Source organism: Pygocentrus nattereri, chromosome 9, assembly GCF_015220715.1.
Source record: "Pygocentrus nattereri isolate fPygNat1 chromosome 9, fPygNat1.pri, whole genome shotgun sequence".
Classification (NCBI taxonomy): domain Eukaryota; kingdom Metazoa; phylum Chordata; class Actinopteri; order Characiformes; family Serrasalmidae; genus Pygocentrus; species Pygocentrus nattereri.
This window is the reverse complement of record NC_051219.1, coordinates 13435629-13507717: the sequence shown is the minus strand read 5'-3', so window position 1 is coordinate 13507717 and position 72089 is coordinate 13435629. Positions and strand designations below refer to the sequence as shown.

At 39.4% G+C, this 72089-nt stretch overlaps 3 protein-coding genes across 7 annotated transcripts in view; 2 read left to right on the top strand and 1 right to left on the bottom strand.

Moving 5' to 3' along the window:
- Positions 1–18805, top strand: part of LOC108435580 (serine/threonine-protein kinase DCLK2) — a 21753-nt gene extending 2948 nt beyond the window's left edge. For all 3 annotated transcript variants that reach the window (XM_037541431.1, XM_017711523.2, XM_037541430.1), the window contains exons 3-17: positions 2389–2720; positions 6117–6249; positions 7314–7406; positions 8366–8448; positions 8561–8636; positions 10406–10508; positions 10726–10783; positions 10871–10990; positions 11443–11589; positions 12138–12271; positions 12375–12549; positions 13411–13491; positions 14259–14342; positions 14473–14494; positions 15133–18805. In XM_037541431.1, coding sequence (XP_037397328.1) covers positions 2389–2720; positions 6117–6249; positions 7314–7406; positions 8366–8448; positions 8561–8636; positions 10406–10508; positions 10726–10783; positions 10871–10990; positions 11443–11589; positions 12138–12271; positions 12375–12549; positions 13411–13491; positions 14259–14342; positions 14473–14494; positions 15133–15149 — 1658 coding nt within the window. In that variant the 3' untranslated portion in view covers positions 15150–18805. The remainder of the gene's footprint in view (positions 1–2388; positions 2721–6116; positions 6250–7313; positions 7407–8365; positions 8449–8560; positions 8637–10405; positions 10509–10725; positions 10784–10870; positions 10991–11442; positions 11590–12137; positions 12272–12374; positions 12550–13410; positions 13492–14258; positions 14343–14472; positions 14495–15132) is intronic.
- Positions 18806–25320: 6515 nt separating this feature from the next.
- Positions 25321–42407, bottom strand: wu:fy63c09 (uncharacterized protein LOC797544 homolog). Of its 2 annotated transcripts, none has more exons than XM_017711518.2 (15): positions 41986–42407; positions 36999–37038; positions 35452–35495; positions 35329–35374; positions 34976–35105; positions 33818–33995; positions 31416–32474; positions 30989–31062; positions 28811–28875; positions 28439–28616; positions 27992–28060; positions 27651–27859; positions 26959–27152; positions 26776–26861; positions 25321–25973 (listed from the first exon to the last, which is right to left on the bottom strand). In XM_017711518.2, the coding sequence occupies exons 1-15, from the start codon at positions 42155–42157 to the stop codon at positions 25866–25868; spliced, it is 2652 nt and encodes an 883-aa protein (XP_017567007.1). In that variant the 5' UTR covers positions 42158–42407; the 3' UTR covers positions 25321–25865. The 2 variants fall into 2 exon arrangements, with proteins under 2 accessions (XP_017567007.1, XP_017567009.1); XM_017711520.2 differs by having other exon boundaries at positions 35452–35492.
- A 2186-nt stretch (positions 42408–44593) lies between these two features.
- Positions 44594–71870, top strand: LOC108435578 (protein FAM160A1). 2 transcript variants are annotated; one of them, XM_017711517.2, is made up of 13 exons: positions 44594–44775; positions 49880–49914; positions 50580–50804; positions 51435–52139; positions 56912–57070; positions 60082–60168; positions 60306–60425; positions 61359–61438; positions 61962–62167; positions 63892–65037; positions 66158–66336; positions 68170–68290; positions 70745–71870. In XM_017711517.2, exons 3-13 carry the CDS (start codon positions 50700–50702, stop codon positions 70954–70956), a joined length of 3120 nt encoding a protein of 1039 aa, XP_017567006.1. In that variant the 5' UTR covers positions 44594–44775; positions 49880–49914; positions 50580–50699; the 3' UTR covers positions 70957–71870. The 2 variants fall into 2 exon arrangements, with proteins under 2 accessions (XP_017567006.1, XP_017567005.1); XM_017711516.2 differs by having other exon boundaries at positions 60306–60473.
- The last annotated feature ends 219 nt before the right edge of the window (positions 71871–72089 follow it).

Sequence of the window (72089 nt, the reverse complement as noted above, 5' to 3'; positions counted from 1 at the left end):
TTTCAGATTATTTTAGAGTATATTTCAAATTATGTCAGAATACATACCAAAATATACAATACTTTACATTGAATGTGTAGCAGAATTTGGTTTACAGTACATCAAAATATACATCACAAAATATTTCAGATTACATGACTTTATAGCAAAGTATATTTCAGATTACATCAGAATATACAGTAGAATATATTTTAGAATGCACCGAATATACAGTTAAGTATATTTCAGATTAAATCGGAATATAAAACAATAGTACACTATAACAATAATTTCAATACAAAAATAGCAGGTTATCACAGGATATGAGGAGCCATTCTGGGATAAATGAGATCCATTCAGGTTTAAGTCATGCATGTCAACAAGATTAGTGAACGCCTATTAAAACAAAAGCTACTTTATTGAACAAATGTCTGTTACCTTATATGGATCAATGACTTTCTAAACAACCCAAATGTTTATTCTTTAAATATTTAGTCCCCAGAAAGGCTTAAATACATGACTACACAAACACAAACGCATTGCACTTAAAACCTTTTAAATTTGCTGATGGCAGCATGTCTCCTGAGACAACATTAGCACAGTGAGTCTGTGCAGTAATTGATGCCTAGTGGTCGTATTGATTCTAATAAAATATGTCAATTTTTTTTTTCATTATTGAGGGGACTTTATCATATTAGTTATTATAAGACCTTGAAGTCTAAAGGCACTGAAGTCTGTAAGCTCATGGCTGCCTGCAGCTGACCTTGGCACTTAAGGTAAAAAAATCACCTGCACGGTCAGCAATGATAAAGCAGCTGCTCATCTGCATGAGCTCATCTGCATCACCGATCCTGAATATCAGAAGAGAGGAGAGATTTGTCCCTCATTCCTCTCATTGTCTGCCCTCTAAGCCATCTCTTTTATTAATGTCATCTATCTTATCAAGCATGTTAAAAGACTGCAGTCAGCAGTTTTTGACATTTTGGACAGCCTGGATGTCTGTAATTTAACGTTATAGCACTCTCCTTAACATTTTACATTCGTTGTGCTCTCTGCCTTCTGTTTCTTCGTATATGTCTTCCTCCCGTCTCTCTCACTGCTTCTGTGTTTGTGCTTTCATTTGCTGTAATCCTTTAAGTGTGGTGATTTGCAGAAATTTAACATCAGCCTAAAGTGACCGTCTCTCTCTCTCTCTGTCTTCTTTCTCCCTCTCCGTCTTCCAGATACACCGTGCATAGAGGCCTCTTGACGCATTTGCGTCTGTTAGATAATCTACTAAGCACAAATCCAAAGTGATTGATTGCGGTAGTTGAGAACCACAAATAGCACTCACAGATCAATATAGGAGAATCCGCTTCCCCAGACACAGCATAGTCCTAGAACGGAACAGGAAGACAACCCCAACAGAAGCAATTACAGTCACAGCACCAACACGAACAAACTGTAGATTATAAAACGCTGATTTTGTATTTCAGAGTCAGGGATTTGATGCCCCAAGGGAACTGTTTCTGCTTGATAATGATGCAGACGCAGATTAAGCCTGGTCTCGGACTGAGTTGTGCTGACAGCTTGGTTCTCAATTCAAAATCCATTTTAGTTCTAAAATGTTATGAAACCTGTTTTGAGCCGTTGGACAGTTTGAGCAGGGTGTGAAGGACTTACTGGCTGATACTAATTCAGTAAAGTTTAAAACAATGATTAGGGCAGTGTTCTGAAACTGCTCCTCAGGGACCCCCAGACAGTCCATATGTTTGCTTTTTCCCAACATATAGGAATAGAGCAAATATATGGACCGTCTTGGGGTCCCTGAGGTGTGGTTTCAGACCGCAGTCATTGCTTTAACCCCTTAAAACCCATTAATGTTTTAATACACACTTCTATAACTCAAAAATAGCTCAACCACTTTGCACTGAAGTCCATGTAGTTACTGAACAATATGCCTTAGTATGTTATAAAGGGATTCTGGGATTCTAAGGGGTTAAACTTGACTAAAGTGGACTCGGCCAAGAAGTAATTCACAAATGTGGACTATCTGGGCGTTGTTGGAAACAACGTGGTTTGAGAACAACTGAACCATAAGCCTTACTTGGTTTTGATAAGATCGTTTTTATATGAGATATTTCTGGTCAGAAACTGCCTCAAATGAAAGTTATAAAGCATTTCGGAATTCTCTGGCATAGTAGGTAGCACTGTTGCCTCACAGTAAGAAGGGCCTGGGTTTGATCCCCTGGCCAAGCAACCAGGGTTCTTTCTGTGTGGGGTTTGCATGTTCTTCTTGAAATTTTTTAGAATCACTTTTCCATTTGTTAGTAACAGATTTCATGAGATTTGATCATAAAACTCTCAGTTCTTTTATGCTGTTAGCCTTACCAAGAAATCCTAAGCTACTTCATCCATTCTTTCCTGCAGGTGAGAGCTACGTCTGCGCGTCTAATGAACCCTACAAGAAGGTGGACTACACCAAGAACGTGAACCCTAACTGGGGCTCTCGGATGGCTGGAACAGGGACTGGGATGGGGCGTCAGGGCTCAGGTGGAGGCCAGAGCAGGGAGAGTAAAGACTTCATCAAGCCCAAGCTGGTGACGGTGATCCGCAGTGGGGTGAAGCCACGCAAGGCCGTCAGGGTGCTGCTGAACAAAAAGACAGCTCACTCATTCGAGCAGGTGCTGGCTGACATCACCGAGGCCATTAAACTGGACTCTGGAGCCGTGAAGAAGCTCTACACTCTGGATGGGAAGCAGGTGTGTATATGTGAATCCGTTTTCCACTGAGGTTCTAGAACCTTCTGATGAACTAAAGAGCTATTGCTTCTATCACACTGTAGAAACCATGAGCATTAGGAGTGAAAAGAAGTGATGCAAGTGTGCGAGTTTTATGTCATTTACATTTTTTACTAGCACTGTTTTGCAGTGCCCCCAGTTCAACAAAATGTATTGTGGATTCTTTCATTCTAAGTCAACAACTCAGTTTTTGAATGTTTTCCTCAGTTTAAATACTGAGCAAGCTCCACTTTCCAGTCTGAAACACTTTATCTCTTGCTCTGCTGCTATCCACAAGTTGTATGTGAGGGTTTTGCACAACAGAGTTCTGTAAGCTTGCATTTGACCATTTACCTTGTTCTATACAGCAAGCTCCAGTCTAATAGATCCTGGCTGGCAGAAAAGTAACTACTCTGATGTAGAAATGAAAGAGCCTCCTGGAATTATGGCTCAGACACCTCTGGTGCAAACATACCTAGACATTCTGAAAGAAAAAACAATCCTGTCTCCTGAAAAGGTTCCTGCAGAAGAAATGCACCTTATGTCTGTATGTAGTTGGTGTATTTTCATGTCTTTGACCTGGGGAGTGAATAATATGTCTTTAAAGTGCTTGGTCAATGTGTTCTGTTTTTAGAACCTTTGGTCAGTCTCTATTCTATCTTTAGAACCCCGGGTCTTTGTTCTGTCTTTAGAGCCCTCTGTAGAGCTTTTAAAGCACTTGGTCAATGTCTGTTCAGTCTTTAGAGCCCACAATCAGTCTCTGTCATGTCTTTAGAGCCCACAGTCAGTCTCTGTCATGTCTTTAGAGCCCTCAGTTAGTGTCTGTTCAGTCTTTAGAAAATTTGGTTAGTCTTTATTCAGTCTTTAGAACCATCAGTCAGTCTCTGTTCTGTCTTAAGTGCCCTCAATTAATGTCTGTTCAGTATTTAGAGCACTTGCTCAGTGTCTGTTCTGTCTTTAGAGCCCCCAATCAGTCTCTGTTCTATTTTTAGAATTCTTGGTCCATCTCTGTTCAGTTTTTAGAGCACTTGTTCAATGTGTGTTCTGTCTTTAGAAGCTTCAGTCAGTCTCTGTTCTGTCTTCAGAACTCTGGGTCTTTGTCTTCTCTGTCTTCAAAGCCCTCTGTAGAGTCTTCAGAGCATTTGGTCAGTGTCGTATCTGCTTTTAGTTCCCTTAGTCAGTCTCTATTATATCTTTAGAGCACTTGCTCAGTCTCTGTTCAGTCTTTAGAACCCATAGTCAGTCTCTTTTATGTCTTCAGAGCCCTCAGATAGTGTCTGTTCAGTCTTTATTCTGTCTTTAGAAGCCTCAAACAGTCTCTGTTCTGTCTTTAGTGCTCTCAATTAGTGTCTGTTCAGTTTTCAGAGGATGTGGCCTGTCTCTATTCTGTCTTTAGAACCCTCAGTTTGTCTCTGTTCTGTCTTTGGAAGTTTCAGCCTGTCTCTATTCTGTCTTTAAGCCTTCGGTTATTGTCTGGTCAGTCTCTAGAGCACTAGGTCAAACTCTTGGTCAGTGTGTATTAAGGGCCTTCAGTCAGTCTCTGTTCTGTCCTTAGAGCCCTTGAGCACAGCATAGGAAATAGAAGATCTAGAACATGAGGAAAGTAGCGATTCACCTCCTAGCAATAGAGTGTCTCTCTGTCTACACGCCAATTACCATAACAAACCTTCATAATAAATAGTAGGATTATGTTATCTTAGTAAGCAGGGGGAATATACTTGTGGGGGTGTGCATGTGTTGAGCTGGAAAAACCCCAGTTCTGTCAAAAAACCAACACGCCAGCAACTCCGGCTGCAGGCTGGTTGCCATGGTAACCTTTCTCCTCTCCTCTCTTGAGCGAACTTGCAGAATGCCTCAGCAGAGGGAGAAAGCACACAAGGTTGTTTGTGTGTGTGCGTTATAGGAGAAGCCCAGGGTTCATTTGTATGCCACACATTTTCTACTGCAGAGAAGGAGGGGAATCCTTGAAAGACTCATTTGTTCTTGGCGAGACGGAAGTGTGTGTGTGTGTGTGTGTGTGTGTGTGTGTGTGTGTGTGTGTGTGTGTGTGTGTGTGTGTGTGCGTGCGTGCATGCGTGTGTTCCTGTACCTCATCAGCAAAACTGCCGGTTTCTCATGGCAACTGCAGACTAAGTCACCCAGTGGCTCTTAGGAATAAAACACATTTTTGTCTGCTGAGTTAGGCTTATTTGCGTAAGAGCAGTCCTGTTCTTATACATGTGTATGTGCAAGTATATTGTTATATTCCATATGATGTAGACATTTCATCTCAGGTTGGCTTATATCAGCAACACCTGGCGCCTAATTAAAGCCAGCTATCAATGTATCCTTAATGCCAACATCGTATTACTCCTGATAGTGGAAAGTGAAATTATAAAATGTCAACGGTGAAGGTCACTGAAGGTCAAAATGATTTCAACCAACTTCAACTGCACCAACAGGATCTGCAACTGTTTTTTCTGTGGTAGCTAAATCAAGTGGCTATTGGTGGGGCAGAAAGGAATGGAGCCCTTGGCAAGTAGCCCCCCAAAATCTTTATCGGGCCCCTCATATTGATGTTGAAACAATTTTACGCTCATGACTCACAGAAAGATCCCAATTCTAAAAAATGTCTGCATTGTCTGCATTTCACATATTTTCTCAACTTTTTTGAATTGGGTTTGTTTTTACATCACACAAAAGTTCTACTATTTCTAGTAGTCGATTTTTGTCACAGAATCAGTTGGTTGCTTTCTGTCTTGTCCATTAAGTGAAGAACAGCAAGCTAAAGGTCTAATTTAACTCAAATGTATAATTCAGCTCTTCAGACTTAAGTTATAGTATTACATTACTCAAAACTAAAATTTTTAATTGTCTTAATTTTCCATATGCGTCCCGTGCATCCATATGACAACATTGCTGTGGTTTATACATCATATTTTAAAACTATTAGGCATGTACACTATTTTAAGACATACTCTTAATAGCCAGTGTTCCCTTAATGCATCTTGATTTTTGATTTCTATATCTCTGTATTCTGTTTTTCATGTATTATTCATGTATATTTCCCTCTTCACAAGTAGGCTAGCTTAGTTGAATTTGAGTATACAGGCCTATGTTTAGCTGTCAAATAGGTTTAAACTAAATCCCAGTCTTAGGTCTATGTAAAAGTCTGCTCATGATGCTATGTGCATCAGTGCATAATTTTTCAAGGGAGAGTCGTGATGCATCTAAGAATAGATTCTTTTTCCCATGCCAGTACCAACCAACAATTATCAGCAGCAGATAATGTTCCAGCGAGAAATGTTCTCTAAGCTGGCAGATAGTTTTGGCATGATGAGAAAGCTGGCTACTGCACAGCAAAGTTCTGATATAATTTCTCTTTCTAAATCTTTATAGCTGACGAGTCTTCAGGATTTTTTCGGAGACGATGATGTGTTCATCGCGTGCGGCCTTGAGAAGTTCCGTTATGCTCAGGACGATGCTGCGATTGGACACGCGGGGAAACCTTCTGCGGCTGCATTCGTTAATGGTGACACGCATATTGAGCACACAATGAAGTGTATATAGTGCATGATTAAAATTTGGGGGCACGTGACACTTTAGAGGAATTCTAAGATTTTTCACTGTTACTTTTCAATTAAAGGGCCTATATTTAATAGTTTTTACCTTGAGGTCCACTAATTACATTTGTGTGGTTTTATGTACTAAAAATGGTCACTGCTTTTACATTGATCATTTTCCAATCTTTCCCCATTAAACAGGCTGTTGTGGTTTCTGTGCCCTTAAGACAATAATAAATGTTAAATGTTTGTTCTGATTGGCTGCCTCATCCAAAAAGAGCTCTGAAACACTGCTTATAACTTCAGCATGAATAGGCAGAGCTAAACTGCTGTAGGTGGAATATGTAGATATATGTAAATTAGTTCAATCCATCCATGGATGGGTGGATGGATGTAAATTAGCTAGTGCTGGTAACTATGAATTCATAACAGGTGTTTTCAGTGTAATTTCCATTAATGGTTTGTATGGACTGAGTAGTGAGAAGTGTGCTTTGAAAATTAAAAACAGTTAGCATATTATTTAAAAGTCCTTCATTTGAAAAAAGCAAGGGAAATTTGGTTTTCAGTAATATGGGCCCTTTAAATAAGAGAAAAAGTCCTGACATGGTTCCATTAACATGAAACTGCTATTCATGAATGTTTAAATAAAGCTAAAGTTTTTTCCTTGGTTCTTGCCTAAATAATTGTCTAACAGTTTTCTTCTCCAAGAAAATTGTTAAAAATGCATAGTGAAAATCCTTTTGGCTCAAGGATGATTTGAACACTTGAAAGATTTGAGTGCTGATAAGGGCTGACAACATAACAAGGGGTGAAATGTGTGGGGTTTGGCTTTGTCCCCAAGGCAGCACTGTTGTCAGCTGTTCCTTTTGTTTTGCAAGATTTAGACAGCTTTCTATTTGCTATTTATGGTTTACTATTTTCTTTTTCTAAGAAAGGACTAGTTAAAAACACTTTGAAAAGTGTCCCCAAACCTTTGACATGCAGTCTGCACATCCACATTAGTAACTACATTCATCCTCTGTCTCTGTCTCAGAGTGTAAGATGAAATCGTCAAAGTCATCTGCTCCCATTAAATACGCTGTTCCCAAAGGCTCTGATGTGAACAGGTCAAAATCACCTGTGTCAGGTAAAGACCTACCAATACAACACCTTCACTCTTGTAAATGAGCTCCTACACTATTATTCAAAAGTTTAGAATGACTTGTCATAGTTTTTTGTTATTTTGCTCAAGAATTACTTAATGTTTAATACTTAATCCAATATTTCATGGTTCATTATATATTCCTTGTTATGCTAGCTGTCTCAGGATTTGATCTCCAATATTTTTATTATAATTTCATTCTCAGTTATGGTAACATCTAGAGCTTTGATGCATACACATACCCTACAAACTATTTGGGACCTGTGGAAAAGTAGCATCACATTAGAATCACTTCAACATGTATTCCAATCAAAGTAGTTGTATAGCTTTATGTATATATATGTATATATATATATGTATATATATATATATATATATATATATATATATATATATATATATATGTGTGTGTGTGTGTGTGTGTGTGTGTGTGTGTGTGTGTGTGTGTGTGTGGTGAGAGATATATATAAGATATATAAAATTAGTCTAATGTAATATTAATAATATTCAACATTTTAACCATTTTATCTCCCACTTTGTGTCTATTTGAGTGTGGAACACCAGCAAGTAGGTCGGCTTTGGGTGCGACACAGTCAGTTACCATGTCTCATATCAAGAGTCTGATTGGTTAGCACTCAGCTCATTTGCCTACATTTTGCACATAAATCATGAGGTGCAACCTCTATGAACTCTGGAGTTGTGGAAGAATAACCCAGTAAATTTCTTTGAAACTGAAAGCAAAAGAAAAGAATGGAAGCTGTAATGATGGTAAAGGTGGACACAGAAAATACTGAAAAAAAGTAATATTTATGCTTCACCTTCCCACATCCCATTGCTGAAACACAATACATACAGGTTACTATTCTATAGCAATTAAAGCAACAGAGTGGGCGATATAACCATATCATACCGTACAGTATGATTGTTCTGCTTTTTGCTTTCAGGCAGTGACGTTACCGGAGGTCAGACCCCGACAGTAAAGTCATCAAAGACCCCAACGAGCCCAGGCAGTCAGTGCAGCCTGAAGGTATGTACATATATGTGTGTAAGATGTTGAAATCCTCTTTGCAATACAGACTTCTTGTGTTTGTCTACTGCTTTGCATTTACTGTATGTGTATTGTGAACTGTCCACTGTAGATTTCCTCCCGCCATGTATCTCCCTCCCCTCCCCCCTCAGAAGAGCTGAATGGAGCAGAGGACCTGAGCCCAGAAGGTATCACACACACACACACACACACACACACACACACACACACACACACACACACTTCTACAAATAAACCACACACATTTGCAGCATACACACGTGTGCAATTCTGCTGCTGTACAGGTTGGCACATCTGGCAGAGTCAAGCTACATGAAGCACAACCCCACTCATATAGACCTCTGGGAGGCTGTGTGTGTAGATACACATATACATAAAACTGTGTGTAGGTGAGTAAGAGAGAGAGAGAAGGAGAGAGAGAGATGAAATGCATGCTACAGTGGTGAAATATGTAGCACAATAGTATTGTACATTCGAGAATGTTATAATTAAAATTAACCAAAACTATCGACAATATAGAACATATATGTAGTATACACTGTTAGAAATAAAGGTACCATGCAGGTACATAATTTGTTCATCAAGATAAAAACAGTGTAAACGTTCCCTCAAAGGTACAACAGTGGTTATAAGGTCCAATTGTGTACCTTAAACAAGTTTTTCCTAATGGAAAAGTAGATATTTGTATCTTTTTATAAACTAATGTTTTAAAACAGAAGCATTTATTAAAAAGCCTGGAGACAAGATGGGATGTGTGGAGTCATATAATTTCAATGGATTATGGTAGTTATGTTCCCTGACTATGGTAGTTATGTACCCCTGAGGGTACCACCCCAGTGACAGTGTTGTACCTTTTTTTCTGAGAGTATAATTACAACATAGAACACTAGAATGATTGCAATATAGAACAGTCTAGTGTAATTATAATATAGAACACTAGAATGATTGCAATATAGAACGGTCTAGTGTAATTATAATATAGAACACTAGAATGATTGCAATATAGAACGGTCTAGTGTAATTATAATATAGAACACTAGAATGATTGCAATATAGAACGGTCTAGTGTAATTATAATATAGAACACTAGAATGATTGCAATATAGAACGGTCTAGTGTAATTATAATATAGAACACTAGAATGATTGCAATATAGAACGGTCTAGTGTAATTATAATATAGAACACTAGAATGATTGCGATATAGAACGGTCTAGTGTAATTACAATATAGAACATTAGAATGATTGCAATATAGAACGGTCTAGTGTAATTATAATATAGAGCGTATAATATAATGGTTGGATAGTGTAGTGGTTAACACACCTGCCTTCTACACTGTAAACTGGGGTTCAATCCCCCACCAGGGCAAACACCCTACACTATACCAATAAGAGTCCTTGGGCAAGACTCCTAACACCGCCTTGGCCTACCTGTGTAAAAATGATCAAATTGTAAGTCGCTCTGGATAAGAGCGTCTGCCAAATGCCATAAAATGTAGAGCACTAGAATAATTGCAATATAGAACGGTCTAGTGTAATTATAAAACACTAGAATGATTGCAATATAGCACGGTCTAGTGTAATTATAATATAGAACACTAGAATGATTGCAATATAGAACGGTCTAGTGTAATTATAATATAGAACACTAGAATGATTGCAATATAGAACAGTGTAGTATAATTACAATATAGAACACTGTAGTGTAATTACAGTATAGAACACTGTAGTGTAATTACAATATAGACCGTTGTAGTATAATTACAGTATAAAACACTGTAGCATAATTGCACAATATAGAACACTGTAGTATAATCATACAATATAGGACATTACACTGGTGCATAATTAAAAAATAAAATACATTCTTCTCATTCTACATTCTCTCTCTCTCTCTCTCTCTCTCTCTCTCTCTCTCTCTCTGTCTGTCTCTCAGTTAATGGGAATAAGGTGCAGTCCTCCATCATCACCGATAAATACAAAGTGGGGAAAGTCATCGGAGATGGAAATTTTGCTGTGGTTAAAGAGTGTGTGGAGAGGTATGAGTCTGAAACACACACACACACACACACACACACACACAGAAACACATTACCTGCTGTGTCTAGGCATTTAACTCCAAATTGTTACAGAGCTATAACTCCTGTCATCCTATTCCCCTTTTCTAAAAACATTAATTGCTTTCTTGCTTATCTTCCATCTAAAGACATTAATGCTTTGTTTCCTTATGATGTGCGTGTGTACGTCTGTGTGTAGGACCACTGGACAGGAATATGCTCTGAAGATCATAGACAAGGCCAAATGCAGTGGGAAGGTGAGGAAGTACATTGAATCATATATATGGGAAAAAAAATATTTGATTGACATATTGAAATAATAAACTGATTGCTGTGCCTAATAGGAGCACCTGATAGCCAATGAGGTGGCAATACTGCGACGCGTCCGGCACCCCAGCATCATTATGCTAATTGAAGAGGTGGACACAGCTACTGAGCTTTACTTGGTTATGGAGCTTGTTAAGGTATAATTACTGCTTTTAATGTTATACCACCACCTCCCCCAAGGGTCTCAGTGCAGCATTACACACATGACCTGTTTTTTACAAGACATGCCAGAAATGCAGCATTTTGCTATGCAGTAGCCATATATAGAGCATCTTTTATGTTAATTAATTTCTTGATTGATTTATTTAATTATTTATTCATTCATTTATGCATTTTATGCCTTCTTAATTGTGTCTTCTCCAATTTAATCATAGCGCATTCTTAATTTCATTGTATACTTTACAATGACAATGAAGCAATTCTATTCTATTCTATTCATATTAGACTAATAGGCTCCACTTTTTGTTTTTATCGTGAAGACAAAAACCCACAATTTTCAAGACAATTGCCAAAATCACTTCTATCACTTCTCCTGTTTGTGTAACAGTACTTGTGATGCTGTACTGATGTGTGTATGTGTGGTTTGCAGGGAGGAGATCTATTTGATGCCATCACCTCTTCCACAAAGTACACAGAGAGAGATGCCAGTGCTATGGTCTACAATCTGACCGGAGCACTCAGATACCTACACCGCATGAGCATAGTGCACAGAGATATCAAACCAGAGAATCTACTGGTACACACACACACACATACCACTTTTCACGTTTCGAATTAAAGTTTTTAATACAGTAATACTCTTTTTTGTTGCAGATACAGTAATGTGCAAAAAATCAGAGACCACTGTTGATTTTTTTTATTTCCAGTTAAAATGGTGATTAAGTTATAAATATTTAACAGAAAAGTACACAGAAGCTTCTCCAACCAAATATAATATCAGATCTTTCAGTATTTAGTTTATCCAATCTTCCACTCATCTCAGGTGACATTCTTTCAGATCCATAGTACTAAGTTGCCTTCTCACAGCAGAAGGATGGACATAATTGAGAGTCTTATTTTCTCTGTATCTTTTCATAATTTTGGAATTGTCTGTTTTGTTTCCACTTATTTCCCTTTGACTTTCTCCTTTATATATTTTTACACACTACTGTACAGTATTTGTAGTTCCTCAAAGCTTTTAAACGGTAATACATAAACACTATCAGAACACACAAGCACACATTCAGCATTGTCCATTAAGACATGAAATGAAAGATTTCACACACTCACTCTCTCACAACGCAGGTGTGTGAATATCCAGACGGCACAAAGTCTCTGAAGCTGGGAGACTTCGGGCTGGCCACTGTAGTGGAAGGACCACTCTATACTGTCTGTGGAACACCCACCTACGTGGCACCAGAGATTATTGCAGAGACAGGGTAAGAGTTAACACTAATAAATGCCCCAATCTGTCTCGTTTATCTAGGACTGTGAATATCAGGATCACAGGTGTAATGTGACGAGCTGCGGTGTGTCTAACAGGTATGGTTTAAAGGTGGATATCTGGGCAGCGGGGGTGATCACATACATCCTGCTGTGTGGGTTTCCTCCGTTCCGCAGTGAGAGGAACCAACAGGAGGAGCTGTTTGAGCAGATTTTGCTGGGCAGACTGGAGTTCCCCTCACCTTACTGGGACAACATCAGCGAGAGTGCCAAGGTCTGCTGCTAGCAACACTACATTAAAGGAATGGTTTGGTGAAAGATCAAACTTACAGTTTTTCAGTTACTCCAGTTGTAGTCAATCAGCCAATGTCAACAGTCAACAGTCACCCAAATCATTTCCACAGTACATCCCCAAAAACAAACTGCATCCAAGGTTTTCATTTAGGTCATGCAGACCTGATGCTGTTTAGGACACAGTATGCCATCACCATGTAGCTGAATGCTTTGGGCAGCCATATAAGACAACACCTTGCATAGAGATGCCACAGATTATACTCTGAATTTTTGTTGTTTCTTTTTATCAATTACAGTTAATCTTGAATTTCCAAACTGAAAACATATGTACAATCAATGCAACATAAATCACAAGCATAATCTAGAGTGTGTGTGTGTGTCTGAGTAAGACACATGAATGTGAAGGGAAGTTGGAATTTGTGGGGAGGCAGAATTTGGCACAAAACATGTTGTCTAAAATAGCCCACCCCCGAAGCATTCAGTTCTGTTCTTTTGTGTAGTTCACAGTAAGTCATACTGTGTGAAGACCTGGATGTGATTTGACCTGGCTGAGATGTTTTAGGGATGTATTTATTGAAAAGATTTCGGTCACTATTGACTTTTTGTGCCAACATTAGATTAATAGCCCTAGAACTAAACTAAAGAAGCAAAGTTCAGACACCTAACATGTCGTGGCTGATCAGGTAAATCTAAGGTCAGTGGAAAATTGTGTACATTCAATTTTTTGCCAAAGCACTCCTTTAACACACTATACGAACCCATCTACAGTCATATTTGTACATGTTAAGAGCTAACTGGACAGGATCTGATTGGTTAATTCTGGTCATGTATTTCTTTGCAGGACTTGATTGGTAAGATGCTGCAGGTGAATGTGAGTGTGCGCTACACGGCAGAGGAAGTCTTGTCACATCCATGGGTTCTGGTGAGCAGGAACATATACGTACATACAAACACTCATGCACATCAAAGGGACAGAATGCTGTCGACTGTGCACCAGATACTATGTAATGCGCACCAGATTCTATGTGGTGAGCACCAAAAAAACACCACATCCTCCATATTATTCTGATACATTTTACATGCTTTTGTTATTCTAACCTTGATGATGTTTTGTGTTCAAATGTATAATTTCAGCCTGTATTAGCGTCTTCTATTTATACAGCTAGAGTTTCTATCGGGTGCACAACATTTTTGTCCTTTCAGGGGCTCTGTAGAATAACATTATAATACATAACAAACTTTTTTATGAGCCAATGAAAAATCAGAAAAAGGGAAAAATTTAAACGATGATGTGTAGCTCCACCCCCACTGCTATAATGTGTATATTATTTTTTTTCTATTTAAGAAGTATGACGATGAATAACTGACATCATACCATTCAGTGAAGCTCTGTTTAACTAAATACAATCATATAAAATATAACTACTGTAAGTATAGTGTACTGTAATTATGTGAATCTAAACTTTAAATCTAAAATATACATCTAAAAATAGTTCAGTTGATATGGTAGTAGAATATTTAGCCCTATAAAATTTTTATCAGCCCAAAAAAAATTTAATACGAGTCAAGTACTGCTTTCAATACCGTACCCGACATACCTAATGTAAATGAGTATTAGAGTGAAGAAGGAGGACTGGGCGGCTCTGTGGATCTCATTCAAATGTTTTCATTTTGCATGTCTATGTTTAGGACGATACTGCACTGGAGAACAATACGACCTGTGAGACACCAGATGCAGAACACACAAATGACAGCACAGGAACAGAAGCACAGGTGACACCAACTGCACATGCACACACACTCAAATGTAACAGTCAGGAGTCGAGAGCCATTAGCACAGACAACACGTATCAAAACTGTTCACTAATGAATGTTTCCCTCTTTTCCTTGCTTTTTTATCCAGTTGGATCAGCTGCAAGGCAATGGTAAGAGCTAAAAGTCTCACCATCAAAATGACCTTGGAATTTGTCCAATTATTAAATATAATGCATGATCTGAACTGAGAGATTTTTGCTCCAAACGAACAACCGGAAATTGGATACCTTTGGTTTAGGTTAATCTGTGTTGCAGTTTTAAGATGTAAATGATGTGACGCATGTAAGTGCACTCATGCTGTATTTGAATGCTGCTGCTACACCTGTCCCAAAATGTTGCGGAATAATTACACTATGACTCATTGTGCTGAAAAGCCAGTCGCCTCTTAATGAGAAACTTAATGAGTCAGAAGTGTTCACAGTGGTGGTCATTGGAACCAGATGATTGAAGCGTTTGATGTCTCTGAAACCTCCCTCGCAGAAAGTTATTCTACGAAACGATTCATTGGGATCATGATGATTTTGCATTTGAGACCTAAACATCGGACCTTCTTTTTCAATCTGTTCATTTGACGTGAAGACATACAACATGGTCCGAAAAAATCTGACTCCACCCGAAATGTTACGTAAAGACAGTGTACCATCAAAATAAAGTGCCGTGCATTAGAATATGGAAAGCAATGTCATGTAATAGCATTTATTTTATTTATTAATACTTGCTATTTTTTGCATGTGCGCATGTGTTACAGAGCAAAGCGCGACGTAGATGGAGATACTCTGGAGGATCAGCAGAGGACAAGCCACTCTCGCTCAGCCAAAGCTTAAAGGAATACTTCAACCAGAAATGCCAACATGGATAAAACTGAATGAAGGCTAAACTGGGACCGATACGTATTTTCCTCCCACTAGCTTTCATTCAATAGCAAAACCAGCAGTTTTGAGTGAAGTATACCTTTAAACGCAACGCTCTACAAAATCTACTGAGCTGCGACCACCAGACCAGCAAAACCCTAAACCTCCCTTCTCTCCTCTTGTAATTTTCCCCTACGCTCCCTCCATTCATGTCTTTGAACCTTCTTCTCATTTAACTCTGTTCATTCTCTCTTGTCCTCTCCACCCCCACACTCCCCAGTTTAATGCTCTCCTGCCTCTTTTCTCCTTGACTGGTATCTATCAGATGTCTCAGAGGACGAGTGCTGGTCACCACTCAAGTGCCCCATTAACAGCAGCTTTCATATTTAAATGAATCAGTTAATATGCTTTTTCTCAGTTACTGTTGTGGGCTTTTAGAGAAAAGGAACATCTTAAAGAAACACTCGTGGTTTTTCAACCTCCATTTTCTGCATATGTTTTGTACTGTTTATTACAAAACAACAGAAAACCAACTGAATCTGAAAATGTGTTGCAATATTGCAAATTTAAAACTAAGACCATTACACTTTAACAATACAGGGGCCTCACTTCTGAATCTCATTCTAAATTACAGTCTACAGTGTTTACAAAATGAATATTGTAATGGCGATGGAACACATGCCCTTCCTTTGTAAGTCAGACTGTAAACCTGCCAGCATCTTAGGGCTGGGCGAAAAAATGATAATGATAATTATCTTTTCCTCGATAGAGCGATAAGAAAGGTTCGATAAATGTTCAATATAACACACCATTCTCACACTTCCACGTTTAGCCAAAGCCCTGGTGGCGTTTTCTACTGCGAGGAAAGCAACACTACTCTGCCGTTGCCAGGAGAGGGCGCTCTTTGGAATTTTTCGACATGATTAGAGAGGGAGGGCGAAAAAGGATCGCAAAATATACTTTAGCAACGTCTGAAACACAGAGTTATGCATTCCCCGTTTGGGTGGAGCGACCGGCGATCTGTTCTCTGTGACTAAGTGTGAGTGATGAGATCAGTGGTGTTACTAAGCTGGTTTAGAGTGAACTCACCTCTTTCTGTACATCCTAACAAGATTTAGCAGCATTAAATCACAATCACAATCCTCACAACTACAGCGCTGTCAAAAAGTCATTTAAGTATCAGTGCATTCCCAAGCAACAAAAGTAAAAGAAAGAAGTGAGTTCATGTCAATTAAAGCCCTGATTTAAATGAAAGTGAGGGAGGTTGTGAGGCATTAGAGAGTGGGAGCAAATAATGATTTGACATTTATCGTGATATGTATCGATATCGAGCGATAATAATATTGTTTATCGTGATAACGTTTTTGGCCATATCGCCCAGCTCTAGAGCATCTATGCACATTTTCACATCAAAAACCATTTTTATTAGTCATTACATCTGGCCATTTTAAGATGAGATCTATGCATACCTTTTTTTTTTTTTTAGAAATGAGGCACCAGTTCTTAGAATGAGGCTGACATTAGATAATGTCATAACGACACTGTTTCCTAAGTTTTATTGAACATTTTAGTGCTAAAGTAACATAAAAAAAGTAGTTCCGGTTATTCTCGCTTTCCCTAAATTGTTGGTATCCATGGTGATCAGGCAGGAGCCTTAGACAACTCCACCCACATCACTACACAGATAATGCATCAGCACAAATTTCCTGTGGAAATTCCAGTCACATCTATGAAATAAGTTATTTGCAGATTTACGGATCAATTTACCAACATTTTTTCCTGTACATGTTTACTGGCAGAATTCAACTGTCTATTGGCTTCTATTATCAGTGTATTTTAGATCAATGGGTTTTCTGTTAGCATCCTATTCAGGGAACTTAAATATGGCATTTTTATGCAACACCTAGTTAATTTATCACTATCACTAACCTATCACTAAAGTAATGGTGCACTAAATGTGCAGAAGTGTGTTCTCTCTAGAGGATGTGTACTTCACCTACAAAATCACCTACAAAATCAACAAAATATGTCATTTGACCAGTGGTGCCCATTTAACCATGTACTCTGTGAAATCTGATGTATATAACGACTCCTGGTCTGTGTTTGCTCGCAGATTCTCCAAACGAACCAGCGACCTCATTTCCTACTGCGCTGTGTCCTTCTTTACCTCTCTTTCTGTATATACAGTATCTAGATGTGAAAATCATCGAACTTTCAGTCAGTAGGTACACTATATCGCCAAAAATATGTGGTCATCTGCTCATCACATCATGGGCCTTAATATGGAGAAGGCTGTCCAAAGATTTGAGTGTGTCTGTGGGAATTTGTGCCCATTCAGTCAAAAAGCATTTGTGAGGTCAGGCATTGATAATGGATGAGAAGGACTGGCTCACAGTTGACTTTTCAATTTATCCTAAAGGTGTTCAGTGAGGAGAATACAACTGTCTAAGATGTCTCTGTATGATGTAGCACTGACATTACCACTGGGTAATGGGTTTATCAGAGAGCCAGATAGTGAAGCATGACTCATCACTCAAGAGAACACATTTCCGCCTCTCCAGAATCCAGTGGCAGTGTGCTTTACACTACTCTAGCCAACGCTTGGCATTATGCATAGTGATCTTAGGCTTGCATGTAGCTGTCAGCCTGTGGAAACCTACTTCATGAAGCAACAAAAGACATGCCATTTTTACGCTCTACAATGCTTGGCAGCCCCGCTGTGAAAATTTGTATGGTAGCCCGCTCCTGGATGCTTCCATTTTATAATAATAGCACTTACAGTTGACCATGGCAGATCTAGCAGATTTGAAATCTCACAAACAGACTTGTGGCAAAGGTGGCATCGTTGTGCACAGTGCCACGTATAAAGTCACTGAGCCCTTCAGTATGACCCTTTCTACTGCCAGTGTTTGTCTATTGTGACAGCATGGTTAAGTGCACCTGTTAGCAGTGGGGGTCGCTGAAACACCTGAATTCAATAATCAGGAGGGGTGTCCACATACCTTTGGCCATATAGTGTCCATCCATACAGTGTGCCATTAGACCTAGATCTTTCAGCCATTCCTTCAATTTTACATATCAGTAGACATATCAGTTCCTACATGTAAATGCATTAGATTGTATGTGGATCGGGTGAGTGTGCGAGTTTGTTGAACAAAAAGAAAGTATTTGAATGTTTGAGCATAATTTTGTGTGCCCTGTGTGACTTGATTCGAAGAAACGGAATAGTCTTAACTTTTGCTTTACACCAAAATAGGGTTGGCCTTCGATGGATGAAGAGAACAGAAGTGCTGTATTATGTGTGTGTGTATGTGTGTGAGGGAGAGTGTGTGTAATTGCCACCTCGTCCTTTTTCTGAGAATAAGTGTTATCCATTTGATTTTATCTGAGAAAGAAAGAGGAAAACATGGATGGTACTGAACGACTGTGTCATGTTAAAAGTGTAATAGTATTAACTTTTGTACTGTGGTTGATTATTCGGGCCAAACGTTCCCTGCCTACACCGTAATGATGATGGCTTTTTATTTAATCTTTTCTTTGTACTTCAACAATACATCTTTAGTAGCTGAATAAGAAGTCTGTTTGTGTTTATTTACCCCATAAGCATTTTATGGTAATAAAATGCTTACAACACCAGCAAACAAAAACACTCCTAAAATGGATGAAATGCACCTAGAAACGGGTGATTTAAACACAACAAACAAAAAAGCACTAGACATTTTAATACACCTAAATGGAACCAAAATCAAGCTTATCTGGTTAAAGAAATATATCCCCTGTCATTTATTGAAAGAGGAACTCCTCCAATGTTTCAAAATGTGTGCCTAATTAAATGGTTCAGATATAATTCAGAGTGGTTTGTGAAATACTTTGTTCTAGAGAATCTTACTGGGTCAGAGCTCTACACAGTGGTGGTGATAGGAACCAGATGTCTGAAGTGCTTAATGCCTCTGAAAGCGCCATCATAAAAAGTTAGTAGGAGGTGATACATGCAGGACATTGTAAGTCAAAACAGTCCCCAAAATAACCCTTGTTTTTTAGATCTGTTGCTATTTTACCATCATAAACAGCATATAAAACTGTAGGTTCACCAGTGTTTCTGGATAATAAATAAAATGGCTGTATTTGTGTTGTAGACATCTACAATGAACCATTTCACATCAAACTGCTCTAATTTACTTTGTTTACATCACCACGACTAAAATGTGCAAACATGTAAAAAGAAGTGATGGAATTCCCCATAGAAGTCCAAGATATTTATTTTTCGAGGGATATTTTGGCAGACATTAGAAATAATAGACTAAAGAATAAGGAAGGATGGTGTCAAATGAAAGTGGAAAAACGAAAGTTTCCAAAACCAGAGTTCAAAAAATAAAATAATAATTACATTTAAATAATTAGACCTGATAAACCAAGATCTATCTCAGTACTGCAGGGACACTGATGTGGTGGTGTGTTAGCGTGTGTTGCACTGGATCAGACGCAACAGTGCTGCTGGAGTTTTTAACTACTGTGTCCACTCACTGTGCCCAAACAATGCTATTGGCTGGATGTTTTTGGTTGGTAGGCTATTCTCAGCCCAGCAGAGACACTGAGGTGTTTAAAAACTCCAGCAGCACTGCTGTGTCTGATCCACTCAGACCAGTGCAACACACACTAACACACCACCACCACGTTAGTGTCATTGCATTGCTGAGAATGATCCACTAACCAAATAATACCTGCTCTGTGATGGTCGAGACCACTGAAGATCAGGGTAAAAGGGGCTAACAAAGTGTGCAGAGAACCAGATGGACTACAATCTGTAACTGTAGAACTACAAAGTGCACTTGTGTGGTGAGTGGAGCTGATAAAGTGGACAGAGTGTAGATACAAGGACTTAATGAAGTGGCTGGTTGGTGTGTGCCTATTGTGTCATCCTTGCTCTTCATATATTCATATATATTGTCTTCTACTGGAGCACCATATTGCAGTGTTTTTCAAGTCGCCTAACTCAAAAGTGCATAGAAAGGCATAAATAAAGCAGTTAAAGCAGTTGAAAATGATGTATAGAAGAAGAAGAAGGACAGAAGTAGAAAGGCATCTTTCCCAGAAATCTGAACCAACGAAAGGTCATAAATGACTCACTGAAACGCTGCATCTTTATCTGAACCGAACAGGAAGCTGAACTTTGTCCCAGAGCTACAGGAGAGCCTTCACAGCCTTTTGCTTTTTCTAGTGTAAGAATAGCAAAACCTGTGTTGAAACATAAAAGCTATATTTTAAATTCAGGGAAGAGAAGCTCTTAGGCCCTACCTGTGGGCACTCGCTGTTAGGTAATACCTAAGCTTCTGTTCAGGCTCATAGGCCTAGCTACAAATTAGCCTACACTGATTTCCCACCACAGTTGATCCACGTATAAGCAAGAACAGTCTTCTAAAAGGTTGGAAGAGGCTTCCATATAGACGGTTCTGCTGAAAAAGATGACTGACTTGCGCTGAAGACAGCCTACCATCTTACAGGGAAACCAAAGTGGAACAGGAACAGACTTATCCCTATTGCAGTATTCATAAAGCAAGCTGTCTGTCTGTCCATCCGTCCAACACAAGTCCCGTGGGCCAAGTCAGGCCCGTGGCACAGTGCTTTTCAGCCCACTCAATAATTCTAGTTTCTATTACTATTAGCCTGTTTCAGCATGAACTGCACTACAGTTCCCAGCATGCACTGCAGCATAATGGGACTAATATGAATCGTTTAATTATTCAGTGCCTATTTTTGCCGTTGTAGTTTTGGCATATTTTAAACAAACAATGGCCAGTTGGGGTCAGGACAAAAAATAAAAACACAGCTGGCCCAGAGATTTTTCAATTTGGCCCTTTTAGTAGTTTAGGAGTTTGACACCCCTGACTTATGGCGGTCAGTTTTTTTCAGATCACAACATTAACTTTTTCACAAAACACCTGTGATCAGACAAACAAATGGTCTTTTGCTTACTATGCTGTACGTCTTTGATACACTACATTTACTAAGCTACTGTTAAGGCCATCCTGCCACTAGATGGCAGCATATATGTCTGAAAATACAAAGTGTTAGTATTTGGGGGCAACAGTGCAGTTAACCTCACACCTGCCTGTCTTTGCTTTTGAAAAACAACTAAACAACTCACGCTGACTCCAGCACTGTGGCGTCCCAGCTGGTCTCTGATGCTGATAGGTGTGTCAGCTGGTGATTAAATGGCTCAAATTAGTGGGACCTTAAGAGTTACTGCGTCAATGTCAACCCCTGATTACATATACAGCAAGAGCACAACACTGAGCTGATAGTACAGTGCACTCCAACAGCGATATCCCTAGGATTCTTATGTGCACAGCACACACACACACACACACACACACACAAATTATATATATATATATATATATATATATATATATATATATATATATATATATATACATATACATATATAAAATTTGTGTGTGTGTGTGGGAATCGAACCCAGGCCCTCCTTGCGCCCGGGGTCCTCTCTGTGTGGAGTTTGCATGTTCTCCCCGTGTCTGCGTGGGTTTCCTCCGGGTTCTCCGGTTTCCTCCCACAGTCCAAAAGACATGCAGTCAGGCCAATTGTGTAAAATGATCAAATTGTAAGTCGCTCTGGATAAGAGCATCAGCCAAATACTGTTAATGTAATGTAATGAATATATATATATATACTCTTTCGTATTGAAATGACCATTTGCCTCATGACCTTAAGGTGATAGCAATCACATCCCCCCTACCCTACATCTCCTTTCATATCATCCTCCTTCCTCCCCCATAAGTTCTCAATCTATTTAAGGTTCTCCCAAAATATTTCTTGTTAAGATGATGACAGACTGATGAAAATGATTTGTTGAAATGTTATTGTTTTTATAAAAATGCATGCCCACTTTTAATTTGATGCCAGCAATATGTTTCAAAAAGGGGCATGTTTACCACTGTGTTTCACCTCTTCTTTAAACAACACTCTGCAATGATTTGGGAACTGAGGAGACCAATTGTTGTAGTTCATAGGATTTCAGCTGATTACCAGTTAAGTGTCTCCTTTGTTGTATTTTTCATTTCCTAAATCAAATGTTTTCAGTGGTGACAGGTCCGGACTGCCAGATTAGCTTTTATAAAAAGGTTTATGCTGTTATAAAATGTGCAGAATATGGTTTGACTTGGCTGAAGTAAGCAAGGCTTTCCTTGAAAAAGACCTCATCTGGATGGCAGTATATGTTGCCAAAACCAGTATATACTGTTCAGCATTAATGATGTTCCATTTGATCATCTTCACAAATACCTTTGTTCCTGTCTTCATCAGGTCATTCTTCAAGTCTTTGAGAGTAATGCAAGTATTTTTCCTCAGCTGTTCTGTTCAAATGTCTTACCCCTCTTAGTGAAATGTTGCTCTTTCTTCCATGCCCAGGTATGTTTGCTGTTGTACCATGAGTTTTAAACTAATGTGTGGTACTTCAAACTGTGTCTCTTTGAGCTACAAGTGTCTGAGATATCTTCTTGTAGCCTTTTTGGCCTTTTTGGTGCAATAAAATCATTTCTTCTCTTATCTTTTGTGATATATACCTCATGTGCATTTTTTCAGTTTTTGACCATTTTGAAGTGTCCTTTAAATTGTGTGTACATTAATACATTACATGACGAACAGACCTAAACAAATAGCCCAAAATGACGCAGAAAAATAGTGAAGTATGTTCTATGTATATGGCACAAAATTGAGTCAGCTCTCTTCTGTTACTCCACCTCTGATGAATACATACAGTGTGATAAAGATAAAAAACCTCTCACTCAAGACGGACAAATGAACCTGACTCATCTTGACTGGACATTCACAGATTTAGATGCTTCTCTGAAAGCATTTTATTATACTTTCTTCTTTACTTTTTCACCCCTGAACATGTAGAATGGCTATGCTGTTTAGTCCTAACCCAACTTTCTACTGAGGCTGTCAGTGCATTGCTGTTAAGTTAGCAGAAACTGAGCGCACAGCATTACGCATGGCAAGGACAAGCATGAACACGTCACTGTAAACAAGTGTTGGGTAATTTCAAACAGCAAGACCAACGATTCAGAAACAAAATGAAAACTTCCATTCATCATCTGTGACATGATACCAAAACCAAAACTGAAGACCAGGAGTCAGACTTAAAAGTGAAATACTGTAAAATTGACTTTGACTGTTTTCAGCACTACCGGCAAACAAAAAGAATGGCTTTAAATGAAAAGGAAAAGCAAATGTTTGAAAAAGTATTCTAAAAGATAAAACCAGACATGGAGCAGACCATTAAATCCAATAACTGCTGCTGGCCATTCTCTCTACTCAGGTATATGATTTATTATCCATTACAATAAAATAAAGAAATATCAGTACTTCTATGACTAGTGACAATCATAACAGAACACGATTCTAATGACTAAAAAAAGATCATCTCAGCAGTGGCCTCCAGTCCTGGCATCTTGGACCCTTGGAAAGCACAAAAGACAAAAGCAACAGCCTACAACAACATTCATGACCTAACAAGTGCTCACACTGACACAGCAAAAACAGCAGAGAAATGTCTGATGTCCCAGCTACAATTTGAGCAAACCAACGACACAGTGGCAAAGAAAACTCCCTACATTAGATTTATACGCTGCAAAAACTGAAATCTTAAAAAGCCAGAAAAACTTTAAATTGACAATAGAACTTGCTTTTAATTTAAAGATTAACAGACTTGACTAGATTTGCATGCATGAGAATAATTGGCTTAATCTACAAATGTTGTGTTTAGACAAATTAGTCAATTATAGCCTAACTTACATTCAGACTCACAGATAAACTACCACCACTGCACATACACACATTAGCAACCACCTGGGGAAACAGATCAATTGCCTAGCAACACCTCAGCAATTACATGGGATACCATAGCAACTGCCTTGCAAAACCTTAGTAACCACCTGGGATACTGTAGCAACAACCTAGGATCACCTTCACAACCACTTGTGGTATTATAGCAACGACCTAGCAACCAGCTGGGATGGCATAGCTGTTGCATTTAAATATGAATAGACTAAACTATGTTTGTATGCATCAGATCAATCAACTAGCTTTTAAAAATTGGGACTACAAGCATTTTATTTAGACAAATAAGTTACAGACTTCTTAAAATGCAATAAACTTCTTTGAGAGAACTGAAAAGTTCTCCACAATGAAAGACAAAAAAAAAAATCAAGACAAATAATTTAAACAGTCCAGCTGCATTTCCGAAACATTGCATTCTTAAAGTTGTCCTGAAATGTCTTCTTTCATAAAAGTGAGCTTCAAAATTTGTCAAGCTAATTGATTAATCTCATAGATACAAATTTAGTCTGTTAATCTTTTTAAAAAGCTGTTTTAAGGTCTTCCTTTTTTCATTTTTAGCAGCATCATCATGAGCCGCTTTGGTGTTAATAAAGGTGTTCGTTAACTTGTGCAGCTTTTTAAAAACCCTTCGTGCCTCATGTTGAGAAGCATTTTCAGGAATGCATCTTTCTTCAGGCACTACAGTATTTAACTTTTTTCTTTAGCATTTAGCTTGAAGCTACTTCAAGCATTCTCAGTTTGACATTTAACAAATGAAGTTTTAAGAAAATGTTTAAAACTTGTCTAGTTTTGCTTATTATAACATCAGATCAAAGTACTGTTATTTAAATCTAATCCCAATGCAATATTTATTGTTTAAGAATCTATAATTTATAGCACAAGTTTTTTGTTGTTTTAAAAAACTCTTTTCTCACCATATCAGCAGATAATTTTGCTTGACTCAAGTATGTTTTTCATTTATTTTATGTTTCTTTGTTTTTGACACCTCTCAAGAGGACCCAAGCTCAAAAATGGGACCCCGTCCTCCTCGGGGTGACATTGGAAAATAACTGGTTACATTTACTCAGTTACATGCACGTAAGTATAATAACAACTAATTACTTGAACTTATATAAGAGTGTGTGTGTGTGTGTGTGTGTGTGTGTGTGTGTGTGTGTGTGTGTGTGTGTGTGTGTGTGTGTGTGTGTGTATGATAAGGGGAAAAAACCACCAATGCACATCTCTACAGTAAGTCAGTTTGCTTTAATTTGGGTAAAGAGCTCTTTGTTCCAACAAATGAAGTCTAGTCCAAGACTACAAAGACTATTCAGTGGGAAACAGCTGTTCACAGTGAAATTTAGTCCAAGACTAGACTAATCTACATCAAGACAAATGATCTTCTGTAAGTAAAAATGTATACAAGTCAAACATTAATAAAAGTAAATAAAATCTAGTAAAATCTATCAGCGTCAGTCAGGTAAAGGTTTTAAACATGACCAAGTCTGATGCCCTCTTCACAGTGCAGTTACATTATGATAAACTCCAACATCATAGTATAATCAGTTGGCTTTGGAATGGGAACAAAGTCAGTCAGTGAATGAATAAAACAAGTTTAGTACATGAAACACATTTAGAGACAAACCAACAGAGTAACACAGACTGGTGTGTTTGATTGTGTTGGAGTACGTTTAATATAGGAGACCCTCAAACACATTTGGTGACATCTTTTTCTTTTCACATGTAAACATCATTAACTAACCATCACTTCATCCATCGGTGTGTTCTGCTTTTAGAGCACTTGGATGTAATTTTTTGGAATAATGCCACGTTTCCCAGCGAATTCCCCCATAAACCACTCCTCATCCACTTCCTCCAGGGAGCAGACAATGTCCCCCATCTGTGTGCAAACACATACAAACAATTGTTTACAATAATTACACAGAAAAATTGAAACAACACTGAGGATCTCCTCTATAAGATTTTAAACATATCAATATGGGCTGGATTCAGAATAAAAAGTAGCCCAAGGTGGAACTGTGACCAGTAACAGGCCACTGATGAAGGTCTGGAGGATAACTGCTAAAAAAAATTGTGTTTTATTAAAGTGAACACTGTATATTACACCGTCTATGTGGATGTTACATTAAATTAATATGTTCAGGAGCTGAAGTCTAGACTACAAAAAAAAAAAACAAACAAAAAAAAACAAACAAACAAAAAAAACATTTTGGGTTTTTCTCAATTATTGTGAAAATATTTTAACAAGATTTTTTTTTTATACAATAAACTTTTTCATAAAAATCAACAATACGGCTGAAAGTAGAGAGAATGCAAACATTACATCTAACCCTAAGTGGTGGCTAAGTGTGAAAGTTGCTAGAAATTCAGGTAAAATTGATGCAAGGCACAATTCAATTCTATGTTGTTTGAACCACATGGGCTTTCCAGCCCCTCCACACACACATACACGTATACATTAAATGGACCAAGGCATTGGGCCGACTACACATTACACCTACGAGAGCTTTTATGTGATCCCATTCTAACACGCACACACACGCACACACGTACACACACACGTACACACACACGTACACACACACACACGTACACACACACACATACACACACACACATACACACACACGTACACACACACGTACACACACACACACACGTACACACACACACGTACACACCTTGAGGCAGAGTTCATCCTCAGATTCAGCAGTGAAATCATACAGAGCTCTACCTGTCTGGTTTTCTCTCTCACATACAGGGGGCTCTATAGAGGCAAGAAAATGAAGAGAAAAAAAAAAAAATCAAGCGTTTTTAAACATATTATTTTAACAAATTTAATTCAAAAAGCTGTAGCTACATACCAGGTGATTCTGGTGTAGGCTTTCTTTGTGACGATGGAACTTCCTGAACAAAATTCAGAGGAAAAAGTCCCGTGTGTCCGTTAAAACTGCCACGCCCCCACTCCTCATTTACATATTCTATTAGCGTGATGACATCACCCTCATGGAACATCAACTCACCCTCTTGACCTTCAAATGCAAACCGAGCTACACACCTAACGAAAAAAAAGAGAAAGACTGAGAATTTATCACACAGCACTGCAAATGCCATTCATTATATTTTAGTTAAAACCGCTGCTACTAGAGAAAGTAGTAGTTTTCATTTGCAGCATCAAAACATAATTAACAGAAAATTTACTGACTAAACACAATATTAAATGTTTCCATATGTAGGTTGTCTACTCTCTGCCTTTATTACAGCTTCTATTCTTTTCAGGAGGATTTTTCTATACCTCCAAAGTTCAGTCTTAGATGTTGGTTGCATTTTCTGCTTCTTATGATGCAAGTAATCCCAAACGCATTCAATGATACTGAGGCCTGGTTTCTGGGGTGGCATGTGAGCACATCAGAAGTGTGGTCTCCGACTTTCAGTGATAAATAAAGGGTAGCGTTTAGAAAAATAACCGATGTTTAGTTTATTCTCCTGCCCAGTCTTGAAGGATGCATTTTTTTCAGCATTTTTTTCAGGATAAACGAGAAGAAGCATTTAAAACCTGATGTCGGTGTTTGGCTGGGGTTTCTGCTCTTTCTGCTTGTCTATCTTCATTTCTTGGTTCTGCTTCTGCTGAGAGATGGGCTCATCCCTCACTGCTGGACAGACATCATCATACACATCCTGAACTTGATCTTTCATCTCTCCTGGGATGCTAGGCGTTTGTGCGGGAAGGGGTGTGTCATCAAGAACTAGCAGGAGTTCCTCTTTCTGCAACGGAAAGGGCAAAAACCTCAGTACAGGAATTATTTACATGCTTATTTGTTATGTGTGTGTATGCATGTGTGTGTGTGTGTGTGTGTGTGTGTGTGTGTGTGTGTGTGTGTGTGGTTAAGCATTTACCTGGAGGTAGTGTTCCTGTGGCTCAGTGCCAACATGGTTCATCTTTGTATTTCCTTGCGGAACTTTGCTCTGAAACACACACAGACACGCCCGTATGTTAACAGCTGTTTACATCAACAAAGCTTCATGTTTCTCAGTCAGTTTCTTCATGATGAACAGCATAATATTCTCAAGAGCTATGTTGAGCTAAAATGTTAAAAATGTATAAATCTGTTTCCCATGACTAAGTTTTCCACATCTCCAAATTTTGGTGCTGGAAGTCAGCTGAATTTTCTGCTTCTCACGATGCAAGTAAACCAGAACACATTCTATGATGTTGAGGCCTGGACTCTGGGGTGGTCAGTCCATTGATCAGAGAACACCAGCAACTGGAATGAGTCATGTCAAGGCATTTTACGTTACTTTTAACACAAGCAGTCTCTCTCATGTATAGGAAAGCTACATTACCATGTAGTCTCTATAGAGAGGATGCCCTGGCTTTGGTCTGGGGGGCAGGGGTGGTCTTCTTTTTGGTACCCTGTGACTTGGGTGCTGACTGCTTGTAGCAGGAGCGTGAGTGGAGCCTGCTGATTTCGACAGCTTGATTGGAGGAGGACGTAGAGGAAGCAGTCTACCCTCGCTTGGTCTAAAAGAAGAGAGAGAAGAAAAAGCAAAGCGTTCTTGTCAAGAACACAATAACGGGATTTAATGTGAAATCAGGTTCTACCGTCTCAAATTTCTTATCTATCCATTAAAAACTACTTCCTTAAATAATCTCAGACACTATGGACTACAGAAATAAGGTAAAAATCGCTGATATTTACTATGAATCAGCCTTACCGAGGGGGCAGTGAGGGAACAGATGATGCTGGAGCTTTACTAACACTTACACCACTAACAGCAGCCTACATACACAAACACAGACAAACACACAAAATCAAACCACACAAACTACTTCAACACACAGACATGCAGTGGAGGATAGCAGTTGCTCCACATGGTGATTAAAGTATGCCTTATTACTGACATGGCACATGTATTTTAATGCCTCTTTTTTCTGATGGCCCGCTATTGTTTGCATGACACGAATCAACAGAGCGCACTCTTCCAAACAAACATTGTATTATTATTATTTTATTATTAGTGTTTTATGAGCAAATAAATACTCACTGCCCAGATAAATAGCTTTTAAATTCAACTGTCTCAGATCCCTAAAACTTTTGCATAGTACTGTATAGAGTGTAAGACAGTCTAAAATGATGGGTTAATGATGGGCCATTTTTTGATGGAAATATTCTACATTATTAAGCAGAAGTTCTTATCCATAGTCATTTACAATGGTAGGCGTGGCATTTGGAGTCTAGCCCAAAGACTCATATTGGTACAGCAGGGGCAATACTGCCAAGATGGGGAATCAACCCTTCAATATTTTGTGTTTGCCAATGGTGTTATCCACTATGCTATACATTTAATGTAAATAGTCACAACTAGCAGAGGGGTACGCAATCTACAAGTGGGGTGCTAAATTATTCTTTCTGCTTCAGATAGATCAGCTGTATATCATTCCAATAGTGGACTGAAAAGGATAAGGGAAATTCCATTTATTAGCAAACAATACAGGTTGCTGATATATTGTGCACCCCTACCACAAACACAGTGTAAAGCTGATTTATTGTGTTTTTAAGTGGTTTTCTTGGGAAAAAAAAACATTTTCCTCATCAGGACCCAGTACACAGAGATCCTTCAAATTTGAATAAGCAGAAAGGTTTGATCTTCACATGAATTGGCTTAGTTATGAAGTCAACATTACAGTCATCATGTCTGAGAAATGAAGTGACCCATCCAGCCACAGCAAATAATCAAGTAACATTAAACACATAGCACACTAATGCTAATGTATGCTAATGATGGTCCTTTTTAAACATGTACAATTTTATTTCTGGTACATTTAGGTTTGATAGGCCCAACAGGCCCAAATCAATAGATTCCAGCCAATTTGCTCACTAGTAAACTACAACAACTGTTTCCCAACCTGCATATTTTTATTTACTTCCAATATGAACCACATAAATGAGATCAAATGGAACAAATGAGTCACATGAATCAATGAATAAATTTAGATGAATGAGATCATCGGAGAAAACTGCTGCTGAAAACATGCTGCACTTGAAACAGCATTTTTTTTCTGATTCCCAGGGAAAAAAAAACATGACTTGCCTTGCAGCTGTCTGAGGCTGGTAAACAAGTGTAATATGTAAACATCTGGTTTTCTAGTGCAGATCAATAAAAACAATCAACATCTGCATCTTTCTATGTTTTATATCTGAGAGCAGAGCTGCTTTTAAACTAGTAATTTGTTAAGATTGATAAGAAACAACCATTTTTTTTCATTATAAACAAAAACAATGTAGAATAGAATTTACAACCATTTGTCATTTAGACCTCTTCATTTAACCTATCCGTGCAATGAAACACCCACATGCACACTAGTGAACACACACACTTGCCCGGAGCCGTGGGCAGCCCTATCCACGGCGCCCAGGGAGCAATTGGGGGTTAGGTGCCTTGCTCAAGGGCACTTCAGTCATGGACTGTCAGCCAAGGGGATCGAACCGGCAACCTTCCGGTCACAGGGCTGGTTCCCTAACCTCCAGCCCACGACTGCCCCAATGTTTAATAATGTCATGTTTAAGGGTAGGAAGGTACACCAGTTAACTGTAGGTGCACACTGATAAGGGAATGGTGGGCCGATGCTAACCAACACTGATGCATAAACATTTCTAAAAGGAACAAATTGAGACTAAATCTACTTGGATTAGCACTGCAGAGAAAAATACCATTCTAACATTAATTCTTAGAAGGTTACAAGTGCAGCAAAATGAATAAAATGCAGACACAATAGCTCAGCACTGCCTAAACAATAAATCTCATCAAATATCAGTTCTAATATCAATATTTTTTAAACAATTATCTGCCAATACTGATTTGATGCCAATATTATTGTGCATTCCTACCCACCTGTGCATTAGGGTTGGACGGAGGTGGAGGCCTCCTCTGTAATGGGACTTGTGTTTGGGTGGAACCATTGGGACCTGAGCAGGCGAAAAGGGCAGTTTAGGTTTTCAGTATATAAATACAGTCTAGATGAGAAACAGAAAGGTCTGACTCCAAAAGCAGATATTTACAGACGTAGCTAAACAGGGACAAGTCAAATGCAAAAACATGTATTTGTGTGTAAACAGTCCTGAAACACTGGACACACCACAGTGACTCATGAACTTCCCAAGATGATGGCAGTACCCTTATGGCTTTCCACAAAAGCTAACTCAAAATTACAGCTTTGTTTTTCAGCACATGGGAACCTCCATTAGTAGACAGATTTTAAAAATACTTCTCACACTCAATGAAACAAAGCTCTTGTTTCAAAACAAACAAACTCACTCACATTTGCCACTGCCTCTAGCGGAAGTGAATGGTGCTGGTTTCACAGGAGCAGACAAAGAGTTCCTGGCCTGATCATCTACGATCTCATCATCTACCAAGGATTTAGGAGGCACTGCTGCAGTTTCATGTGCAGACGGAGCTTCTTCTGAGTTGGCTGGAACTAGAGACCTGCGGGCAGCTATAGGAGGTCTAGGGGGTCGAGGGAGTCTGTTGGCGTCAGGCCTGTTCCCCTCTGAGAGTTTGTTTGTTAGCAAAGGTCTGGGTGCAGGAACTGGAGGGTTTAATGTCTGTTTATTCTTTTCTTCAGAAGAACTTTTGGCATCCTTTTGTTCCTGCATCGGTTCAGACGGTTTTGGGGAGATAACTGGTTTGGGGTTAAGAGCTCTAGGCTTTGGCTGTGGTCTCTTTAAAGGTTCTAAAGGTTCTGTTGGTACACTGGAAGCAACACAGCTCTCAGAAGCACTCTCATCTTCTTCACTCTTCTCACTTTGGTCACTTTCGCCTTCCTGGTTGCCTTGGACACCCTGCTCATCATAACCAAAGGCATCCAATAGTTCTTGTAAATACTTGTTTGAGGAAATGTCTGAAGAACTGTCGGTAAATCCAGCAAAAACACTCTGACTGCCGTCATCCTTCAGACGCACCAAAGTCTTAACTTTGACCTCTCGCGTCATGGCCTGGTCCAGAACCTCCTCTTTGACGACAGGCTGCAAAATGGCTTTGGAACGAGGGCGTGGCCTGGGACGTGTTGAAACCTCCTGTTTTACTGAATGCTGTAATGGAGGATCATTGGTGATGTGGGAGGAGTCAGTTGTAGTAGGCGTGGTCTCTAGGGGTGCGAGATCATCAGGGACATCAGTGAAGTCAGTCTGAACTCCACACTGCTCTGACAGAGGTGCGCTCAGAATGTCGCTGCCATGTGTTGTAGTTGGAGTGTTTGTGGTACAAGACAGGTCAGGCTTATCAAGCTCGATGAGTGTGCACGTATGTGCAGATGCAAATTCAGCAGGTTTCGGAGCAATTGGCAGGGATGGACGAGGTGGTTTTGGTGGCCGATGAGCTGGAGATAAAGCAGAAAACAAGTAGTTCATGTTTGTTACCACTGCTATTTTTAATCTCTACAACAGCAGCTATTTTTTTTTTTTTTTTTTTTTTTTTTACACTGCTCGTTGCTATTTTTACTCTATTCATCTACTCCACTCAAACCAAAACTCCAGGCACTCCATGTTTCACTGATATACTGATCTTAACTGATACTGAAGCTGCTCCAGACATGTGAATATTTTGAAATTTTTTTTCTCTGTGTCTGGTCTGTCTGTGCCCCCCATCCACATAAAACCAGCAGTTTTGCAAATGCTTTCCAAAGTGGAGATTCTTATTTTGAAAACTCTGTTATAAATGTTTACATTTGGACAAACAAATCACAGATTTCTGAAAGCTTTTTTGGAAAAACTTTTTATTTATTGAGGATGAGGGTGATAACATATTTACAACTGGACTTAGCTTAACTTTTTAACTAAATCATAGTGCAGGTGCCAGAATGTACTGCAACTGTTTCTTATACATTGGGTGTCAACTCGATCGCAAACAGCAAGCTTTTATTTTCTGGCAGAAATCGGACTTTGGTTATGTGTGAAATTATGTAAACATAAAAAAACCCAGCCTTCAAAAACATCTAAACATACATGGATGCAGCCTGGAATGAGTAACAGAACAGCTGCTTCTTTAAAGGAGCTAATAAACACTTAATCAGTGTTTTCTCCTCAGAGGACAATACGTCAACATGTTTGCCTGTCAGAGAAATATATTTTCACAGTTTCTGGATCTAGCCAACATCAGCTAGCATAGTTTGGCTAGTTAGCCAAAAAGCCTCGCCAGACAACTGGCTGTGCTATATTTGCCTTAGTCCTAACAACAAGCTCAAGATTAGACACTTGAGCTCTGTAGCAGCAAAGCATAATACGCTTATTTGTGTGATTGCCATGCTTTATAGTCACGTTAAAACAAACATTTTCCTGAATTGTTAGCCTGTATTTTTCCTCAACCTGAGTCCTCGAGTACCTGTGCACATTCATACCAAAATTACAGTTAAAACATTTATGGGAGAACAAGCTGAAATATCCAGCACATTCCTGTTGAAGTGTCATCCTTTTCCCACAAATGATGACCCGTAAAACCTCATAAGCTCTCAATGCTGATTAGGGCTTCAAAACTGGTAGAGCCAGTTCCTTTGCACTGATTACTCATAGCACACTGTAATAAATTCCAAACTCAAAGGTGATTCACCGTAAGGTTACTGTAGTCTACATCTAGATCAGGTTCTGATCTAGACACAATCTCTGTCATAATTTATAAACTCATGCCAAAATTCCTGTTTATAGGTCTATACTTCTCCCAGCTTACCTGGAGGAACAATACGGTTCTTTGGGCTACAAGAGCCTGTTTCGGTCTGTGTGGCGATGGTGGTAGTAGAACGACGGGGAGTGGGAGATGAGGATGATGACGAGGAGACCGAGGAGGATTGAGTGTTCTGCTCGCGACTCTTTTCTCTGATCACCTGTTCATACGAGGGTGGGGGAAGCTGTAGGGAAGAATATGCATTAGTTATTCAGGTCCTCTGGCTCAGTTCCACATACTTTATAACAAATCTTTGCCTAACAAATCGGTCAGTGAGTAAAAGTAAATTTCACCTGCACTATATCCCTTAGTCTCATTGGTGTCAACCAATTCTTGCCTGCCTGCTGATCTATAGGTTAATAAATACTACCAAGGTAGGACCAGCGTAATTGCAAGTCTTACTTTGGCCATCAAACATCAACACAAGGAAAACAGTGATTCTATCTTCGTTCAACACAAAACAAATTTTAGCTTGTTGTCTTCATCATCTGATGAGTCACTTATGTATGTTGTTTGGGGAATGCATTCTCCCCATTGTAATAATGATTTGAAAACAATTCCTACAGTTATATGGGTGCTTAAACATGTTGAAACAGCCCTTCCCAAAAAATGCCCAAAGCATTTGTAGTTTAACATTCCTCCCACCTTCAAGATCACCGGAATGCAGTTTTCTTCGACTTTAAACTGGAAAATTTCTCTGCAGAAACTACTGTGACACTAGGATGCAAGTACGCATGTTTGAAACAGATGGTTACATTTTTCATTTTGGCCAGAGTGTCTCTTCAACATCTCACGACAGTATGAAACAAGTGAGATGATTCAGGCAGGCAGTTGCTCAGTGCTAACATGTGGGTGTTAGTTTCCATTACTGGCTGCTCAAGAGAATGTTTCTGATCATCTTCTACTGAGTAGATTTGAGAAACTGTACAAATTTAAAACTGTAAACATTGGATTTCTGACCAAATCGTCACCTCAAATCATTCAATTCATTGGTTTAGTTTCATAAACATCATATAAATTCTTTGCACTTGGAGTATCTTAATCCAATCCTGCCTCGTATAATATTTTAGTCTATCAAAATAGATTTAACTAGCTAATATCTAGCTGAACCAAGTACTGGAGGTGTCAACACTAAATCATGACTTATACATCTCTAAAACGTACCTGAACTGTAAGACCACCACTAGCCCATGAAGGCTGAGCAGGAGGAGGTGGTGGCGGAAATGCTCCAGAAGCCCCTGGAAACCAATTGGTGGCCAGAGGTTCGGCTGAGAGGATGGTGATCTCTGGACGGCTGCGGCATGACAGTGACAGTCAATAAAGAGGTATAACACACAGAAGATACATAAACCACTTATTTCTGACATGTTACAAAATAGAACCACTTACTCACGAATAAGAACGAATGGCAGTCCTGCATTACACACACATTTCTGTGCCATTCATTAAACAGCGGGGTGTAATAGTATTTTCTCTTTATCAATTCAAAGGAAAAAAGAAACAAGCTTTCCACTTACCGCCTGTCTCTGCTGTTGTCAGTCTGGGCAGTCGTTCTGTTGGACGCTGAAAAATCATAAAAATCAGAACAGAATAACACAAACACATCACACAAACAAACAACAAAACAAAGGCGTACTTACTCCGTTTAATCACAGCTCTTATAGAAGAAAGAGCTCCTTGACTGCTGAAAAAGAAAGAGAAAGAAAAGGACAGAAAGAGAGAAAGTTATGCCCAACCTCTTTTTTCCATCATTTTTATAGGTCAGTTCAGCTGTGGAATATAACTCAGTTAGGAGTCTGTGTTGTTCCAGCTGTGACTCAGTTGCTAACTGCAGCACTTGTACTTTCCTGGCAATAGCTTAGTGTCCACAAAGAGCAACAGAAAAAACTTTTCCCCATAGAGCCACCAACCACACCGACATCTCAGGGACTCACAATGTTAAAACAAAAAGACATTCAGAGAAGCGCAGAAGATTCAAACCTTTCACAGAGAAATGGAGTGATATGACAACATCAACCAGCCTTGATCTCTTCAGTTGTGAGTCAAAACAGTCATTAAGTATTTTTCTTAGCATGGGAAAAATGCTGAAAACATCCACTTATAAGTCTCAAACTAAATATATTATCATTTTGTTTCAGTATTTAGTGTGTCCACCATTTGCCTCCATTACAACTTCCATTTGTTGACTTCCATGACTTACTATCAGTTTTTTAAAGAAATCTGCAGGGATATTTTTCCACACCTACAAAGTTCAGTCTTAGCAGTTGGTTGCATTTTCTGATTCCTGCAATCCAAGTAATCCCAATTACAAATTTAGACTCAGTCAGTCCACAAACTTTACCCTACATCTCAAAAGGTTCTTCTTTTTTCTCCATTTCTTTTACTCAGTTGGACTGAAAGATTTCCAGTTTACCTGACAGTGAGAGACTTGGTGGCCTACCAAGTCTTGCAGTTTTCTTTCCCCAGTTATTTTACTTCGGCTTTTCCTTTCCTTATGCTAACTGATTATTTTCTATCTAATCCCATCAAAAATACCTTATGAAAAATAACTTGTACTTAATGGTAATTTTAACTTACAATGAAGGGTTGACTTTAACACAGTCCTGCATAGATCATATATCAAGCGTTGTGATGGTATATTTACTCCATGTCGCCCACCTTTATTGGTGACTACCAATCAGTGGGTGTTAGGTAGGTTACTAAAATAAATAAGTTTCTTCCCGACAATACTTCTCATTCAGAATGTCCACTGACTTATCTGACCACTGTGGACATAAACAGGAACTGACAGGAACATAAACTTGTTTCACACTTGAGATCACACAGAAAAAACACCAATGACTCTTTGATATGTTAACAAACTGACAATACTCTTCTTTTTTTCTGACTTGACAAGTATTCCAGAAGAATAGGCCAAAGAAATGGCTGGAAGCAGCAAGTGGTTCAACCCAACATTTGCAAGTCTGATAGATTCCCAGTGAGAACTGAAGAGATTAACGCTGGCTTTTAGGGCCAGAGGTCTTTCACAAATGGACTTTGGAAAGGCTGTTTTTCAGTACACTTATGCAAACGCATTTAAATCAAAGAGATTAACACAAGATCCTAAAATAATTGTGAAGAACAGGAGAACATGGAAAACAGCTTTAGTCTGAATGGGCTCCGTTTCTCTCTTAGCGTTTCGTCTTACCTGGAATGGCGTTGTTCAGGCTTGTTCCTTTCTGCTTGTTCTGCAACACACACACACACACACACACACACACACACACACACACACACATCAGACCTGCAGTCCAACTTTGAGGTCACACTCTCAATGAGATCATTCTGGCACAAAACAATTTAGAAAAACAGTGGAAACGAATGTCGGGCTACGTTAGACGTTGTACTGAGATGTAATGAAATGCTGAACACATTTTTTAAAGGTAACATTTAAAGAAGCCATACTGCTTTGTCAGTAAGCCATAATTTGTCGATAGAGCCTTCACTTTAAGACGCGTCTGCTAAGGTCCTGTTTCAACTCTGTTTTTAACATGCTTTCGCCAACTTCAACTCACGACTCGAAAACAGGTCACACCTCAATTACACAGGTGGCCACTCACAGCACAAGGGCAGGGAGAGAGAGGGGTGGATTTTTCAATCAGAACACACTGGGCCTCAGCAAAGTCAGCCTCAGTGAGCAATGCAATGTTATTTGAGACGTTTGTACATATTGTATATGAATGCTGTGCTTAATTGCCTTGTTTGGCTATAACTTTGCTGTACTGCCTTCCTTTTTTTGTTACTGGCTGTAAGTGACTCAAACACACTCTTCTCACACACACACACACACACACACACTTTTTTTCCCCAAACATATTAGCAACCACCTGGGATATCATAGCAACACCCCAGCAACCATCTAGTATTCGACAGCAACAGCCCATCAACAGTTTAGCAACCATATGGGAATCCATAGCAATTGCATTGTCAAACTGACTTAAAGCTTGTCCACAAATAATCTGCTTCTACAACCCCAATTCCAATGAAGTTGGGAAGTTGTGCAAAACATAAATAAAAACAGAATACGATGATTTGCAAATGCTTTTCAACCTATATTCAATTGAATACACTACAAAGACAAGATACTTAAAGCTCAAACGGATAAACTTTATCATTTTTTGCAAATATTCACTCATTTTGATGACTGCAAAACTTTCCAAAGAAGTTGGGACAGGGGCAACAAAAGACTGGGAAAGTTAAGGAATGCTCAAAAAACACCTGTTTGGAACATTCCACAGGTGAGCAGGTTAACTGGAAACAGGTGAGTGTCATGATTGGGTATAAAGGGAGCATCCCTGAAAGGCTCAGTCATTCACAAGCAAGGACGGGGTGAGGTTCACCACTTTGTGAACAACTGCGTGAGCAAATAGTCCAACAGTTTAAGAGCAACGTTTCTCAACATGCAATTGCAAGGAATTTAGGGATTTCATCATCTACAGTCCATAATATCATCAAAAGATTCAGAGAATCTGGAGAAATCTCTGCAAGTAAGCGGCAAGGCAGAAAACCAACTTTGAATGTCCGTGACCTTCGATCCCTCAGGCAGCACTGCATTAAAAACCCATATCATTCTGTAACGGTTATTACCACATGGGCTCAGGAACACTTCAGAAAACCACTGTCAGTGAACACAGTTCGTCACTCCATCTACAAGTGCAAGTTAAAACTCTGCCATGCAAAGCGAAAGCCACATATCAACACCACCCAGAAACGCCGCCGGCTTCTCTGGGCCTGAGCTCATCTGAGATGGACTGACGCAAAGTGGAAAAGTGTCCTGTGGTCTGACGAGTCCACATTTCAGATTGTTTTTGGAAATCATGGACGTCGTGTCCTCCGGGCCAAAGAGGAAAAGGACTGTCCGGATTATTTTCAGCGCAAAGTTCAAAAGCCAGCATCTCTGATGGTGTGGGGGTGTGTTAGTGCCCATGGCAGGGGTAACCTGCACATCTGTGAAGGCACCATTAATGCTGAAAGGTACATGCAGGTTTTTGAGCAACATCTGCTGCCGTCCAAGCAACGTCTTTTTCAGGGACGTCCTGCTTATTTCAGCAAGAGAATGCCAAGCCACATTCTGCACGTGTTACAACAGCGTGGCTTCATAGTAAAAGAGTGCGGGTACTAGACTGGCCTGCCTGCAGTCCAGACCCGTCTCCCATTGAAAATGTGTGGCACATTATGAAGCGCAAAATACGACAACGGAGACCCCGGACTGTTGAGCAACTGAAGTTGTACATCAAGCAAGAATGGGAAAGAATTCCACCTACAAAGCTTCAACAATCAGTGTCCTCAGTTCCCAAACGGGTGTTTTTTGAGAATTCCTCAACTTTCCCAGTCTTTTGTTGCCCCTGTCCCAACTTCTTTGGAACGTGTTGCAGGCATCAAATTCAAAATGAGTGAATATTTGCAAAAAACAATAAAGTTTATCCATTTGAAGATTAAATATTTTGTCTTTTTAGTGTATTCAATTGAGTATAGGTTGAAAAAGATTTGCAAATCATCGTATTCTGTTTTTATTTATGTTTTACACAACATCCCAACTTCATTGGAATTGGGGTTGTAGTTTAAGACTAAGCCATTGCTATTTATTTGTGTTTAGGAAATCTGTCAATTGAACTGATCATATTTAATAATTTACCGTTTCAATTATAGGCCACATTTATATATCTAGGCTGATATAATAAGTTAGTGGACATCTTTTCCTTAAAATTGGTATTGATATGCATCCCACAACTTTCATATCAAATCTATTTTGAATCCCATGAATGAATAAAAGTAACTTGAAGTAACCAGTACAATCACAGAAGCAACCACACACTGTACTTAGGCCTGATACACTATCAGAAATGACAGAATGTTCTTTTCAGCTGGCCTGAGAACTGTCGAAGCTGCAACCACAGCTCCTCAAACTTGTGGGGAGTAGAAGTCTGTCAGGGAGCATTCAACACTAAATTAACAAATTACACACTTCAGTGGTCTTCAGTCATACTGAGCAGGCCATTACTGACACATTCTTTGTTGCTTCTAGGATACTAGGATCGTACATAGGCGAGAGAGGGAGGTGAGCCAGAGAGAGAGAGAGAGACTGTCTGCTTTGTCTGTAAACCCACAGCTGTAATTTACAACATAACTGTGTTTGTGTGTCTGGCTTGGAACCCAAGGATATAATTGAAACTATTTGGTCTACAAGTCACATAAAAATGTCTTGGTGTCTAAATCAAAAATTACCACATGCCATCAACACTAGATTTACAGCCATGTACAACTTTGCATAGTCATCGTCTCTTACGAGTGCGAGAGTGTGACCTGACAGTTTGATCAACTCAAGAAAAAAGGACAACATTAATGTTTCATGGATTTTCAAAGATTTACAGCTTTGATGAAAATCCTGCTGCTGATCCTATTAAATTATATCACGAACACATGACATACTACTTCATTTTACAACACTTCCTTTATGTGAACATCACATGGCATCAAAGTAAAAAAAAAAAAAAAAAAAAAAAAAGTAGTTCCCCCAAGGTGTAAAATATCAGCCGCATATGCAGATTAAGCAAACCACTAAAAACGCTTAACACAGTCATGGTCATATACTATATCATTTTGAAAAATAAATGGCCAAGACCTTGTGTTTGAAACCTTTGGATTACATCGTGTTGCAAAATATAGCAACTAGTAAGTATTCAGCTCCACAAAACCTGTCAAAAATACAAAAACTCTGATTTTCTGAATTAGAAATGTCATGCAGCACAACAAACAACGCACCGTTATCCCTATAAGCTTCCAAGAAAGAGTGGACAGGTAACTGCAGCACAAAGAAGACCACTAAGTGACCTTTATGGTGTGATAGCCAGTAGCCCTGACGTTTTCAGTCTTGGTTAGGCTGGTTTAGTGCACCCAGTCAGGTGGTGTGAACCCCAAGAAAACCATAAAATAATGTTTTTATTATAATAATGCTTATTTATTTGGAAAAAAATATGTTTAAACTTGAGATCAGTGATAAAAGGTTTAAACAAGTGTCCATTAAAAAAATCAAAATACAATATTTTGTGTTAACGTGTGCGCACTACCGGGAATATTTTTTATAAAAGCTATCAAACAAATATCAGTTGACTGAATATATTCTTGCAGGTACAAAAACACACATAAAACGGTTTTAATAAGAACTTTTTAATTGAAAGCTTTCTTACTGACACTTACACAAGCCTTACAAATTGGTATCAGTGACAAATCTTGTATTGCGGTCATGCCACAGTATAGGTGGGTTTTTGTTCACACCAGAACTGGTCATTTAATGGTCACATGAATGGCTCTTGTCACATGACACAGTGGTCTCGGATCTTAATTATAATCCTTACTAAAGCTGCAGGAAGCATGGGTTTTGCAAAACCACCATGAACTTGGTCCTGATTCAGTTATTGGACTTTGGGCTGAGTGATTACAGCCTTTATAGTTCGAAGTACTTCAGCCATTTGTTGTGAATGTATTTCTCCCTTTAAAAAGGCAAACCTTCATTATGTTCTGCCAGCTTTGTGCAGGACCATCCTTCCCATTCCACATGCTACTGAGAAATCCTCCCACAAGAGGGAAAAACAAACACAACCGGAGAAAATACAGACTAAAACAGCTCTGCCGAAATACCAGCCACAATCACAAGGATCATCCACATCGTTATCAGCTTTATTCTTGGAGTTCTTTACACTTTCACATCGTCTGTTCGGACTAACCGAACCTGTTAACCTGACCTGAGAGCAGCGCAGTAGAGCAGTAGCCGGCGGCTAGCCAGCTTCTCAGCTTACAAACTCGGGTTAGCCAGCTTAGTTAACTTTAGCTAGAAAACAGCATTAAAAAGCCTTAGTTACGCCCTACTCTTCACTTATAAACATGTAGCTCTCTCTCCGCTCACACAACCCGCTCTCTAAGCGAGTATTTATATAAAAACTACTTCGCTGTTAGTGATACGAGGCTGAGGTTTCTTCTTCACCGAATTCTCCGTTCCACCTTAAACGGTGCAGCAGTTAGGCGCTCAGCGCTGAGGCGCCAGAAGGTAACCGCGGTCCCATTTAAGGTGGACCGGAGAATTCGGAGAAAAAGCTGGCGAGCCAACTTCAGCTTCGTCACCAAAACACAACACACACCTGAAGATGCAGTCGCCAGCCGCGGGTTTCGTCCTCCTCCTCTGGGCTCTCTCAGACTTTCCTCCTCATCCTCGGTTCTTGCCTCGGCCATGTTGTGAGAAAACAGCCTTTCTGAACTCCGACAGCAAGAATTACAGCTTATAGCGGCATCTCTGCTGACTCGCTTTATCATGAAAGCCGCCGGAGAAAGAAAGAAAGAAAGAGAGAGAAAGAGAGAGAAGACAAGAACCAGAGCTCCTCCTCAAGTCCGCACAACTTTTAATAGTTTCTCTGACGAGCCGTCCGACGACCGAATCCAGCCTGGTTCCAGTCTTATAGGGACTAAACTGGAGGAGCCGAACAACGTCCTGGCGTGTTATCTTAAACCAAAACCGCCTCGAATAACTCGCTCCTGGACGTTTTGGTACAATCCCACGTCCTTACGTCAACAGGAAGTTGTTCCCTGCGTGTAAAACAAACGAGGGAGGCGCCTGAGAGCGGCTATCACTGACTGACATTAGCGGACTCAGCGCCACTGCGGCGCGGTCGAAGCCCCTCTTCGCCTCTGGAGGCAACAAATACAGCCATTTAGTCATTATAATGAGAAAGCTTTCTGTCGTTATGACTCGTAATTATCACTTAGTACCTCGTAATAATGAGATTCTATCTAATGTATCTCATAATCAGGACAAAGCATCTCATAATAATGAGTAGGTGTCTTATAATTATGACTTCATATCTCATAATAACGAGGCTGCTCACTGTCTCATAATAATGAGAATCAGTGCTTATAATTATGAGAAATCGAGTCACAATTAGGAGATGCTAAGACATAATTGTGAGAGCGTATGTCGTTATTATGAGATGCTAAGTCGTGAGTATGAGATATTAAGTTACAATTATCAGGTTGAGTCTCATTATTGTGAGATGCTGAGTCATAATTATGAAAAAGTAAGTCATAATTATGAGATGCTCACCAGATCAAAGTGGCATTCATTATTGGCAAAGAGGGAATGTAGGGCATTTATTTATTTATTTGTTTGTTTGTTTGTTTGTTCACATTCACGTCGTTCATAGACAACCTTTTACCCCAAAAGCAAAATCTACAACAGCAAAACTGGTTGTAAGCAACAAGTGGTTCGTTGGGTGTTTTACATGCATGTAAAGGGAGTGACCACCAGATGGCACTGAAGATCTGTACGTGGCACTGGAAAGACAGGCCCAGCCAGGGTCGCACAGATATTTAGGATTTTTTCCTTCTCTAACCACACCTGAATGAGCTGAATCTGGAAAAGGAGCAGCATGGTGAGTTTGGGAGTGCTCAAACAAGGATAACACAAAAAGGTGCAGTGTCGGTCCAAATGGCCAGGTTTTCTTTACCTCTCTCGGTTGCGGCATTGTCAGAATCCTTCACACGGTATTAAAGAGGTCAATGATTTCTCCTTTCTCCAAAGGCAGGATGTGGATTACTGACTGGCCCAGTGGGGCCAATGATCAGGTGCCTCTGAGCGCCAGGGGAGATGAGGGGGCCTCAGACTTACAGGGCCTGATACTTCCACTGTGTATATAAACAATAGAGGAATTGACAGCCACTGAAAATGTACAAATGACTAAATAAACGCAGTAAATGAAGAAATGTTATCTATTCTCCGGCCAGTCAGGATTTGTGTTATTGCTGACAAAGTTATTGGGATTTTGTTGTTAAGCAAATAAGCACAAACTGTTACATTACGTTATGTTACGTTACGTTGCTTAAAGTGCTTATAAACATGAACAGGAACTACTGTTGAATCTACCTTATAAGTTTTTTGTTTGTTTTCCTTCCCTCCTTTATTTATTTATTTGTAATTATCATGTGTAACTGTTCGATTTTGGGGGGGGCGCCAAAGATGCTGGTGCCTGATTTCACGATTCCTGGGTTTAACACGACTACAACTACACTTTAACACTTTAAGATGGTTCTTCAGAGGTTCTTTAGTAAAGGAAGTGGTTGGGTTTAGAACCATGAGTTCTGTGTACAGTCATTTCATGCCTAAATGGTTCTTTGCAAGGTGAAATGTTTTTTTTTTCCAGAATACCAGAGAACCCTTGAAGAGCCATCATTTTAAAGAGTGTTTTGTTCTCCATCAATCAGAACCATGTCATGACCCAAAGAGTCCATTAATCATGCAACACGGTTCTATGGTCCACGGTTCTCTGATGGAGATGATTTCTAAAACGCTTCAGTGTTGAAATGGGTGTTATACGGAGACAAGGCTGGTGGCTGTACACGGCTATTGCTGTCTTGTCAGCTGTTCTGGCTGTTAGGCACATGAACTCTTAAGGGGCAGGTTATGCCCACATGAAGAGAGGTCAATCTGTCGGTCAGTTTGCCACCTGTCATGTCTCAATAGTCCAGACTGTCTGTGTTTGTCTACAGAAGGAACTGTAAAAGAAATAGACCTGTCAGAAATGTTTAGGCTGCTTGTAATGTAACAAATAACTCAGAACAGCCCCCCCCCCCCCAACCCCCCCCCCCCCCCCCCCAAGGCAGCTCTCTGTAAGACCACTGGTCAGTGTGTGTAAAGGGGCGGGGCTTAGCTCAGTCGGGAGTCCCAGCGCACCTTGTGTGACCGGAGGATTACTAACCCGGGCTGATGCAAAGCCTGGACCAGACCAGACTGCTCCAGAGAAAATAAGCGGAAGCATGAGTTGTTTTTAACCCAAAAGTGGCGGATTTCGACAACTATGCAGAGTTTCCTCAGCTGATCAGTTGGATCTTTGGTTGAATGGACATTTTTATGAGTCTTCAGGAATGTTTCAGATTTTCAGGTAAGACTGGACGGACACCGGATTAAATTTCTTCGTTTATTCCCCTTAAACTTTTTTTTATTCGAAGCTGAAGTTGGTTGAAATCGAATATTCAGTTCCACCTTAAAAGGCAGTTACTCGAATCAGAAGCTTCGGCTGTTTTTTATTGTCTTTAAAATGTGCTCATCAGTATCTATGGAGGTTTATCTCCTTAAAAACTACTGTAGCCATACGAAAACAGTGGCTAAAGCCACGAGTTTAATGTAAGAAGGATTCCTGAGGCGAACTCTATTAATCGATTATTCTGCGATTTTAAAAGCCAAGCCAGAGCCAGTGTCTGTGAACGCAGGGCTAGTCTGCTTCGTGAACTGTTAACTGAGGAGCTACAACTGTCAACTTGCTTTAAAATAGCCACCAAGCAACGGCCCATTCGTCTTGAAAACAAGTGTGACAGGAGGTAATGTGACATTACTTAAATGGGAACCATTTTTTAGAAAATGTATACATTATTAAATGGTTCAGATGTAAACAAAGTCATTCAGAGTGATTTGTGTGAAATGCTAGTTCTAGAGAAACAGTCAGAACTGCTCACAGTGGCGGTGATAGGAACTAGACGCCTGAAGAGTTGAAAGGCATCTCACAGAAATGGTTATGAATACTCAGCCTGATCCCTCAGAGATTGTTTTATGATAGTTTGTGATAAAGTTTTAACCTACAATGTCTCGTTAATCCATCTTAATCCATTCATGGCGGAGGGGTACATGCAGGGCACGCAAGGAAATATAGTCCCTACTTATTTTTCAGATTTTTTGCCATTTTGCCATCATAAACATTACATATAAAACTTGGAAGACAATAGTGGTTTTGGATAATAAATAAAATGGCTGTATTTGTGGTGTAGACATTGTGACTCCTGGTGCCTATCGCCGCCACTGTAAAGAAATCAGGGTCAGGAAGTTTCTCTGCAATTAACCATTTCATATCAAACTCTTAATAACTTTGTTTACATCACAGCGGCTGAACTGAATTGTTGGAATTCCCCGTAAGACTTCGTGTAGGGCCATGAAGGCCCAACGTAAGATTTACCAGTATATAAACAACAGTGTATTGCCTTTGAGGAATCTACCGTTTGTTTCTATGATTATTTGATTAATGTTAAATGATATGTGGCTAAACCATAAAAATGGACTGAACAATTACAACAACGTACAGGCCTTTAAAAACAATGTGTAACAGAAAATGGCTTAAAAGGTGAATTTAAAGTTTATACGCACACACAACACACACACACACACACACACACACACACACACACACACATATATATATATATATATATATATATAAACAATGTGTATTACTAGTATTGACTTTACAGTATGGCTGCTAGATTACTGTTCTGCCCCCGCAGGAGCCTGAGAAAATCAATGACTAATAACATTATGTAATGGATAATGAAACACGTGATAAGTCATTCATACATGGCAGGTATGCTCACAGTGCCGATGGATAACTGTGCAACCACGTGTAACTATAAATACACATAGAACAGTAGAGTAGCTTAGAACCATGCAATGAAATACTAAAGTAGCTCCCCAAAACAACGTGAGTAGGAGTACAGAAGTATCCAGTCTAAAAATAAATTCGGTCTAATAAATGAGTAAATATGAACTGAAGTCCTTTTCTAATGTTTAAGTGGTTTTATGTACTAAATCAGTCATAATTATTTTTTAGAGGCACATTTGCTAACCTCTCTTTACCCATTAGAATTAAACAGGCAGTTTTTGTTACTGTGCCTTTAAAACTGATATATTTAAATGAGCTCTGTTCTGATTGGCAGTTGTGCCTCATTCAAAAAGCAGTGTGGGCTGAAACACTCCTTATATCGTCATTGTGAGTGAGCGGAGATGATGAGGCTGAATAGGTTGATATATGTAGATGTGCTTGTTTTTGTGATGTCACGGAAACATTTAATTCAAAACAGGCTGTTTTCACAGCATATTTTCACATATGTTTTGAAACTATACCAATTTTTCATACTAACATCGAAAGAAAGGAAAGTTTGGCTTTCCATGATATGGCCACTTTGAATGTTGTGCCAATGTTCTGTCAACGTTGTTAAGGTCAAATGATGTGCAAGTGAAGGTTATTTTCTGTTTGGGTGTAAAATGTGGCCTACTGGGCATACAGAGTGTTTATTTGAGAGGAAAGTTTTCAGCACAGTTATGTCATATTGTCATCATAACATTTGTGTTCTGGCTGACCTATCAGAAATGTAACTGATAATCCATAGCAGTGTGTAAAAATAGAGGAAAATTATAATAATAAAAAGATTACCAGAAAAAAAACACTTGAAACTTTTCAAAGCAAACTTGAACTTTTGTATTGACTGAGATTTAAATAAGAAGTTCTCTCAATTTATACAGTAGTGTGCAAAAGTCAGAGACCACTTCACTTATTCATTTACCAGTTTGCTTTTTAGAACAGGACATTAATTAGTCAGGAAATATTTCTGAGGAGATCAGATATATTCTCTTGCATAGTGAAGGGGAAAATAAATGAAAAAAGAAGCATTTCCAAAACTGTAAGTCAATAGATTATTAAAAGATATAGATCGAATTAGATGCCCGTTCAAGACCTTCCAAACCACAAAAACGGTCCCAGCTCCACTGTAGCTTCAGATTTGAAGGAATTCACAGCTATTTCTGTCCATCCTTCTACTGTGAGACCACAGCTCAGCGGTATGGGTGTGAAAGGACGAGCAGCCATCAAGAATCCTGTACTTAGAAAAGAGAATAGATTCAAAATTGCAAATCAAACAAAGAAGCTGCTGTTGTTCTCAGACCAATGGACTGTCCAGACTTCAGCATCACTGAATGTGCTTGAGATTATTTGGATTGTGAGAAGCAGAAAATGTAACCAATTCCTAAGACTGAACTTTGGAAGAGTGGAAAAATAAATGACATTAACTCAGCCACAAAATGGAAGGCCATGTAAAATGACAGAGTGGGGTCAGCGGATGCTGAGGCGCATAGCGTGCAGACCTCCAAACTTCATGTGGCCTTCAGATTAGCTCAAGAACAGCGTAGAGAGCTTCATGGAATGGGTTTTTGTGGCAAGCAGCTGCATCCAAGCTTTACATCACCAAGCGCATTGCAAAGCATCGAATGCAGTGGTGTAAAGCGCTGCCACTGGACTCAGCAGTGGACACATGCTCTCTGGAGTGACTAATCATGTTTCTCCGTCTGGCAATCCGATGGATGAGTCTGGGTTTGGCGGTTGCCAGGAGAACGGTACTTGTCTGACTGCATTGTACCAAATGTAACGTTTGATGGAGGGGGGATTATGGTGTGGGGTTGTTTTTCAGGAGTTGGGCTCGGCCCCTTAGTTTCAGTGAATGGAACGCTTAATGCTTCAGCAGACCAAGAGATTTTGGACAATTTCATGCTCCTAAATTTGTGGGAACAGTTTGGGTATGAGCCCTTCCTGTTCCAACATGACTGCGCACCAGTGCACAAAGCACTGGTCCATAAAGGTCCATAAAGACATGGATTAGTGAGTTTGGTGTGGAAGAACTTGACTGGCCTGCACAGAGTCCTGACCTCAACCCAACAGAAAATGTCTGGGATGAATTAGAGCGGAGACTGTGAGCCAGACCTTCTCGTCCAACATTAGTGTCTGACCTCACAAATGCGCTTCTGAAAGGTCAAAAATTCACATAAACACACTCCTAAACCTTGTGAAAAGCCTTCCCAGAAGAGTTGAAGCTTTTATAGCTGCAAAGGGTGGACCAACATCATATTAAACTTTATGGAATAAGAATGGGATGTCACTCAAGTTCATATGCATGTGAAGGCAGATGAGCGAATGCTTTCAGCAGTATAGCGTATATGTTTTCTACTTTTTTATCCTGATACTGAAAATTTATTTTTGAATAGAACTGTATGTTCAGATTTTTTTAATAAGCTCTGCAGACGGGCCCAAATCTTACCCTCCTGCCCTGATCTTGCACACCTGACTCTAGTGTTCAGATGCTTTTTAACCCTTGATTAGCTGGATCAGGTATGTTAGATTGTCTTGAACTGTGCTGTATAGGCTGTTAGATATTCAGGTCCACAACTGAACCAAGCCAAAACATAACTTTAATACACATTTTAGATAACAAAGAAGGCTTAAAGAAGCCAAATAGGGATGCACAATAACATCAGAATCATAGCAGCATCAAGAGACATTTGCTTAAATTAAAAATACCAAATGTTGTATAGCTTGGCTTAAGCTTCCTTTTAGTTTTCAACAAAATAGTTTAACTCAGTAAGTTTAAACCAAAAAAGTGACAGGGAATAGAATTCATAAATCAAAACTATTGCCTTTTTAAGTGACTAAAAGAGCAGTTTATGGAGCTACAATACTTCTCCAGTATTGACATCTATCTGCTTTATTCACTTTCATTTCTATTTGCTGTTGATCAACCTCACTTTCTCTCAGAGCAAAATGAGAAAAACAATCCTCTTTATCTCAGGAAATCAGGGCAGATTCACTACATCTCTCTCTCTCTCTCTCTCTCTCTCTCTTTCTCTCCCCCTCTCTCTCACTGATACACACTGAGAGAGAGATCTGCAGCTTAGTTCACAGATTGATGGATTTGTTATCTGTCTTAACCCCCCACTCCCATCCCCAGGTTTGAGATTAAACAAAAAAAATACACTTTTCAGAGCATAGTATAATCTGTCAACATACTATTGTCCCTGAAACAAAGCCATCTATACATATGAAATATTAATATTAATATCCTCATAATAACTCACTTATAACACAAGCAACTGGGCAGATGCTGAAGTCAACTGCCTACTGGTATCCATTATAGTGCTTTTTACATTAACAAAGGGAAATATGGCAGTTATAATTGGTGGTACCCGATCATATGTTACAGATGCAGTAGACAGTGATGGGAAATCTCTAAAATATTTTTTAAATTTACATTTACACCTTTTTCAGCTCTGCACATCATTCTCATAGAGCTACTCCCATTTAGAGAACTTTCGTTTTTCACAACTCATTGAAAAATGTGCCATTTCTGTGTTTTTTCATGTGTGTAACTCTCTCTCTCTCTCTTGCTCTTTTTCAGCACTGGACTCCACCTGCAGCCATGGCTTTGTTGAGGTAGGAATTCCGGGGAATGCTGTGGAATGTTGGGAATGTCGGAACCGGGGCCTCCACCCTGTAGGGAAGAGCCTTAGCATCTGCGGAGGGATAGCCAGGAAGTCAGGCTTAGATCTGAGAAAGGCTTTAGTATAAACAAAAACGCAATGTTAGCAAGAAACACTTTTAAGGAATACTCTTAAAGGACCTTTAAAATGAATTACCGCAGACAGAATCATCCCTGTACTCAAAAAAGAATGGAAACTGGGTTAACTCAAAACACATTTATAACAGAACCCAGTAGGCAGTAGCTAAACTGAGTGGATTTTAAGACAACTGCTTTTTTTATTAGAAACAGGACCAGGTTAAAATTATTGCCCATGATGGTCAACTGTACAATACAGATAAAGTAGATAGAGATTAGGTTGAAAAACACTGTAATCCTTTAAACACTATGCTTAATGTGCAGTTATTAAGGCTTATTATCTAGTAACACATGTTAGGTAACTATTATGAAACTAATATATAATGTAGTCTAGGTTAATAGTGTAAGGAGGTTTTTATCGTAGTCCTGTTTTTACATTTCCGCGACCCTGAGGGAGAAGCGGCTTAGAAAATGTGTGTGTGTGTGTGGGTGTATGGGTGTGTGTTTTGATTTCTTTCACCTTTTCCCCCTCTGTGATTAGTAACACGTTCCCTCCATATCTGGCCTTGCCGCTGTCGTTTGACGATAAAGGAACAGAGCCAGCCGTCTGCCGGAAGTTTTATTTATAATTATGGTGTAGCACCACCCACACGCCGGGAGGATGATGGCATCTGTGGTCTCCATTGGCAACAGGGGCCGGGCCCTAAACCTTAAGGGTGTGGATCCTGAGACATGCATGATTGTCTTTAAAAACCACTGGGCACAGGTACTCCTTCATTCATTCAAACCATCAGTGTAGTTCATCTGTAGGTTCTATATAAAACAGTAATTTTCCAAAATGTCTAGTAGCCCAAACATTCATTTTGTCTGGTCGATTCCGCCCAGTGTAGTCTATTAAGAATGACCTTTCTTTAGAAGTTGATACATTTGCAAGAGAATTTTAATGCTACATCTGTTTGCTGCTTTTACACATAATAAATGATATTTAATTACTTAACAAATTACAGGTACATTGAGTTTACATTCTGTATTTATCGTTCTGAGTCCGTGTTTCCTTTTTTCCGATAATTACGATCACTTTAACAATACCTAGAAAGTCAGGCAGGATCAGACTGACCAAAGATACTAACCACATGTGGCTAATAATGAACAGAAGGTAGTAGGCACTGATTAGCATGGTATAGTTTGTATTATGACAACTAGTGGCCGCTCATTTTAATTCATTGTTAGCAACATTTGCTTTCTATTTAACTTAACTATTACATACAATTATAAACTTATTATTCAGTTATTAAAGACTTGTATAAGCTATGATGTAGGTTATGTAGCTAAACAAGAGTGAGAAATGTTATGTAAGTTTAGGAGGTAAATCAGTACATTTTCCTCTCTTTTGAAGGTTTTGCGGATCCTGGAAAAGCATGACCCCACACGGACCAATGGTGGTGTTGGCCTGCCGGCCTGCCGCCTGGGCCCAATCCCTGGTGATGAGGCAAGTGCTGTGCAGAATTATGTGGAGCACATGCTCTTCCTTCTGATGGAGGAGGAGTGCGGCGTAGGCGGAGCCATGGGCCCCATCCTGGAGTTTGTGGTGGTGGAGAACGTGATGGAGAAGCTGTTCCTGTGGAGTCTGAGGCGTGAGTTCACCGACGACATGAAGCTGGAGCAGCTGCGCATGTACGAGATGCTGGTGGGCCAAGCGCGGCAGCCTCTATTGCACCACAAGCCCATTCTCAGACCCCTCATGATGCTGCTGTCTGCTTGCTCCAGCCCCTGCGCCGTGGGGCCCTCTTGCGCTCTGGGGCCCAGTAGAACCTCCACGACAGGGCCCACAGGCTCAGCGGTGGAGGCAGAACTGGTGCGACTGCTGCACCAGCTGTGCCTCGTGCTGGCGCGGGACGCCTCTGTATTGGAGCTTTTCTTCCACAGCAGTCAGGACCAGGGAGCCGCCAACTTCCTGCTCTTCTCACTGCTGGTGCCCTTCGTCCACCGGGATGGGCCAGTAGGTGCGCAGGCCAGGGACGCACTCACACTCATCATGGCACTGTCGGCGCGCAACGCCGTCGTGGCTGATCACATCGCCCAGAACACCTACTTCTGCCCGGTGAGTGGGAGTGACATCCTTATTGTATTGATGGCTTCAGCTTAAAATCAAATGTGCTCAATTTTCCCTTTATGCCAAATGTAGTTAAATAGTCAGGTTTAATGTCAGAAGTTTGCTCCTTTCACACACATCTCGCTTGGTGCGAACTTATTAAATGTATTTCTTTGGTTCTGTCTATTTTTCTAAGTGAAGGTAAGTTAACACAACCTCTACACACTTTTGCACATTTTAAAGCATAGTTACTGTTCATTTACACAGTAATCTGAATTTAACACGTTGAGGGGAAAATATAACATAAAATGTGGCCTTTGGAAAAGTTAAAATGCATTTTATACTTTGTCTGAAGTGTGTCATCTTATTTTCACTTCAACAGAACGTAATTTGACTGGTGTGTTCAAACTGTTCCTTTAAGGCCACAATCAGGAATTGCTAGAAGAGACAGCCTGTAGTTGCCTCCAAGTTTCTGAAGAGAGAGCAGATATTGCTCATTCAAGTAGGCCTGTTGAGCCCCTTTTTTTGCAGTACTGAAAACTGAACTGCTCGCTGCAGTGGTCCTTGATTGGGGCTTTACCAGCGGGCTTACACAAGCCAGCAAATCTGACTGTAGAGGAATTGTTCATGAAGTACACTTGCTGATCCAGAATGCTGGCTGCTTGCTGTTTCATTAGCGAGACTGACCCATGCAGAGCCTTTCAGTTTTAAGATGCTTTGTGAAAGCAGCATCTCAAATCTTAAAAACGCATCTCACCTTAAATGCTTAAAGGATATATTTAGCTAAGCTAAGGGCTGTACAAAAGTCTGCTGCATTAAATTCTTAGTTTCTGATTTAGTTTAGTTATAACATTGTCATTTTTTGCAGTTGTCAAAAAGTGGTGAAATGTAAACTTAGGGCTTTAACATTAATTTGACCTTAAGATCCTTTTTAATTTTCTCCCTATTTAATGCAGGTCAATTAAGACTATGGGTCATGCAAGTAAAAACATTGTGTCAAAATTCATTTAAAGTGCCCATAATATGGAAAACCAAATTTCTAACACTGAACTTTTAAGCAATGTTTCACCCCTGATTACTTTTAGAATGAGAGAGCCAGTCTCAACCGAGCTCATTTATCTTACATTACTCTTAAAGGCGCCAAAACAAAAACAACCTGTGTAGTTGTAAAGGATAAAAAGAACTTGGTGAATTGTTATGTAGAGATGAATTATGACCATACAAATGTTAAAAGCGGGAGCTCAAAGGAAAAAAGTACAAGCAAAATGTAAATACGGGCCCTTTAAATATATTTTATACAAGTGTCCACTGTCTACTTGTTTATTAAACAGCAATAATACACATTAATTTGCATGTCAATGTGCCAAATTTAGCTGCATGAACATTTATCCCTCATATGTAGATTTGGCAACCTGCCTATATTGTCCCTTTCTAAAGTAGCCTCAGTTCCTTGCATCTGACAGCTACCTTTTTATGAGGCCTTTTAATCTAACCTTATATTGAGGCACAAGATTCAGTCTCAAAGCTGTTATTGTGGAATTTCTGGTTCTGAGGTTGTTTTTGAGTGTTGTTGAGTGGTTTAAATCCTCTTGTGTTAACAGTGATTGCTTGATGAAGTGTTTATTGGAGTGCAGGCTGTGTGACTGGTGATGCTGGAAAGCCTGAGCTGATAAGCTCTTATGTAACAGTGTTAATATAATTACACAGGAAAGAGGAAAGGGAGGGGTGTCCACTGTGACGTCCAGCCATTCTCTGACAGAGAGAGAGAGAGAGAGAGAGAGAGAGAGTTAAAGAGAGAGAGAGAGAGAGTTAAAGAGAGTGAGAGAGAGAGAGAGAGAGAGAGAGAGAGAGAGAGTTAAAGAGAGAGAGAGAGAGAGTTAAAGAGAGAGAGTTAAAGAGAGAGAGAGAGAGAGAGTTAAAGAGAGAGAGAGAGAGAGAGAGAGAGAGAGAGAGAGAGAATAGTGAATGGCTTATATTCTGATTACTTAGACACTGTGTTATGTTGACAATATTGGGTCAAAGTCGGTGAGCTGGAAAAGCAATGATGTAACTTCCCCTGTTAAGGATATGGTATTAATAATTATAAAACCAATCATTCTGGTTCTAAAATATGATTGGTTGACACATGTTGAAAGCTGACCTAAAATACACACGCTTAGCCGCACACATTAGTTCAACTCTGTATTAATGTGGCAGGATATTAAAAGCCATTCTGCTGCTTGTGGAATAAGCTTTGCCTGTTTTGTTGCTGAGCAGCTATATTCTACTGTTAAAGTAGAGAAAAAAAGTTATTTGAAATGTACCTGATTAAAATTCAATTAGGACGTTGTGTAAAACATAAATAAAAAATACACTACAAAGACAAGATATTTAATGTTCAATCGGATAAACTTTATTGTTTTTTGCAAATATTCACTTTTGATGCCTGAAACATGTTCCAAAGAAGTTGGGACAGGGGCAACAAAAGACTGGGAAAGTTGAGGAATGCTCAAAAAACACCTGTTTGGAACATTCCATAGGTGAACAGGTTAATTGGAAACAGGCGAGTGTCATGATTGGGTATAAAGGGAGCATCCCTGAAAGGCTCAGTCATTCACAAGCAAGGACGGGCGAGGTTCACCACTTTGTGAACAACTGCGTGAGCAAATAGTCCAACAGTTTAAGAACAACGTTTCTCAACATGCAATTGCGAGGAATTTAGGGATTTCATCATCTACAGTCCATAATATCATCAAAAGATTCAGAGAATCTGGAGAAATCTCTGCAAGTAAGCAGCAAGGCAGAAAACCAACATTGAATGCCCGTGACCTTCGATCCCTCAGGCGGCACTACATTAAAAGCCGACATCATTCTGTAATGGATAGTCCCACATGGGCTCAGGAACACTTCAGAAAACCACTGTCAGTGAACTCAGTTCGTCGCTCCATCTACAAGTGCAAGTTAAAACTCTGCCATGCAAAGCGAAAGCCATAAATCAACACCACCCAGAAACGCTGCCAGCTTCTCTGGGCCCGAGCTCATCTGAGATGGACTGATGCAAAGTGGAAAAGTGTCCTGTGGTCTGACGAGTCCACATTTCAGATTGTTTTTGGAAATCATGGACGTCGTGTCCTCTGGGCCAAAGAGGAAAAGGACTGTCCGGATTGTTTTCAGCGCAAAGTTCAAAAGCCAGCTTCTCTGATGGTGTGGGGGTGTGTTAGTGCCCATGGCATGGGTAACTTGCACATCTGTGAAGGCACCATTAATGCTGAAAGGTACATGCAGGTTTTGGAGCAACATATGCTGCCATCCAAGCAACGTCTTTTTCAGGGACGTCCTGCTTATTTCAGCAAGACAATGCCAAGCCACATTCTGCACGTGTTACAACAGCGTGGCTTCGTAGTAAAAGAGTGTGGGTACTAGACTGGCCTGCCTGCAGTCCAGACCCGTCTCCCATTGAAAATGTGTGGAGCATTATGAAGCGCAAAATACGACAACGTAATATTGCTTATTACGCTTAAATGTAATATGTTTAAAAATACTTTAATTATTTGTGTGTCACTAAATAAATTGTTTTAAATGATAAGACTCATTAATGCACAAATAACAATTATGTAATTTTTTAGCTGTCATTATTATTACAAACTTTTAGGTAATGATTAAACTGCTGTCAAGAAATGTCAACAAAAATCTTTACAAAGCAGGGGAGAGAGAAAAAAACAGAGAGAGAGAGAGAGAGAGAGAGAGAGAGAGATGTTGTGGGATTCAATACAATCACTGGCTGTGTGCCTTAAAATTCCAGTGAAATCAGTGCCCACCCAGTTAGGCCTAACAACACACGCACACAGACACACACACACACACACACACACACGCACACAGACACACACACACACACACACAGTCAACAGACTGGTGACCTGCAAATGGAGTGATTTCATCACAAAAACAAAACAACATGGCAGCGTCCTCCCCTCCCCCTCTTAATCTGAGCTGGATTTTAATCCCAGTCACGGGATTTCTGCAGTTTAGAAACTGAGTGCTTTTCACTGCGGGATTATTCAGTGCTTTTTTTTTATCTCAATGCTCTTGACCCAAATAAATCCATGTGCAGACAGGACCATGTGTGAGGGAATGCTGAAACTGTTGTGTTAGAATGCTGTGTTGGGATATAATATAATAACAACAATAATAATAATAATTAGAAGAAGAATTTCATTATTCCACAGTTGTTAGCTTTCACAGCGTACAGCACAAAAACAGAATGTGACTGATTGTAAGTTTGGTTAATGTAAATAAAAATCAAAGGTCAGACACTGTAATTTCTCATTTTTCTATGTTTTAACTACTATTCTAACTACTATTTATGGTAATAAATAAACATTACTCAGTGTCATAGCACCAGTGCTGAGTAATGTTTATTTATTACCATAAATATAACTGTAACTGTAGTATATACCTTCATATGTGATGATACAGTGCTACACAATATTTAAATGGCCCACTTTCTTGACATAAGAGTTCAATGTAGTGTGTAAACATTGTCAAAATGTACTGTTCACTCAGTGTGCACACACTCCATGTCTGAAAACCTAGCTACAAAAATAGCCTGTTTTGAATTAATTGTTTCTGTGATGTCAGGAAAAACCAAGATGTTTACAAATATCTGCCTGTTCAGCCTGTAGCAGTTTAGCCTTATATATAAGGAGGTAACTATCCAGTAACAACTGTCAGATACATTTTGTGGAATAAGTGAGTGTATCTTATGTTTTTCTAATATGTGTGTGTGTGTGTGTGTGTAGGTGTTGGCTACAGGGCTGAGTGGTCTATATTCCTGGCTCCCTGCTAAGTTAGAGGTGTACAGTGAAGGATGGCACTGTTTAGAGCAGGCGGACTGGATGCAGGTTCCTGCGCTCATTCAGTTCCTCAATTCTCTACACTTCTGCAGCACTGTGTGCAAGGTGAGACGCACATACAGGGACGAGGGAAAGTGTCATACAGGGATGTAATGCAACATGCTGTGTTTTTTTTTCTTTAAATTGAGTAGCTTGGATAATTTTAGGTTACTTTGATAAAGATAAAGCTTTAACTTACACGCTATCAAAGTGTTTCTTTCTGCAGCTGAATCAACAGTTCTAATGAATAAAATCGCTGGGAGAAAAATTGTGCAAATGCTTTGTGGTAATAAACAGGCACATGCAACTTCATTAAGCACACTTTCTTATATATACACTCTTTGTCACAGGGTGCTGCTGGTTATTTTGGTTGGTGGACTATTCTCAGTTCAGCAGTGACACTGAGTGTTTAAAATCTCCAGCAGCACTGCTGTGTCTGGTCCACTCAGACCAGCACAACACACACTAACACACCACCAGTGGTCAGTGTTACTGCAGTGCTGAGAATGATCCACTAACCAAATAATACTTGCTCTGTGGTGGTCATGTGGGGGTCCTGACCACTGAAGAAAAAGGTGAAAGGGGTACAACAAAGTGCAGGGGTGGGTTTTGCACTAGGCAAATATAGGCAAGGGCCCCATGAAAACACAGATTAGATACACTGTATAGCTGTAAGAGCTACACTCTCAAAACTTTGTTTTTTAATTTAAAACAGAGTAATGATGCTGCGTTAATGTCAGTACAGATAGCTCCACTGTTGGTAATTATTAAAAAAAAATATTATATTGCAAGTTGATAAGTACTCCTCTCTAGATATGCTGGGTTTATGTTACCTATTACTATTTACTTCTGTGTTACTCTGTACCGCATTATCTCAACTAGATCAGCAGATTATTTTGGTCTTAAAACATTCCAAATAATCCTCCAGTATAGTGAGATAATTTCACCTAATGTAATCCTTTAAGTATAAATATGTGGAAATAAGTTCATTTATTTTTCTACATTCTTACAACAATCCCAAAATGAAATACTGGATTTATCAACAATGCAGTCAGGAGCCCAGAATCTCAACGAATTTAAAAATGTGCGTCCAGGGGACTCATTTTGGCTTTAGAGCCCCAGAATCACTAAATCTGCCCCTGACAAAGTATGCAGAGAAGCAAATTAACTACAGTCTGTAAATCTAGAACCACAAATAGTCTTTATAAGGTAAGTGGAGCTGATAAAATGGACAAAAAGTATACAAACAAGGAGGTGTACTTAATGTTATATTGCCAAAAGTATTCGCTTATCTACCTTCGCACGCATATGAAATTGAGTGTCATACTGTTCTTAATCCATGCAGTTTAAAATGATGTCGGCTCACCCTTTGCAGCTATAACAGTTTCAAGTCTTCAGGGAAGGCTTTCCACAAGGTTTAGGAGCGTGTTTATTTACTCTAATTCATCCCAAAGATGTGCTATTAAGTTGAGGTCAGGACTCTGTGCTGGCCAGTCAAATTCTCCCACACCAAACTCGCTCATGCATGTCTTTATGGATCTTGCTTTGTGCACTGATGCGCAGTCATGTTGGAACAGGAATATGGGAGGCAAATCCTGACAAAAAGGAAATGAAAATAAAAACAATAAAATGTAAATGCAAACCTCTTTTTGCCATTCTTTTTCCAAACATCTGCGCAAATATCCTGCCAAAATTGAAAATGAAATGAGATGCCTTCATTTGCAATTAAATTTTTCACATAAGCACGAGCCGTTTGTGACAAAAATAAAAATAAATTGAAAACTGCAGGTGGCGCTGATGTTCCTTTTCATTTTCCTTTTCATTCTGACACTTAAAGCGTGCCCACGAAGAAAACGGAATCACAAACTGTCGCTTTGCTGTTGATTTATCCATTTTGCCTTTTTTATTTTAATTTTGTCAGATTTGCAGCCGATCGCTTTGAAAAAGAAATAAGAAAGTAAATTTTGCATTTTGATTTTAGTTTTGACACGTATTCTGCGTTTCATGAAGAAAAGCCAAAGTGAAGTTTTTGTTTTCTTTTGTCTGTAAGCTTTTTCATTTTAGATTTGGCTGTGAAAAACCAGAATAACGACTAAAATGAAATGACAAATAGGCGTTTTCACTTTATTTTTATTTTTGTCACAAATTGAGCCCAACTCCTGAAAAACAATTCCACACCATAATCCCCCCTCCACCAAACATTACACTTGGCACAATGCAGTCAGACAAGTACCGTTCTCCTGGCATCCATCAAATCCAGATTCGTCCATCGGATTGCCAGAAGGAGAAGCGTGATTCATCAATCCAGAGAACACGTCTCCACTGCTCTAGAGTCCAGTGGCGGCGCTTTACATCACTGCATTCAACGCTTTGCATTGTGCTTGATGATGTAAGGCTTGGATGCAGCTGCTCAGCCATTGAAATCCATTCCATGGAGCTCTCTACGCTGTTCTTGAGCTAATCTGAAGGCCACATGAAATTGGGAGGTCTGTAGTGATTGACTCTGCAGAAAGTTGGTGACCTGTGTCTGTATGCGTCTGTGTGAGGCACTGTGTGCCTCAGTATCCTCTGAGCCTGCACTGTCATTTTACATGGCCGACCACTTCGTGGCTGAGTTGCTGTCGTTTCCAATCGCTTCCACTTTGTTATAATCCCACTGACAGTTGACTATGGAATATTTAGTAGTGAGGAAATTTCATGACTGGACTTGTTGCTCAGGTGGTGTCCAATCACGGTACCATGATGGAATTCTCTGAGCTCCTGAGAGCGACACATTCTTTCACTAATGTTTGTAGAAGCAGTCTGCAGGCCTAGGGACTTGCTTTTATGCACCTGTGGTCATGGAAATGATTGGAACACCTGTTCCTGAGTGAATACTTTTGGAAATATAGTGTGTGTATATATATATATATATATATATATATATATATAGGAGTATACTATGCAATAAGTTATTTGTCTGCAATCACATCCAACAAAAGCAAAATAAACCGTATTTCATATATGTGTGTGTGTGTGTGTGTGTGTGTGTGTGTGTGTGTGTGTGTGTGTGTGTGTGTGTGTGTGTGTGTGCATAGGTTGCCCACTCCTCTATCAGAGATCAGCTGCTTGGTTACATTTACAACGGTTTCCTTGTGCCAGTCTTGGCTCCTGCGTTACATAAGGTGGGATTTTGTGTTTATTCGTTCTGTGTTTTATGTAACACACACACACACACACACACACACACACACACACACACACACACACATACACACACGTTTCAGCCGTTTGGTTTATGTGTGCTGTGCGCTGTGTGCAGCTGACTTTGGAGGAAGTGATGACGACGACTGCGTATCTAGAGCTGTTTTTGCGCAGCATCTCTGACACGGCCCTCCTCCAGACCTTCCTCATCTTCATCCTCAGACATCGCCATGACAACGTAAATATCCTTGATACACTGGTCAGCAGAATCAACACTCCCTTTCAGGTTTGTGCACGTGTGTGTGTATAACTGAGTGATACGCCAATTTGGGAATTGTGGTTCGATGCCAATATCTAACACCTTTCATACACCTTCAGTGGGGTCCAAAACCTGAGACTACCAGTAAACAAAAAATGGATTTTGCATTGTTTTCTAAGTTATTGCAAAGTTTACTGCAAATGATACTATCAGTTTGACAATTTGAGTGCAAAGTAGAGTCTTTGAAATATAATAAATTTCAGAATTTCTTAGTAATTAGACCCCCCCACTTTTGCTCTAACGACAATGTGCGCTCATGTTGGCATGGACTCCTAAAGTTTGTGCAAATGCCTCTGATGTGTAGACCAATCCACCTGAAAGGCATTTGAACATGAGCTTCAATGAAGGAATAAAAAAGGCATGCTTTTTTTATACAAAGGCCAAAACACGGTCTCTGTCACAAATTTGCTTAAAAGTGACCTACAAATGCAGAACCTTGAATATTTTGTCTTCATTTTTTATTCTTAATTTTATTAGTTTTTTTAATTTCTAAAATTTCTATTATTTATTTTTAGCTTTAAATGAAGTCATTCAAAGATTTTTATGTGGTCTCAGACTTTTCTGTGTCTGCCAGAGCTGATAAATATATATATATATATATAAGTCTAGAAATTGTGACTAATTCCACCTGGATATGCATTAAGGAGAAATATAGCATATATTTCCATAGAGTTACAAATGCAATAAAATTAACAAAATGTAGACGTTTTAGCACAATAGCTCAACTCCACCTAAACATTCTGGTCTTCCAAAGGACAATAAATACATCATCAAATATCAGTTTGAAATGTCAGTCAATTTTAAGTTTAAATATATGAGGTGCTTCTTTTTCTTTTTCTCTTTGTTCTGTAGTTGGGTACAGTTTCTCTGGCTCTGTTCCGCACTCTGATTAGTCTGTACTGTGAGGACGTTATGCTGCAGCTTATTCTCAGGTAAAAACTTTAATATCATTTTTCTTCACTTTCTCTTCCACTTCACAGCCCAGTTGATTTGTTCATCCACTAATTAGTGCTCTTCTTATTAAGTTAACTTGAAAGTGCCTCAGCAACTACATGGGATGCCACAACATTGACTTAGCAACACTTTATCAACCACGAGGAATAACATAGTGACTATCTTGCAACATCTCAGCAACCACATGGAAGTAGTAACACAGTAGCAGCCACTTTGGATACCTTAGCAACCACATATCAGCGCTCTAGCAACACCCTAACAATACTATAGCAATGATCTAGCAACTAAATGACAACCATCAAAAAAACACCCCAATAGCCAGCTGGAATACTGTAGCAATCACCCCTAGCAACCACCTGGAATGACCATATAAACCCAGTTAAGCTATCAAAAACAATCAACAGCTTTCTACCTTTTCTACCTTTTCTACCTTTCTACCTTCTTCCTGTAATGTTTCCAGCAGTTTTCTTTATACTGTGCTTCTTCCTTCTCTTCTTACAGGTATCTGATTCCATGCACTCACCTGCTGTGCAGTGAACGGCGCAGACTGAGAGAGAGAGACTGCTACTCCTCCAGTGCTTCTGCATTCCTCTCTCTTACTCCCTCCTTCTTCATCCCCAAACCCTGCTCCTCACCAACGCAGCCCCCTAAACCAGACTACATCCTCTGGTCCAAGGTCACTGAGGGTCTGCTGAAGGGGAACATGGGTAATTTTTTTTTTTTTTTAAGGTTGCATTGACTATAAAAACCTTTTTCCTAGCTCATCAAACTTGACATTTTTCTTCAAGCCTAAATATCAATACTAGGGACTGACCTGTTAACTCTAAGAAGTCTGGCATCTAGAGTAAATATTGCCATTTTTGCTATACATTTGATTTACGTTTCATAATTATTTAAATATATTTATGTAGTTACAGTACTGCGCAAAAGTCTAAAACTACCCTTTCATTTATTTTATTTACAGTCAAAATATCCATTAAGCAAAGTTTGCTTTTATTACATTTATTACATATATATTATTTCTATTAGTTTCAGGAGAAATCTGCAGGGGTATTTCAGTTCAGTCTTAGAAGCTGATTGCAGTTTCTGTTTTTCATAATCCAAGTCATCCCTAACACATTCAGCAGTGTTGAGGTCTGGGGTGGCCAGTCCATTATTCTGAGAACACTGAAAGCTTTATTTGATATATATGTCTTGATCTTCTATAGGTATTTACATGATAAATTTAAGTTATGTTTGATGTAATATTGTCTGATACTGATACAGTACCTGTATTGGTATCGGTGCCGATACTAGCACTTAAACGCAGTATCCGTATTGTCGATGGATACCAGTGTCTATGACAGACACCACAAAGCAAATTCTGATGTACACATGTGCTGATGCGTGCACGTGCACCAGTAGACAGAGCTTAACAGTCTAAGTTAACATTAGTCTGAGTGGTTTTCAAGGGAGTGAACATTAGACAGAATTAGACAGAAACAATATAGAATGAACTGCCAGACCTTTGGTGTAATGATAGCCTTTAGCTTTCATTTAGCCTTTAGTGTGTCCTTTGGCCCCACTTGCAATGTGCCTCTGGTCAGCTGTATCACACAACAGTGGCATGTTGCAGTCCTTTGCCTCAACTAAGTCAGAAAACTACTGAAAATCGCTGCCACTGAACGAGTGAACGATGGTGAAATTTACTGAGTCTGGAGTTCTGAGCATGAATGAACAAGATGCACAAAGACACAAAAAAGCCAAAGAAATTGCTGGGTGCTTACAATAAAATATATTTATTCCAGTTGTTAAATATGAATCTTTTTACTGATTTTATAATAGTAAATATTAATTATATATGGTGAATAAACACAAAAAGGTTTTCTTAAGCATACAATATAGAATGCAGCACACAAAAGAACATAGATATAAATAAAAAAAAAATTTAATTAAATTTTATATCTATCAGGACTTTAGTTAGGTTAGATACAGTATCTGTATCTGTGCTCGCTATAGGCCAGTACTTAAGGATCGAGTAGCAGTATTGAAGAGAATAAGTGGTGGCAGTGCATCCCTGCTTTGCTTTCCATTGTGTATGAACAGGTTAGAGTCTGCATATTTGATCTTTTTTGCCTTCATCTTTCATTGCCAAAAATGGAAAGTGCCAATACAAATAGCAAAATGAAGGGAATATATGCACAATCAAACTTTCCATCAAAGTCAAATGATAATAAAATCTGCACTTCTGCTTACTTATTAAAAATGATAATACACTTCTTAATACACATCTTAAAACTGCAAATTAATATTTAAATAATATTATTATTTTAAATATTTTTTTCTTTTAACATTCATTGGATAACTGTAAATTGTAACAGTACCTGATTGCAATTTAGGGTATGCAGTATTTCTAATATAAACTGAACTATAATTCTACCTTTCCTTCTAGGACTTGAAGACCTTTTCTCAGGTGGGGACAGTGGGGGGCACTCACGTTTGATGAACTCAGAACCCTTGATGGACAAGAACTACCTCCAGTACCTGAACGATGCACGCAGCATCATCAGCACCAGTGTCCAGGCATGTCAGGCATGGTCTGCACCTTATGATGGACTTAACCCCACGCCTGACGAGTACTGGGCGGAGGAGGAGTTGGGCGAGCAAGGGGAGGAGAGAGGAAAAGATGAAGAACAGGATCCACCTCTCAACACTCCTCCTCCCCAGCCTCCTACCCCACAACCCCCCTCTGAAACCAGTTCGACCTGTGAGCGAGAGCGGGGTGGGACTCTGCTGGAGCTAGAATGGGATGATAGTTATGATGCTGCTCCAGATGGAGAGGGCAACCAGCAGATATCTGAGAACTCCCATATTCCAGACGAGCCCCCAAAACACATTCAAGAGATGCGGAAAAGTGCTATCATGCTAATCCGGGGGTCCTACATTGAGGAGTCGGATTTCCAAGACGACGTCTTGGTTTATAATCTCATTGCGCAGAAAGATACGAAAGATGACCGCAGGACATGCTTGAAAAATGCACAACGGAGTCCAAATCACATCCATTCACGCAGCCACACGCAAAACGAAGTGAACAATAAAATCCAGCTTAACACATATAGCACACAGAATCATATACACATTAATATACAAAAGCAAATGCACAATAACATATTGAACAATACGCGCAATATCCTAAACAATCCAAAACCAGGCCTTGAGAGTTCTTTGGTGTCTAGCAATAATAGAAAGAACCAGGAACCAGAGGAATCTTTAAAGATATTAAATGGCCATATTGCCAAGGAAGAGGTTGAGTGTTGGAATGATAAACTTGCTTTGCAAGAGCAGGATCCATCCAAGATCCAAGAGCAGGACTTTATTTCCCAGTGTCTACAGCTTATCCGTACTTTGGGAGGTGATGAAGAGAGCATAGTAGAAGACGAAGATCACTTTCAGCGGCTAACTGGACTCCTGCATGACGAAGAAGAGGAACTGGACTTCAGTTCATTTGGTAATGATGATTATGAAGATGATGAAGAGAGGAATGAAGGACTGGAGCACAAGGACAGTGATGGGAGGAAACATGGCATCCCATTTACAGGTGAGTTAGCCTTCAGAGAAATGCTATGAAAGAACTACACATAGTGTGAGACGGTTGGATTGAGCTGGTTAAGGTCAAGCTGGATGCAAAATGGTAACTTTAAGGAGAAAATGTTCTTGCATTGGAAATTATTGTTATAATAAGTTCATTTGCACCCCTTGTGTTGGTCCTTTCATCAGGAAATTTTGACACAAGGTGTTACTAAACTTTTTAATATATGCAAAGAATGACGAACGCTGAAAATAGAGATACTAATTTTTTGTGCAACAGTGGCGATGATCGTGACAGGTGGAGAGAATACCAAACAGCCAAAAGGCTACATCAAAGCAAAGGGGGGATCTGAAATTGAAGATAGTTATTTGTCATTGCTTAATTTCAATATCTATCATAATGTATCATTCAGTGCGAGCCTCTTAATTCAGTATACACAAGATCAAACAATACATTCAACAGACTAGAGCAAGTAAAGTAATATATTGCATAATCATATTGCATGAATTTTAATAAAATCAAACGAAGCAAGTCCACAATGATAGCAGACCCTGCCTCCTTTGAAAATAGCGCTTCTTCATTACCTCAAAATTGAGGGCAGCGAGGAAAAAAGCACTGCACAAAATATCAGCTTGTGGCTACCTCTAATGTTAAAAAACGATGACAACATATAAGGTAGACTCCTGGCTGAATCGAGGCACACCGTATCACATGCAGTTGAATTGTAAATTTTGTGAATCATTACACCACTAGTGTCCAGACCTTTGATTGGTACTGTTGATTGGTACTGCCTGAGAAACCCTGACTCAGACATCTTCACACTTCACAACTCTGCTTTATTCACCTCTCTGTCCAGTGCACAGTTGCAGTTGTGACTTTCGTTTGCTTACGATCTTGAACATGAATAAAGTAAAGGCAGATTAAGAGAGATGTGGCCTAATAGTGATATATGTTTATGACTTCCACACACTGAAAAATAAACATTAAGATCCCTTCGCAATTAGGTATGATGTAGAAGGCCTTGTGCCATTTGATTACTTTTCTCAATGTTCTGAAACATGTAGATGCCTGGTCAGAACTTCCTCTGGGTGGGAAGCAGAGGACTCACTTTGTTCACTCCATTCATAAGGTCCCTTCATCAGTGTGTTGCTGTCCCGTCTGGAGAACATGCTGGAGAACTCTGTGGAGGTGAACCTGCTCGTGACAGGGATTCTGGCACAGATGGCGTCGTATCCACAGCCCCTGCTGCGCTGCTTCCTCCTCAGCACACGGCCTGTGTTCCAGCCCAGCGTCCGCTCGCTATACCAGGTACCCCACACTATGACACAGAGGCCTCTTACTAACTCTACTGTATCTCACTGGGTACTCGCTGGTATTCTCAGTGACACACCAAAACTATTTTTTCATTTAATGGATGTCAAAATGTGTTCGGTGGAAAAATTGACATGTTCAGGGAAAAATTGATAGTTACAATAGTTTCCAAGTTTCATCATTTTCCGAAGTCAGAGGGAGAGAAAAGGTCATTTTTGGACCCACTTGATTTTGAGAAGTAGAACGGCTGGTGCTAGATGCTGACAGTGATAAATAAAACATCACATTGGAAGGATCTGTCATACATTTTTGTCAAAATTTTATTCTGTGACAACTTATTAACATTACGTGAGGTGGTTTTTTAATTGTATGCATTTTTGGACTTTTAATCTAGAAAACAAAAAGGTTCTATCTGCAAAGTCAGATTCTAAGTTAGAGCTATATGGTTCTATCTGTGAGCCAATCAGCACTTTGAATATACACAAGAGAACCAATCGATTCCGCTTGTCATGTCGCCACACTGCTCAGTGGCTGCTGAAACATCACCGGTCCTCTTGGATAACTCCCTTTATGCCTTTATACTAACCTGTTACACTACACTTACTCGCTGGGACAGTTTATTACAGTAGCTGGTTTCTGTCTAAGCTAAAGGAGACTTAAACAAATGGTTTCTATCTAAAACTGACCTCTGCCTTGAACAAAATATTTATCACTGACCTTTATATGTAATTTATCAATCAATGCTTATTTGAATATGAAAAAAGATGATTTGTCCTAAAACAGAAAATATATAATAAATGCTTTAAAAATGACATAACACATTAAATGTAACTTTCTGAGACACTCTGCAACACCACTATTTTATGTTTTAAAACTAATTATGACTAAACTGTTAAAAATCATTGCTGCTTTTCATGTTTTGCCAGATAGAACCTTTTAATTTGAAGCAGGAAGTTCTTAGGATTAGAAGGTTCTATCTGCTTTTGACCTGTTCCAATAAACTCATTGACACATTCGATAGGATTTTGATATTACACATTTAGAATACATTTAGGGTGTCTGTCATTTTCATGTATGAAATTGACGTGTTCCACATATCAGTTCTGCTATTTAGAATGCAAAATCTTCCAAGCTCAATATCTCAAAACTGCTCAGAACACACATAGAACCCTCTAATTCTGAGGGGATGAAAAAAATGCACTATTCAAACTGGTAGGTTGTTCAGCTCTCCCCTGCTAATGTTCCTCTCATAACTTAGAACACCATGAGCCTGTCAGCAGTCATTTTTAATCTGAAGAACATGTTAGTATGAGTTTAACATGGTTAAGTATCGTTTAATGTGTATTTCTAACACCTAATGATGGTTAGATGCTGCTCATGTTCATGCTCAGTGAAGTGTCTATGCCTTCTAGAAGGCCTTGAGTGGTTCTACCCACTGCTAATTAAATGTGATTGGCAGATTCCAGTGCGATTTCCTAATTATGTTGGTAGTTTATGTAACCTGTTAAGCCTTTGGTTCACCTCATGAAGGCCCACCCAATAGAAATGAGTTTTTAGACTGTATCTGTTTAGATACAATGGAGATTCCATAAAGATTAGACTAGATTAGTTTTCTGTTGGGCATTTCAAGACCTTAACCCAAAGTTACGTAATCACACATGATGACAGAATTAAATAAAAACAAGCTAAAAATGACAGAAATGTATTTTTTTATTTCATAGAAATCAATAGATTTTCTATGAAGGCCTAAAAGGTTCTAAGAGTTCTCCACTGCCTTAGTCACTGTAGGCAGCTTCCAGATGTCTCACAGTACATATGTTCATATTTCAGGTGCTGGTGTCTGTAGGTTGCCAGATTGAGCAGTATGTAGCATCTAGACCTGAGTTTGCTCAGATGGTGAGAGATTCTGCTCAGTACCTGCTACTCAAAGACGAAGCCCTGAAAGACAGAGGTAAATATTATTTTAAACATTAAAAAGAGTGCATTTCTGTGTGTTCGTGTGTGTAATTTTCTCTTCTCTGGCGGCCTGTGTAGTCATTTGTCTTCCTTGTGTATGTGGGGAGGGATGAGGCTTTAGAGCTGAAATCATTGAGGTGATTAGTGGAGAAGAGATTGCACTAATCTGAGGAGCATCAAGTCGGCAGCTGCTAGTCAACACACTCTGCCCTGGCTAGCTCACGTGTCGAGACACACTACCTACCACACGCCACGCTGTGAACACATTACTGACGACACGCTGTCACATTCCTACTGTCCCACTGCCATTTAGTAATAGTAGGAGAACCTGTAATTCAGATTGAGCTACACAGAGAAAAGAATGATAGAATTGGTGGTAGCTCAATGTAAGGCTGGCTACAAACTTTCATGCAACAAGATGCATGTTATGAGTTGCATGCAACTCATAAACAAAGCAATTCAGAAACAATGATTTTGCTCTATGTTATCTGCAAGTTTTTTAAATAAGTTTTTAAATCACTTTCTTGGTTGACATTGCTGTTCTATTTATACACTATATTGCCAAAAGCATTCACTCGTCTGCCTTCACGTCCATATGAACTTGAGTGTCATCCCATTCTTAATCTATACGGTTTAATATGATGTCAGCCCACCCTTTGCAGCTATAACAGCTTCAACTCTTCTGGGAAGGCTTTCCACAAGGTTTAGGAGTGTGTTAATGGGAATTTTTGATCGTTCTTCCAGAAGAGCATTTGTGAGGTCAGACACTGATGTTGGACAAGAAGGCATGGCTGGCAGTCTCCACTCTAATTCATCCCAAAGGTGTTCTGTCAGGTTGAGGTCAGGACTCTGTGCAGGCTAGTCAAGTTGTTCCACACCAAACTCGCTCATCCAGGTCTTTATGGACCTTGCTTTCTGCACTGGTGCGCAGTCATGTTGGAAGAGGAAGGGGCCATACCCAAACTGTTCCCACAAAGTTGGGAGCCTGAAATTATCCAAAATCTCCTGGTCTGCTGAAGCATTACGAGTTCTTTTCACTGGAACTAAGGTGCCAAGCCCAACTCCTGAAAAACAACCCCACACCAAACTTTACACTTGGTACAATGCAGTCAGACAAGTACCATTCTCCTGGCAACCGCCAAACCCAGACTCGTCCATTGGATTGCCAAGCCGTGATTAGTCACTCCAGAGAACACTGGAGTGTCTCCACTGTCTCCACTGCTCTAGAGTCCAGTGGCGGCATTTTACATCACTGCATTCAACACTTTGCATTGCGCTTGGTGATATAAGGTTTGGATGCAGCTGCTCAGCCATGGAAATGTGATTGGAACACACAAATTCAAAGTTTTGGATGGGTGAGTGAATACTTCTGGCAATATAGTGTATATCTATACATCTGTTCTCTCTATCTCTCTCTCTCTCTCTCTCCCTCTCTATCTGTCTATCTATCTACAGTAACTGTGGCAGCAGTTGCTGCCATTCTGTCCTAAAAGTATTGCAAGTTCATGGAGGACCACTTCTCGGAGTCCTTTTCTATAATAATTTTAATACTTTGGATCCCCAAAGGAGTCTCTGCTCTTTATAACTTAGAACAGACAATTAATCTGGCTGCATAGATTATACTATTAGCAGTCTAATGAATGGAAAAAAGTTGAGACTGTTGCCGCAGAGCTTCACATGACTTGCAGGACGCTTTGCATCATTAACCCAAGTGCATTTTAGTTTCATGTATGTTTCAAGCAACTAAAGTGTAAAGCCAACTTTAGTTGCAGAAACTAGCTAACTGAAATAATCCGAACTGACATGAAATGCAATGTGTGCAAGTGACTATGCACGCAGTCGACACTACTCTTGACTAATAATACATAACTGTGTCAGGTGGACATATCAACACTTTGTTTCTTATTTTATACAGTTTTAACAGCAGATTTAAATTATAACAGTTTAAAAAGGTGTCAATATCTGTTTATTACATTGAAATCTTAATTACAAATTTTTACCACTGTGTGAAACAGTCCTAGCACTGCCTTGCAGTTGCTTGGACATAAGAGATCATAGCACTTAAATTTTGTTTTTAGACGTAGTTTACAATGCTATAGAAAGTGTGAGTGGGTGATTTGCATTATTCTTTGTGGAATTCATCCATTTACTAAGCCGCTTCTCCCTCAGGGTCACGGGGTACTTAATAACATGACAACAAAAAATAAATATACTTATTTAATTGCCTATCCTGACATTGTGACCTTTAAGGGCCATACAAAGTAAATAGCATTTGAATTAAATAAGTATTTTTGCAAAAGTCAAGAGCGCTTCAGTTTCTCGTTAGACTGAATGATCTTTGTCATTGTTCTGTATAGCTTGTCCCTTTCCATGACAATTTCTATTAAAGAAATTGTGAATAGACATTTAACAGTTTGACTATTTTTTATTTTCTTCCCCAAAACACCAGAGCGTGATATCCTGCAGGAGAATGGGGTTGGCTGGTTTTTGAATGGACACGTCCCAGGACGGCTGCTGAAGTCTCTCCCGCCCTGTCCCAAGATTCCGCCTCAGTCCAAGAATAGAGTGTTTGCCATGTTCCTCTATGCAGAGTTCCTCAAAGAGCTGGCAGCCATTGCACAAGAACACTCAATACTCCCTGACCTACCCACAGAGGAGTAGAACCTCCAGTAAACATATCTACAGATGCACTTTCCATATATCAGTATGTCAACACAATTTCACAGCCTCAGTACAATTTACATTGAAGTATGACCTTTTAGCAACATTCAAATGCAAGTGTGTGTATCATTAAATGCGTATTTCTTAAATTTTCCTCACGCCAGCCAATTAAAGCCATCCAGTTGGTTGGGGTTTTTTTTTGTGTATTTCTTTGTAGATATTGTTAATTTCACTTTTTCTGGTCCTTATAATCCTTTTATTTTTTCTGAATTATGGGTATTCCTACATTATACGCAAAATGTAGCACCAGGAGCATCTTTGCCCACTCAATTAAAGCTGCAGATTAAGGGCCTTATTTACTAAAGCTGCTTGCATGCACAGACTGGTTTGTTCCTAAAATGTGATTAAAATGTTTAATGTTTGCGCCTGAGAGCACCTGGTTGGTTCATTCTAGTGATATATGAAATAACTGATTACAAGCACTAAAGCACTGAAAACCTTAATAAATATGGCCCTAAGAACCTAAAAGAACTCAACTGGAATTTGTTTTGCTGATGTTTGTTCTAGGGGTGGTCATCAAGGTGGGTGGGGGCTGAGAACGAATGACAAATCATGACCTGCAATGCATCTGGTGGTTCTCTACACTGAAGCAATATGAGATTAGATATACCTCATCTCTAATTGGTTGCTTTGATTTTTTTCAACATCGTTTTTTCCATGTGTATTTGTAAATGCGTTTGAAGGTTGACATGTACATGCACGTTTTCTTTTTTGATAAGTTTTCTGATGTTCTTTATATTTTGCATAGTAAACCAGACTAAATGAACCTGATGCTGCCATTTGTACAGCTCTGTGTTAAACATGTGTGGCTGTTCATTAAACTCTTTACATTCTGAAAGCCTTGACCAGTCAAACTGCCATATCAACTGTTATGATTCCCCAGCGGTGGAAAAAAGATGGAGGGTAATTTCTTTCCATAAAGCTAAATAATGGGCATTTGTTGATCAAAGGATGAACCAATATGCCAACATTTTGTTGCTGTCCCAAGAAAAACAAGTATCTTCAAAATGACTGCTTACTTACTTTCAATGTAATTTAATATAGAGAGACGTCATTTCAAGGACATTTACAGC

Excerpts from the sequence above, each read along its gene's own strand:
- wu:fy63c09 (XM_017711518.2), bottom strand. The coding sequence starts at position 42,157 with ATGATAAAGCGAGTCAGCAGAGATGCCGCTATAAGCTGTAATTCTTGC. Across the intron at positions 35,106-35,328 it reads GACAACAGCAGAGACAGGCG|CCGTCCAGAGATCACCATCC; the intron begins GTAAGTGGAAAG and ends GTCATGCCGCAG. Across the intron at positions 32,475-33,817 it reads GAACCGTATTGTTCCTCCAG|CTCATCGGCCACCAAAACCA; the intron begins GTAAGCTGGGAG and ends CTTTATCTCCAG.
- LOC108435578 (XM_017711516.2), top strand. The coding sequence starts at position 50,700 with ATGATGGCATCTGTGGTCTCCATTGGCAACAGGGGCCGGGCCCTAAAC. Across the intron at positions 52,140-56,911 it reads AGAACACCTACTTCTGCCCG|GTGTTGGCTACAGGGCTGAG; the intron begins GTGAGTGGGAGT and ends GTGTGTGTGTAG. Across the intron at positions 61,439-61,961 it reads ATGCTGCAGCTTATTCTCAG|GTATCTGATTCCATGCACTC; the intron begins GTAAAAACTTTA and ends CTCTTCTTACAG.